At 41.0% G+C, this 70,083-nt stretch overlaps 1 protein-coding gene across 1 annotated transcript; it reads left to right on the forward strand.

Annotated features, from left to right (window-relative positions):
• The first annotated feature begins 36,016 nt into the window (after positions 1-36,016).
• On the forward strand, positions 36,017-53,053 carry LOC147464713 (protein CHAPERONE-LIKE PROTEIN OF POR1, chloroplastic-like). The gene is made up of 5 exons (XM_086516262.1): positions 36,017-36,172; positions 36,305-36,414; positions 51,761-52,143; positions 52,247-52,323; positions 52,727-53,053. Exons 1-5 carry the CDS (start codon positions 36,090-36,092, stop codon positions 52,875-52,877), a joined length of 804 nt encoding a protein of 267 aa, XP_086372388.1. The 5' UTR covers positions 36,017-36,089; the 3' UTR covers positions 52,878-53,053.
• The last annotated feature ends 17,030 nt before the right edge of the window (positions 53,054-70,083 follow it).

Genomic DNA, 70,083 nt, shown 5'->3' on the forward strand with positions numbered 1-70,083 from the left:
AAATCTGTAATCCAGATGGAAACACAAAAGAAGAGACGCCTGATAGGAGAAAGGTAAAGAAGACATAGAAAAAATAGGGACTGCAAAGGTGACAGGGCAAAATGACCACCGTCATGAAGGGACCTCCAACAGGAGAAATCTACAAAAATTGTAGAACTGGAGCAACCGAGGTCCAAATCAAGAAATTTGCGAGCCTAATCCGCATCTTGCAAAAAGTTATGGCCACAGGTAAAAGATGGGAAAATTTTGTGTCGGAGTCTCGATTACATATAGAGAGGCTAGGCTAGAAATCTCTCATTTGAGCCATTTTCCATTGTGAGAGAGAGAGCTCCCTACAGCAGTTGAGACTTCCAGAAGCTCATCCATCGCGCACGGTCACCAGATCGACATCAGATATGAGAGGTACGCTCGTCAACACTGACTCTAAGTGTTGTTTACTTCAGTTAGTCGCAAAACCTCGCCAGCATCACAATCACAACCTGTGCACACATACGGTAGACCGGTTGTTAGGGAGACCTAGAGGCCACCAAATGGAACCAAAATTGAAAGGCACAATGCATATAGCTTAGGATCAAGCCTATGACCTCGGAAAGCGCGAAGGAAGCTGCTCAGAAAACCCTAATTTCACAGGACCTGCAAAAGGGCAACTGAACCAAGGTGATCGGAAATGAGCCAAAACTCATAGACAGCAAGCCAATAACCTCGACAAACCGACTGAAGGGTTAGATCATGAAAAAGTTCGTCAAAACGGAGCCTAAAGTCCCTATCTGATGAAAACTGCACAAAGCGTCACGATACTCTAACGGGCCGACTAAATGACAAAATGACACCAAATTTAACAAGGTACATCCAAAAGAGGTCAACTACGAGATGGAATGTGTCCACTCAAGAAAAAATCTCTTCCACTAGGACAAATGCCAGCAACAGGCCAGAAAGATGTCCAAATGGTTGTTTTTCGTGTTGTAAACACCAAAACAACAATCGATTGCTTTGATGAAAGGTCAAAAGGAAATAAAAGAAAGCCGGAGTCATACAATGACCAAAAGGAATGGCGACCATCACCTAAGTGGTCTACTTCGACTCCAGGACTAGCTAAGTGCTGCAAACAGGGAGTACACTCTTCTAAATTGATTAAAACTTGATGTGTGTCTAGGAGAGCCTATTAACACCATTGTGGTCAACTAACATAAAAAGAAACTGGTAAAAATGACTAAGTACTAGTCTATCGCGATAGACTTGAATTTACAATTAGACAAGTAAAATTTTGATTTTGGCTTCATGAGGAGTTCTAACAAGGAATATTAACCACCATTATCAAATCAAAGTGCAAAAGGGATCTCTCTTGGCCAAATAACCTAGTCTATCACGATAGACTTGCTACTACAATATTTGGGGGAAAGAATTTTCAAAATTTTTACAAAACAGACTTGGGAAAGCACATGAAGGCAATACACCAAATTTGGTGACCAGGGATGGACTCATATGGCAAGCCGAGAAAGACATGATGACAACTCAGAGTCAGAACAGGACATCTCAAGGGCAGACAGTTAAAATTCACATGTGAGAGGTCAAGAAACCTTACATCAACTTGGAGAAGGTAGACAGATGATCAGAGAGCCAAAAAATGACAAATTGACACTGAGTACCAGTCTATCGCGATAGACTAAGCAGAGGGATACTAGGCCATCTAACCAAAAATTTGAATTAACAGTTGGATTCAACATGATGCAAGAAGACTACCCACTAAGTTTGAGCCCAAAACAACACAAAATTAAGGAGATAGACCAACATCTCCTTGGAAGGAATGTGGAAAAAATGGGAGTTGATCCAAAAAGGGGTCACTTGACATTTGCGGTGAAAATGGGATCAGATCATGTGCAAGGTATGAGAAACCACTTGGTGGAGGCACAACTGCAAAATAGGACCCTTGTCAAAAGACGGCTAGTCTATCGCGATAGACTGAGCAAAAGTTGCAAATGAACTGATTTTCAGTTTGGGATTATAGAGTGACCTTACATGCCCTATGAACATACACCACACAAAATTTCAAGGCATTTGGACTTGTTCGCCTTCACCAACAACATTAATTTGAAGCCGTCAGAGTCGCACAATGGAAGAGCTTGTCGATCTGCTAACATTTTACCTTAACTCATCTTGGGACTAAGAAGGCTCATCTAGATGCATGATTAAGTGGTAATCAATTTAGAAGAGAAGTACTATGTTTGTACATTAACTGTTAATTGTGAATACAGGATCCATGGATGCTTCTCCGGGGAAAAGAAAAGGCAAGAACCAACGGAAGGTGCAATACCCTATGCACTTCTACCCAATTCACTAAAGCCAGCGGCCACTTGGATACTTGCAGACGTGCAATAGGCAGCAGCCTTTCAGATCTATCAAGGTTCATATGTCGATGACAAAAGAAATTTAGTGGATACAGTGATGATCCCCAAGGAGACAGAAAATTACTTGAAAAGATCACTGCAAAGCTCATGGCTCAAAAAAGTTGGCTTATGGAACTTTGTATCACTACCACCAGTAGGGATAGATTTCAAGAGGGTACAACACCTAATTGAGACTATCCAAGAAGATGGAACTTGCAGAGTGGCAGGCATGGATAATGAAGTGATGGAGATCCAGATCACCAAAGAAATCATCAAGGAGGCATTGAAATTGTCTGATCAAGGAGCCAACATGAGAGAAAGAAGGAAAAACCTCACAGTCTACTTGCAAAAGTCAAAACTACCATCTTTTGAACTCATAGCAAACCCGGAAGTAAGAGAACTGACACAGATCTATAGTCATTGTTTGTTGAGTTATAGCAAAAGACCGCTAAGATACACTACACCACACGGGAGCATCTCAACCACACTGACATGGGCTATGGGAATGACCCATGAGTTCTATATAGATCACGCATCATATCTGTTTGAAGAAGTGACAAAGCTAAGGCAGGACAAGCCAAATTACATTGCAGGAGGAGAAGTCCTCACCAGAATCATATACCAGGCCATAGGCGCGGCAGATTAGCTGCCACCTGCTCCCCATCAAAACGACTGGCTGGTGTTAAGAGAGAATATCGAAGACAGATCACAAAGGAAAGTACCGGCCTCTATTAACACCATTGGAGGACGCAGGCTGGAAAGAGTAACAAGAAGTGCACAAGAAAAGATGGAAGAAGAAAGAAGAACTGAAGAGGAAGATGTTCGACTAAATAAGCGGAAAGCGGAAATGGAAAACAACACCAGGTTGCAGAAGATAGCAAAAATGGAAAGGATGCTAGAAGGATTTGTTCTAGAGAGATCTCTATGAGGCGATGTAGGCGCCACTTGGAAACCTTCTAGTAGCACTTACACACTGAGAACGAAGAATAAAAACAACCCAGCTTTTGAGTTGGACTGGTTCGAGAGGTACATCCAAGAAATAAATGCTAGGGACGAACCAGAATTGCTACTAGAAGAGGAGGATCTCCAAACTTTGAGAGATCAGTTGAGGCCAACTTCACGAGATCAGGAAACACCACCGCCATCTCCAAGGCCAGAGACAAGTGAGAGGCAATTTACCCCACCTGCTGACTCTCCTTCGCATTCCGAAAGCTCACATCGTGATGAGAGAGTTCATACACCACCCAGTGAAGAAGAAGAAGAAGAAAGAAAAGATGGTCACCCAAACACTGGAACCATATCACAAATCGATAAAGGCAAGCAAAAGGAGGTGGATCAGACAAAAGATAAAGCTTCCTCCTCTCAAGAAATTGAGTTGGAAGCTACTATAGATGAAGATTTGCAGTCAATGGAGACAATACTAAACCGAACAAGACTGCACAGTCAATGGTTAGCTGATCAGAACAGGTCCAACAAAACGAAGTTAGAAAAAACCGTATGGTCACTTTTCATCTCAGTACCCAAACGTTGCCAAACCAGAGGGGACTAAACAAAAATCCCCAAAATAGTAAGGGTGGTGACCAAAAGTAAAGGACTTATAATTGAAGAAATCCCAGATGAACCTGCAAAGAAGCAACCTACTGAAGCCAAGAAGTGGGAACAATAGAGAGCCACATGGAAAACCGAAGGCAAGGAAAAAGTAGTTGATGAATGGCAAGAACAGGGAGCGATCGAAATTAGAATCACAGAAAACCTGGCAAAGAAAATGCTAGAACAGCGAGAGTGTTCTGAGTCTTGAACAATATAGAAACTACAACCTCATCCTTCAGGGACTCAAGAGGAGCACTCAAGAGAAAAAGTAGTATCTAGATTGAATGAATCCTTGATAGCTGCAGTGTAGAGCTTGGTTGAGGAAGTATGACAAGTCTGATCAGACTTGATCAAAGCTAGAGGCATTGAATTGATGAAGGATCAGTCAGAGAGTCCACTGGTCAGTCAACGGCCAAACAAGGAAAGCCATCCCAGTGGAGCTGTGAAGATAGTCAAATAGATGAGAAATCTTTCAGTTCAGATTGTAGTTCTGGTAATGCATAGGATGAAATTTATGTAAAGATCTGTGAACGAATCCAAAAGCTGACAGTGGAGCTAGATGATATCAGATGCGCATTACTAGAAGCTGCAAAATTTATCAAACAAAAGATAAAGGCACAAGTTAAAAGTAGGGCAATAGACTTGGCAGCCATAAGAGACGATGAGGTCCCAATTATACAAGTAGAATACAAGCTAAGGAAGCAATGGGAACCATTTTTTGGAGTAATACTAGATGGGAAGCTGGAGTTAATATCCTCGGTGAGCATTTGAGGTAGAGATTGGGGATTCAAGATTTAGAACCAACACCATTGAAAGTAAGAATGGCTCATCACAGGGTAGTTCAAGCCACAAGTTTGATTGAGAACATGTAGTTGATAGTAGGAAAAAATAAATTCAAGCCCAGCTTCTTGGTATTGGATGTGCAGGGAGCCTGTGGGATGCTTCTAGGTAGACCATGGCTAAGATTCTAAGAATGGCTAGAGCAATCCATGATTATGCTAATCAAACACTAACAATTCAGGGATCCAGTAGGAGAATAAAAGTGACACCAGAAGCTGGAAGAAAGATCTCAAACTAGAGCAACTATGCAAAAAGTGTAGACATGTAGTAGTGTTAGTGTGTATACGCGCTTCACCAGGGGCACTTTTCTCCCACTGGGTTTTTCCCCCTGGACATCCGGTGTGAAAGGACACCTTATCTCTTAGGGTTTCATATAAGCTTTGTAGCTCTGAGTTTGGATACATTATTATTCTAATACAGAGAGACAGACTACAAAGATCTCGTACACAAGCTCTGTGTCTTCTCCTTCTCCATCTTCTTCCTACTCTGAGTTGCTGTCTTCCTTCTGTTTCCTGTTTCATCATCTTCAACAATTGGTATCAGAGCGAGGTGATTTCCAGAGCCTCTACTTGCGTTTTCGCGTCCGCGCGCGCAATCATAGTTTTCAGGCAGTTTTCGGAAAATTTGTTCGTGGGAGCATCCTCGACGTTCCGGGAGTATTCTGAGCAGGTGACCTGCAGTTTTACCCCCCTTTCGAAGCCGTTCGAGCCCTCAGAATTTTGTTCTGAGCAGCGTAGCAGAAGTTACTTTTCGGAGGCGTTTAGATCAAGAGGGTGTGCTTTTTGACAGATTTTCTTCAGGTAAACAGTTCTTTTGGGAAGCAGCTTGTCTTAGCTTTGTGCTGAGATTTTGTGTAGAGTTTTGCTTGGATTGGAGAGGAGATTTGTGAATCTCTTGGAGGTTCTTTTGCTCTCTTGTGTGCATCTACAGTATGGCTCAATCTACGGAGAAAGAGATTTTTGGTGCGTTTACATCCGAAGACAAATTGGATGGTACCAACTATTCTCTTTGGTCTTTTATGGCCAAAAATGTTTTGGTTGGTAAAGGATTGTGGGATTATGTATCTGGAGATGAAGTTCGTCCAGGTAGCATTGCACCTGCCACACCTGGTCGTGGTGCAGCTGTTGGTGCAGGACCCTCACAAGTCACTCCAGAGCAAAAGAGATGGGATACTAAAGATGCACAGGCTATGGTTGTGATTGCCTTAACCATAAAGAGGACAATCACACCACATATCAGATCTTGCAGAACTTTTGAGGAGGCTTGGAACACTCTGCAAGCTATGTTTGGAGGAAGAAACGCTGCCAGAATAGAGTTTTTGAAGAAACAACTTGACAAAATACAGATGGACGAAGGTGACGATATTGTCGAGCATCTTACAAAAATCAAGGATCTTAAAGAGCAATTGCTTAGCATTGATGAAGTGATTCCAGAGAAGGACTTGGTTTCCAAAACACTCAATTCACTACCACCATCTTATTTGACTTTTTAGACTTCTTTGACTCTGTCTTTGCGAGCTAATCCTGACCCTCTTCATTTTGAAGAGTTAGTGGCTTTGCTATTGCAGGAGGATCAATCACGTAAGAACAAGTCTTTACAGGTGGATGGTATGGATCATGCTCTTGTTGTACAGAACAAAAACAGGGGTAAAGAGAGTGCTCATCACTCCAAGTCTGGTGCAGGACAGTCTTCAGAGAAGTCTAAAGGTGATTCCGACAAGTCCAAGAAGAAAGGTAAATGTCACTACTGCAAGAAACCTGGTCACTACATTAGTGAGTGTAAAAAGCGAATTGCTAAAGAAAAGAAGAAAGAGTCAAGTTTGGTTGTTTCAGCTTCTGGTGATTCTTCTACAGCTAAAGAAGAGTCTGCAAACTTTGTGCAGGATTCTTATGCTTTTGTAGTATGTTCAGATTTTTCTGCTTACAATGTTGACAAGACACAAATGATTTGGTACTTTGATAGTGGTGCATCCAGGCATATTACTTCAAGGAAGGATTTGTTTTGTTCATTGGATGCAGCTCCAGCAGGAAAGAAGGTGACATGTGCAAATAATGCTTCTTATCCAATCAAAGGCGTTGGTAAGATTTTGATTACCATTTCAGATGGTTCAGATTTATGCTTGCCAGATGTCTTATATGTTCCAGGGATCAAGGAGAATTTGTTGTCTGTATCCTCTCTTGCAAAAAATGGTCTTCGGGTCATTTTTGAGGATGACAGATGTATTGTACGAGATTGAGAGAATGGTTATTCTCTTATCACTACAGGTACGCTGGAAAATGGACTATTTGTGCTAGATCATTATGAAAAGCAGATTCAGGTATGTATTGCAGAAACAAAGACTCAGGCCATGCAGGATGCTGAGTTGTGGCATGCTAGATTTGGGCATGTTAGTTATGGCATTTTGATGACTTTACAACGTCATAATATGGTGCATGATTTGTCTTTATTAGAGATGCCACCAAGACATGTATGTGAAGGTTGCGTTCTTGGAAAGATGCACAGATTTGCATTTTCGCAAGATGGTTCAGTTAGAGTGACACGAAAGTTGCAGCTTGTACACAGTGATGTATGTGGTCCTATGAGGACGCCATCTATAGGAAACAACCTTTATTTTGTGACCTTCATTGATGACTTTTCCAGGTTTTGTTGGGTGTATCCACTCGAAGCAAAGTCAGATGTGTTTGCAGTTTTTCAACATTATGTCGCCATGGTTGAAAATGAAACAGGTTGCAAAGTACAGACTCTTCGTACCGATCGAGGAGGTGAATACATGTCAGGTGCATTTAAGGATTTTTTGGGAAAGAAAGGCATTAAACACCAATGCACTATGCCATACACACCACAACAGAATGGTGTTGCAGAAAGGAAGAACAGGTCTTTAATGGAGACAGCTAGATGTATGCTCAAGGCTAAGAGTTTGCCTCATAAGCTATGGATGGAGGCAGTTGCTTGTGCAGCACATGTTTTGAACAGGTGTCCTACTCGTGCCTTGAAGACCATTACTGCATATGAAGCTTGGTATGACAAAAAACCTTCAGTCAGTTATCTTCGTGTTTTTGGTTGTCTTGCTTATGCTCACATCCCTCAGCAGTTACGTGGGAAGCTTGATGATAAGGCAATCAAATGTATATTTGTGGGGTACAGTAGTGGAAGTAAAGGTTATAGACTTTACAATCCTGCTACAAATAAGATTTTTGAAAGTCGCGATGTAATTTTTGCAGAAACTACTGCTCAACCTATGGTTGCTTTTGATGTACCTCATATGCAGACACATGATGTATTTGAAGGTTTGCTTCCTTCTTTTGTGGAGAATCAAGAATCACAGCAGGTTGATAATCTTGATCAATCTTTTGATCAGCATGTGACACCTCATGATGTAGAGGAAATTGTGCGTGAAGAGCAAGAAGTTCTCAGGGAAGAAAGAACCTTGCCTAAATGGGTTCAGAAAACTTTGCAGGATAGCAAGTTGGATGCACCGTTGCCACGAAAAACACGTGCTGGTACTACTTTTGGTAGAGAGCAAGTAGATTTGGCTTGCTTTAGCACTCTTTGTGATGCAGATGAGCCTGATTCATTTGATCAAGCTTTAGAGTGTGTTCAGTGGAAAGATGCTATGCAGCAAGAAATTGATTCTATTCATAAGAATCATACATGGGATCTAGTGGACTTGCCTACAGGTAAAAAGCCTATTGGTACAAAGTGGGTTTTTAAGGTAAAAAAGAAACAAGATGGTACTGTTGACAAGTACAAAGCAAGGCTTGTGGCAAAAGGCTATGCGCAACAGAAAGGCATAGATTATGATGAAACCTTTGCTCCTACTTCTCGTGCGTACACAGTTAGATCACTAGTTGCAATTGCTGCTCATCATGGTTGGAAAGTGCATCAGTTGGATATCAAAACTGCTTTTTTGAATGGTGATTTGCAGGAAGAAGTTTATGTAAGTCAACCAAGTGGTTTTGTTGTAAAAGGTCAAGAGCAAAAGGTATGTAGATTGCGTAAAGCTTTGTATGGTCTCAAACAGGCTCCAAGAGCATGGTATGAGAAGATACATACTTATTTGATTGGCCAGGGATTTCAGAATAGTCCAACAGAAAGTACTTTGTATGTCAAAAAGAGAGATGGAGTTCTCATTATGCTAACACTTTATGTGGATGATATGCTTCTTACAGGCAATAGTGCAGATGAAATTGAAGCGTTTAAAGATGCTTTGAGAAAAACCTTTGAGATGTCTGATCTTGGTTTGCTACATTATTACTTGGGTATTCAGTTTGTGCAATCAGAAGATGGCATATACATGTTGCAGGCAAAATATTTGCATAAAATTTTGGACAAGTTTGGTATGCAAAATTGTAAGCCAATCTCTACACCCGTAGAAATTGGATCAAAGTTGAGCATGCATGATGCTGGAGAAACTTTTGATGTACATACTTATGCAGCAGCGGTTGGTTGCTTGATATATTTGGCAGGCAACACTTGTCCAGACATTCAATTTGGGGTTTCACAAGCAAGCAGATTTATGCACAGCCCAGGTATGCATCATTGGCAGGCTGTGAAGCGCATACTTCGTTACCTTTCAGGTACCCCTAATCTTGCCATGTTCTTTCCAAGGGGGGATATGTATGGAAAGCACAGTTCTATGCAGCTTCTTGGTTACAGCGATTCAGATTGGGCTGGTGATTTTGACACACGACATTCCACAAGTGGCAATTGTTTTTTCTTGGGAAATGCATGTATATCTTGGCTAAGCAAGAAGCAACCCACAGTGGCTACATCAACTTGTGAAGCTGAGTACAGGGCAGCTTTCACGGCAACAGTTGATTGTGTATGGATACGCAGGTTATTGGCAGATCTTTGTGAGTGTCAACAGGCACCCACTACCATTTTCACTGACAGTCAGAGTGCTATGGCAGTTGCAAGGAATCCAGTATTTCATGCAAGAACAAAGCACATAGAGGTTCACTACCACTATGTCAGGAAAAGGCTACATGCGGGGGAGATCACACTAACTTACTGTCCTACACAGGATAACATTGCAGATCTATTTACGAAGGCGTTATCATGAGAAAAGTTTGAAGCTTTCCGAAAAGCTTTGGGCTTACTCTCATACACATGATGATCTGCTACCTTGTACGGATTCACACTATCACTACAGGGGGGATTTGTAGACATGTAGTAGTGTTAGTGTGTATACGCGCTTCACCAGGGGCACTTTTCTCCCACTGGGTTTTTCCCCCTGGACATCCGGTGTGAAAGGACACCTTATCTCTTAGGGTTTCATATAAGCTTTGTAGCTCTGAGTTTGGATACATTATTATTCTAATACAGAGAGACAGACTATAGAGATCTCGTACGCAAGCTCTGTGTCTTCTCCTTCTCCATCTTCTTCCTACTCTGAGTTGCTTTCTTCCTTCTGTTTCCTGTTTCATCATCTTCAACAAAAAGTACATCACTAAGAAGATCAAGTGAATTGGCTTCAATGAACATTTTCCCATTGACAGAGATAGATTTAATTACTCTATTGATTGACAAGAACAAGCAGAAAGGAAGAAAAGACAATACCCATACCAGTTCACTGAACTGCATCCCGGGAAACACCTAGTTCATCTATTATATGGACGACCACCAGAACAACAAGCATAGGATAAGTTTGTTTTCAAAATAGCACCAGAAACCAGTCATATTGACTCTAAGCAAGGAAACTAAGCAGTTGATCAGAACACATAATGGACTACTAGAATTGATTGATCCCTTCAATAATTATGATGTTGGTATTAGGACTGAGAAGGAAGCTGAGTCATTGTATAAGCACAAGGGAGGAGGTCCAAATTGGCTACTTCCAAATGAACAAGAAGTGGAAGAATCTCAACTCAGAGGAGAACCCTCGAATGATCAAGATCAATAAGCACCCGAAGACAGAGATCAAGGAAAAAGCAAAGGCACTGTTCCAGAAATACAAGGATGTATTTTCTTGGGAATATATTGATTTGAAAGGAGAAGATCCAAAGGTATGCCAACATCAAATACCACTAAAGCCAGATTCTAGACCAGTGAGACTGCAGAGATACAAGATGAACCCCAACTATGCTAAGAAGGTCAAGGAGGAGATAGACAATCTCCTCAATGCAGGGTTCATAATAGAGGTGGCGAGCAGTGTACCAATAGGGTTATGTCCAAGCACTCGAAGCTAGCTAGCTTTTCGCGTAGAGAAAAGAAAAGAAAAGAGGGACAAGGTGTTTTTTCAAAACAACTTTATCTTTTGTTGAGACTAGTTGTTTCCAATAGTGGTAGTTCCCAAGAAGAATGGCAAGTTGAGGGTGTGTGTGGATTATAGGAATTTGATTGCTCGGATTATCAAGGACCCCTTCCCATGCCCTTTACAGACATGCTATTGGATGAGATTCTAGGCCATGAAATGTATAGCTTTATAAACGATCACAGTGGCTACAATCAAGTTAAGATTGCACGTGAAGACTGAACTAAAACCACGTTAATCACTGAATGAGAAGCATTTTAAGGGAGGAAAATTAGTTCGGGTGGCCTCTACACCAAGACAATTCCCAGAGGCATCATCAATGCCGGGTTGGAAATCTTGGGGGGGGGGGGGGGGGACCACCTAGCAAATATGCTGCTAGGACGCAAGAGAACTTAGATCATGAATGAAATGCAGCATGCTAGTGGTGTTCAATCAGTGTGTCTCACAAAGATAAAAGTAATCATAATATGTATGTGACATGATGCACCAACAAAGAAACCATCAACCAATCAAAAGGAGTGTTTTTGGGCAGATACATTGCTTGGACAACAAACAAGATGTCAATTACTCTATTGATTGACAAGAACAAGCAGAAAGGAAGAAAAGACAGTACCCATACCAGTTCACTGAACTGCATCCTGGGAAACACCTAGTTCATCTATTATATGGACGACCACCAGAACAACAAGCATAGGATAAGTTTGTTTTCAAAATAGCACCAGAAACCAGTCATATTGACTCTAAGCAAGGAAACTAAGCAGTTGATCAGAACACATAATGGACTACTAGAATTGATTGATCCCTTCAATAATTATGATGTTGGTATTAGGACTGAGAAGGAAGCTGAGTCATTGTATAAGCACAAGGGAGGAGGTCCAAATTGGCTACTTCCAAATGAACAAGAAGTGGAAGAATCTCAACTCAGAGGAGAACCCTCGAATGATCAAGATCAATAAGCACCTGAAGACAGAGATCAAGGAAAAAGCAAAGGCACTGTTCCAGAAATACAAGGATGTATTTTCTTGGGAATATATTGATTTGAAAGGAGAAGATCCAAAGGTATGCCAACATCAAATACCACTAAAGCCAGATTCTAGACCAGTGAGACTGCAGAGATACAAGATGAACCCCAACTATGCTAAGAAGGTCAAGGAGGAGATAGACAATCTTCTCAATGCAGGGTTCATAATAGAGGTGGCGAGCAGTGACTAGTTGTTTCCAATAGTGGTAGTTCCCAAGAAGAATGGCAAGTTGAGGGTGTGTGTGGATTATAGGAATTTGATTGCTCAGATTATCAAGGACCCCTTCCCATGCCCTTTACAGACATGCTATTGGATGAGATTCTAGGCCATGAAATGTATAGCTTTATAAACGATCACAGTGGCTACAATCAAGTTAAGATTGCACGTGAAGACTGAACTAAAACCACGTTAATCACTGAATGAGAAGATTTTAAGGGAGGCAAATTAGTTCGGGTGGCCTCTACACCAAGACAATTCCCAGAGGCATCATCAATGCCGGGTTGGAAATCTTGGGGGGGGGGGGGGGGGGGGGACCACCTAGCAAATATGCTGCTAGGATGCAAGAGAACTTAGATCATGAATGAAATGCAGCATGCTAGTGGTGTTCAATCAGTGTGTCTCACAAATATAAAAGTAATCATAATATGTATGTGACATGATGCACCAACAAAGAAACCATCAACCAATCAAAAGGAGTGTTTTTGGGCAGATACATTGCTTGGACAACAAACAAGATGTCAACCAAGAGCAGAGCTTGATTCGTAGGTGCATGGAAACAAATAGATGGGTGTCAATCATCTACTCGACCTCTCTAGATAATCACTACCAAGGGAAATCAACTCAAAGCACACTAGGTGTACACAACCGCTGCTTTACTTACGATGCTTGAACTCTCCAAAACATTTCCTAACGTCATCGAATCGTCATGAATCTCAAGGATAACGTCTACACACTTAGAAGACACTACCCTTTAGTCCCTAACCCAATCTACTACCTGCAACCACTTTGTGTGAAAATTGCGTATGAAGAGAGGCCCAAAATTATAGGTCATCGATTCTCAAAGTGCTTATGCCTAAGATGTAGCTTGGCTTTCCGTGAATGCAATAACATATAGCAATCATAAAACAGATGCACGGTTGGAGAGAAAACTCACCTCAAAGATCGTGGAGAGCGCTTTGCGAGGAGACCAAATTGTGCAAGCTTGGCGTTCTAACACAATGGTGTAGTCGCCTTTGCAATGTAGCTTTAGTAGCACATCTAAGGAAGAAAAGAAGCTGTCACTCACTCTGAACACACAACACACAATCACGATACACTTCGTAGAGCTCAAAAAGATGATTGATTCAAAAGTTGTCTTAGGTTTACAAAAATTGGCTTTTAAACCTCAGCCTTGGAGGTTCTAACTCATCAAAATTAAATTCTACTTTCTACCATGGGTTTTATTGATATGCATATTCAATAGGTTACAATCTGGAAACTCAATGGAGTCCCAAAAAATAATTACAAATGTATTCGTCAAATTATATGATACAAAAATACGCTTTCTTGTGTTCAGTTGTTAACACTCCCCCCCCCTCCACGTCAATGTCGTCCTCGGCATGAGCTTTCCATGTGTTGGTGATTTGTTTTTTTGAGTTGGTGGCAGTCTTCTTCAGCTTTTGTCAATGGAAGCCTAGTGGCTTTATGTATGACTCATATCTCACGTTGCCCATGTTGATTGTAGGGCCAAAGATCCTGCTGTCATAAGTGAAGAAGTCGATGTAGAAGGCTTCCTTGAATGCTTGCATATGGAAGATTGGCAGGAACATCAATCTTTGATAGAATAAGTGGAGCACCTCCGAGGATGGCTTCTTTGACAAATCATAAATCATCTTGGTGACAGTGTCGCTCGTTGATAATAATGTTGAGTCTGTGGCTTTGGACGACGCGAACTCCTTGATGCAGGCTAGCATTGTTTTACATATCTTTCTAAGCATCACACAGCTCAAGTCAAGAGAGCCAGTGAAAAGCTTAATGGCACCGGTGAGGGTTTTCATCACATAAGTTCTCTTTATTGTCTCTCGCTCCTTGGATGTGGAAGATTAGGATAATTCAGCCAATTTGAATGCCTTTGCAACAACATTGCATGATCTTTCCAGGACCTCATTTGCGGCACTGGGTAGAAGGAGACATCATCCCTTACTGACTTTGACGCGTCAACCAGACATACAAGGTATGTTGGATATTTGGAAAGCCACCCTTTTTTACATTTAGGATGTGAGTCCACTATACATTTGGAGGCCTTGTGATCTTTGATATCACCATCAAAAAGTGGTGTTGGCTCCTCCATTTGGATGCGCTTTTTCATGGTCATTACTTCATACTGAGTAGAGGATAAGGAAGGGATGGTTGCATCCTTTCTGTTGTGGTCACATTTGTGTCAATATTTTGGACACCCATGGAGTGTAGCATCCTCTGTTCCCACTCTATGGCAGCTTCTGAGCTCTCTTTGATTGCTTTCTCTATTAGAGTACAAAGATGAGCCTCCTCTTCTGCTTTTAACACTTGTCCTTCTTCTTGGATTTGTGGAGGTATCTCCACTAGTCATGGTTCTTTGGAACTATTAGGGAGTTCTAGAGGCTCGTATTGGGTGTTGTCTCTAAGGTCACTTGGACTTGGATTTGTAGTTTGGCCCCGTGCCCTTTCCACTTCTTGCCTCAAATCTATCATTTGATGTTGGGCTAGCTCATCTCTTTTCATGACCTCTTCTGCTTCCACCTGCGAGCGGACAACTTTGAAAAAACCCCTATATACGACTCATATTAGGGAATATGACCCCCCTTTCTACGCTTATACGATAATCAATGAAGATGTAATAGGACTAAATTTTGAAGTTCTTAAAGTCGAAAAGAATGTCGTAAGCCATATCTTTCGTTTAGCATGATTTGAAAGATTGTTGAATAGTCTATTAGATAGAGCTTATATGAATGAGTTTAAGATATTAAGAGAAAAAATATACTCTCTTCTTTTCAAATACTACACCAAAGATATATTTCATAAAGTTTAATGAACAACAGATAGTTTGTCTATGAACAGTATAATAAAAACGTAATTAAAACTGAGATTTTTATTAGTATCAATGTGTTATATTTATGTGTTTTAGCTTAAAATGCATGGGTAGGCTTAAAATAAGTTGAAAAAGTAGTGGAGACCCAAAAATACTGTTTTTAGGAGTCGCGACCTAAAAGTTGAGTTTTCAGCCCAAAAAATGCGTTTTTCGCAATTCTGGCTACGTAGCCTTGTAGACCAAACCTGTTCCCGTCGTTTTGAGTATCTGGAAGTCTATGTTCTGAGTTTGTTTGACCAAGTTATGACAGAAACAAATTGCCAGCAGCAACAGGGTAACCTACAAGCAGCCAACAGGTTAGCTTACAAACAAATATACACAGGTAATATCTCTTTTGTTTGATCCAATCAAGAAGTGATTATACTCTTTTATGATGGTACAAAATGATGTTTTGAATTTGATTACCATGTTGATTTGGTTGCACGAGTATGTTCTTTTAGCTATTTTGTAGACGATGTAGGGTGTCATGATATTGGGATTGTGATCGTGTTGCGATTTCGATTATGATCGTTGTTGCCATTGATAGCCGTTTTTCGGCTTTCCATAATTGCCATAGTAAGCTACCTCACCCTATCAAATCACTCAAACATTTTGGTTATCCCTACCATTTCACTGTACATAGGCGTGTGTGAGTTAGGGACTTTCTCCATATTTTCTTACCTCAAGATTGCTACAAATGGTTGGTGTTATTACTTGCAAAAGAGTAAGTAGAATAGGGATTTTTCATCCTTAAAGCACGCCTGCTTTATGCAGTTAACGGGGATACCGTCGAGAGCTATGGTCTTAATAATGGAGTCCTACAAGACTTGCCTACGGCTTAACCATTATTGAGCCATTAGAAGCTTGACAAGAACCAGTGCTATCTTGGCTCTGTGAAACCCTCTCTTCTATTCCTTGCAATTTATAATAATCGAGCCACGGGTATAGATGCTTGAGTGCTTATCTTTGAAGGTAAAGAGGAGTAGCAACTAGGGCTTGAAGTGCCAAAGTACTTGTTGTGACTTGTTCTAAAGGGAGTGAAAGATTGGCAGCTGCAACTTCAAGAATGTTAATAGACCCGATAGCTATAGTGATCTGTGCTATTATGTCTCGATCACGGTCCCACCATTGGATTCATTCTTGACCTTGTTACTGACTTTCTCAAAAAGATGCTTGGTATCTTCCACGGGAGCAAAAATGACACACATTATGTGACTATCCATTGTAACATGCACCTAGTTGTCAAAGCATTGTATATACACATTGTATTTGCGTTGCATGGTGTGACCAATATTAGTTGATTATTCAAGGTATCTAATAATAATACAAAAAAGTTATGGGAACATTCATATCCATTGATATGTAATATGAGATCCACAAAACCTATAGCAATACTAATAGTTCCATTGAATCCGGTAAATGTTTTTTCCAAGGGGTGTAGGATCAATTTTGGAATTTGTTGCTACGTATTCCAACTAATTGTATTCACATGAGATCAATGCATGAATAGGTAACATTCTGACTCCTAGCTTTACAGAAATATATGGATCCACATTTTTGTCATTGTCCTCAATGCTGGTAATCTAATAACTTTTGTGCTTCCTCTTTGCTACACATTCTCTGGCTTCTTGTTGTGCCTCTTGAATCTTGAGCTCTTGCTTCTTTTTCCTATTTTTAACTACATGTGTCCTTTTGAGCATGCGTGTGTCAACGGCAAGTGATGTTTTTAAAGCTTGCATCCACTAATCTAGTTTGCCATTTCCTGTCCATCCAATGTAGCAAGCTTAATGGCCCCACTTGGTGATATGGAATGAATCACAAATGGTCCCATTCCATGCTTCTTTAATTTTTTGTTTTTTGCTTAAGAGTGTAGACAAGCACATAATTCCCTAGTGTGATGTCTTTGGACTTTACGCGCTTGTCATGAAACTCTTTCATGCATGTTTTTTAGGCACATATTGTGACCACTGCCTTTAATTTAATTTCATGCAACTTTTCTAAGTCAATTAGACGGTCAGACCATTCATGTCTAGTCCATTCAAGTTTATTGGCTACTCCCAAGGTTGGAACCAAAAATTCTATGGATAATATTGCATTAAGTCCAAACACCATGTTATAAGATGTAGTCCCTAAAATAGTTTTGTATGCAACTTTGTAATCCCAAATAGCGGAGTAAAACTTTTGATCCCAATCCAATCTATTGTTTTTCACAATTTTAGTGAGAACTATGCACAAGACTTTGTTGCTGCTCTTGTATTGACCATTATCTTGTGGGTGATACGAAGCCAATTTTCTATGTATGACAATGAATTCATCAAGCAAGTACTCAATGACTTCATTAACAAAATATGTCCCTCGATGACTAACAATTTCTATAGGCAGATTGTACATGTGAAAACATTTTCATATAAGAATGAATTGTGGTGCATGCATCATATTTTTGTGTGGTTTTAGCTTCTACGCACTTGGTCAAATAGTATGTGACTACTATGATATATTTTTTATGAGTTCTGTAAGCCGACGGTGCTATGGGACCCAAAATTTGAACCCTACTTGGAAAATACACGTGCTCCTACCATCAGTCTCATCAGCATTTCATCCCTTTTATGGGAATTTTTGTTCTTTGTTGACACTCATCACACCGCTTCACAAATGCTCCAGCATCCACGAAGAGTGTAGATCAATAAATTTTGACAAACATTATAGCCTTAGCCCTTTTATATGTTGAAAGATGACCTCTCACTTGCTGTGAATGTGCTTTCCCCATGTAAGATTGGTATGTACTCATTTTTTGATGCACAAAGTGTGAGTTGATTATGCATGCACATGATTTGCAATTCCTAACACACATGTGTGCATCAAATTTCATACTAGGACAAAAACTCCCATTCTCATCAAATTTTGATACGTTTTGATTTTCCCATGATGGATAAAGTCCATCATGACACGTGCTTCCTTCAAGTACAAAGGAATATCAAAGGCTTTGATGCACAACTGCAAGATGCCATCCAAACTCCTAACATATAGTCATCCACTAAGTAGTTGGAAAGGATTTCTTTGCTCAATTATGCATCTGTCATCTATTTTGTCATGGTCTATTGACAATTGTCCTATAGACAAAACTAGGAATATATTATCACTCCACCTATGTATCATTTCTAGGTTAAAGAGATCAAACTCAAGCAAAATGATGAGCCATCTCACTATTCGGCATGTGTTGCATGGCTTGTTGAGTAGATACAATAGTGCTTGGGTTATCCGCAAAGAAAATGAATTGGTTGGCTAGGAAATAATGCCAAAATTTCTTCATAACATAAACCATTCCCAATCCTTCCCTTTTCATAGTTGTGTAATTTTTTTCAACATGTTCAGTTGAAGGCTAGCATAGCATATTAAAAATCCATTAAAAAATCCATAACTCCCTCACCAAGTTGTGCCAGGATACATCCAATGGCAAAAACAGAGGCATCTACATGAACATGAAAATTTGCTCTAATATGGTGCCGTGAGAATTGGTGATGATACCAATGGTTGCTTCAACTTTTAAACTAATTTCTCACAATATCCAGCTCAATCAAAGGTTACAATCAAACCATAGAGAGGCTTGGCAATGATTGCATACATGTAAACAAATTTTCAGTATTATCCACAATGTCCCATGAATGATTGGAACTCCTTCGCTATTTTTAGATGCGGCATATCCACAATCACCTTGATTTTGTCCATATGCATGGATATTCCATTTGTGGACACAATATGACCTAGGATCTTGTCCTGCCTAACCATGACAACTCATTTTCTTGGATTCGGGTAGATTCGATAGGTGTCAAATTTCCCAAATGCTTTTTTAGGTGTTCTATATGGTCTTTGCATAACATTGAGTGCACAAATAAGTTATCCATTCACATTTCTAAAAATATATGCAAGCACTATCTGAAAGCTTGATCCATGAGTCTTTGGAATGTGGTAAGTGCATTTGTCAGCCCAAATGGCATCAACCCATAAGCAAACATGCCCCATTGAGTCACAAAGGTTGTTTTGTGCTAATCTTTTGGTTTAATCACCAATTGATTAAACCTGAAAATCCATCCAAAAAGTTGTATGTGTGCTTCCCCACTACTCTTTTCAAGACATGATCATTGATAGGAAGAGGATAACTATCATGGATAGTAGCTTCATTTAGATTGACACACACTCTTAACTTGCCATTGTTTTTAGGTACCACTACAATTGGGGATACCCAATCCATGTGCTCTATTCGTAAATGAACTCACCTTCCTTTAGCTTATAAATCTCGTCTTTGATTTTCTTTGCAAATGTCTCATTGTAAGTTTAATATTTTTGTCTCCTTGTCTTAGCATCACAATTTAAGGGAATTCTATGCTGACAAATGGAAGGATCAACCCCTTTCAAGTCTTTATAAGACCTCGCAAACACATCCTTATACTCCTTGAGCGTCTAGATCAACAATTCTTCCTTGTCAAGTGTTAGATCCATAGAAATATAAGAAACTTTAGGCTCTTTGCATGGCTTTGCTAGATCTATCCTTTTAGCATTCTCAAGTCCAACATAAGATTTTCTTGGTTCAACCTTCTCCCTCATTGGTTGTTCAATGATGGTTTTGCAATCATGAATAGTGTACTTCTTGTAATGAGAGGATACACTTATTCCATACTTTCTCAATTCTTTCCCATTTTCATCATCAGTTTCCATTTTTGTTGTCCAAACCTCTCTAAGTGTGCGTTTCAATTCCCTATACTTCTTTTTTTGCTCAACTTTTGTCCATTTTGGTTCACTAGCTTGTCTTTGATGCGTCTTTTGGAGGTTTTATTGTTTGTCCCTTTTTTTGTTTCAATTTGTTTGGCTGAGAAGGTGTTGTTTCCTTTCTATTTAACTTGTCATTTATGCAATCAAGGGCTCCCACTAGTTTCAAGTATGATTGTTTCCCTTTGATATATGGCATTGGATTGTTTCTCATCCTCTTTTTTGAGCGCTTATTTCTGTAACATTGTTGTCTTCTAGGTTTTTGGTTTGAAAAATCAAAGAATTGTTTTGATTGTGTTCAAGATCACTCTCATGACCTTCTAATTTTTCATTGTCTATGCGAAGATCCACGTACCTCGAGTATCAAGAGTGTCATAGTAACATTCATCACTTGATTCCTTATTTTGCTCCAAGATGTGGCTTGAATCAATTTCCATGGTAAGATCTCTAATAGAAATCTTGTCTCAGATACACAAACACTATACTTCAATCCCCACTTCTTGTTTCACCTCACCAATCTTGGTTGTTTCTCAGTGATTTGAGCCTAGATCCACTCTAATCATGTGGAAAGGAACTAAGTCCAAGCCATTTTCATCACAAAACTTGGTAGCTGTGATCTCATTTGATGCACACATCTAAAGTGGCCTTAATTTGAGTTCACTCCAAGGGCTCCATTCTTTCTTTGAGAAAATGCTCCGTTATATAGTCTGGATCCTCAAATGGGCTTGTTCTCTTGCATTTGTCCTTGATAAAATTTTCATAGTTTGAAGCTCCAAACATCCATAGGTGAGATTTAGAGTTTAGCAATGCAGGTACTTTAAATTCTGTAGCAGTTGTAGAATTGAAATCCTCTACGGGTGTTCTCTGTCATCTTTGCATTTGTGGTCACTTAGGTTGATGAGTGTGGACCTGGTCTCCATGTGGCACAAGTACATATAATCATAGCTCTAGTCATGAACCATCTCTAATTGGTGCATGAATGGCCTTCCTAGAATAACATCATAGTTATTCTTAGTACCTAAATCTACTATAGCAAACTTATGCTCATACTTGATTCCACAAGAATTCATCACCACCTGTTCCAAAATACCAATAGATTTTGCAATATAGCCATTAGCTAGCTGCAACTTCATCCTATTTTTCCCAAGGTCATCTTTTCCCATTCCCCTAAATATGCAAGGAGTTCAAAGAACACAAGTTTGCATAGGATTTTCTTGGGGTTCCACTATAAAGCAGGACTATGGGTGGTACAAGTGAGGAGAAGTTCTTGCAAAGAGAAGCTTTCTCTTCTCAGGGCTTTTGGGGTTGACATCTAAGGGTTCATTATCTTACAAGAAATTTAATAAGCTGCTAAGTGGGAGAAACAATATGTTTCAAGTATTCAAAGTGAATTGCAGGGATGTGTTGATGTGCTTGAGCTAGATGATATGATTTCAAGAATCTTTGAAGAGGTATCTTATGTTGATACTATGCCAAAGCTTGAGTAGATCAAGCAAAGCAGGTTAGAAAGTGGAACTGACATTGTTAAAGTGCACTCAATGGACATGTATGAAGAACTAGACATATACACGGCACTTATTCATATTAAGGAAGATTTAGATGAAGCAGTTGAAGCACGGGTAGAGACCAAGTACAAGACGGTTGCAAGAAAGTGAGACCACTGGCTCCACCTCTACTAGAAGGAAGTGATGGGATGTTCAATGAAGCTTTTTGACATCCTATACTTAGAAATTAGAAGAACATTGGACACAAATTTACTAAGGAGACATTGGAGCAGTTGAAGATTGGAGAGGATGGTTTCCTCAATGAAAAGGAGATTAAATGCTTTCAAGGTATGCCTGAAAACCACGGTAAATATTTTTCTTTTGATCCAAGCAAGATTGGGTGTGTGGATCCGAGTGTTGTTTCACCTATGTTCATACTCATTGTTCCTCACATGCCATGGAGCTTACATCCCATTCTAGTTCCAAAATCTCACTTGCCAAAGATTATTGATTTGCTTAATGAGAAGATGCCATGGAGCTTACATCCCATTCCAGTTCCAAAATCTCACTTGCCAAAGATTATTGATTTGCTTAATGAGAAGATGCAAATGGGCATTTTGAAACCATCATTTGCACCCTACTACACTTGATGGTTCATTGTGCCAAAGAAGAATGGTACTTTAAGGTTCATACATGATATGTAGCTGGTTAACAAGGTAACAATCTGCAATGTGGGTACTGGTGGCCCAATTGTGAATGAATTTGTTGAGGCCTTTGCAGATAGATCTATTTACTATATGGGTGATCTCTACTCTTGATACAATCAATCTTAGTTAGCTTTGGAGAGAAAGGATCTTACTACGATGCGCACAACTCTCAGTTTGGTAAGGATATGCACTCTACCACACGGTGCTACTAATTCAATAGCTCATATGATGAATGGCATGAATAAGGTATTAAGGGACTTTATTCCTCATGTGCCTTTCATTGATGATCTACCAATTAAAGAATGTGAAGAAGGGTCCAAAGATGAGGTGTTAGCAGCAGCTAACACATGCTACACCAATTATGCACCAAGCTATGGATGTGCTATTGTGCACAATATTTCCTATTCATTGTATAAGGATTTGGGCTCATTTAGGAGTTCCATGTTGTATAAGCTTTAGACAAAATGGCTCAACTTAATCCCATAGTTGAAGGGATTGAGGTCCAAACCTATAAAAGAGCCCTATGCTTAAAGAGAAGCCATTCTTGAGTAGTCACTCTTGAGTGTTCACTTTATGGATGGCATAGCCTTGAGCTTAATGCCCATGCTTAGAAGGCTAGTGCTAATCCTTTGTAATTAGAGTAGCTCTTCTTGATTAATCTAATCTCTATTTTGCTCATTAATCTAGCCTTCTCTATATTTCATTATGTCATGAAGTAGTTTTGCACTCTCATTATTCTAGATTTGAGAGAGGTAATGACTTCTTTCTTTGATCTTAACACTCTTCTTCCATGAGTACTTCAATTAGTTGATGACTCCTCTAATTCTCTTGATTAGTGTAGTGTGTGCACTATTGGTCATGTGATTAGATTTTGTGTCTAATTGTGTGCTTAATATGTGGAGGTTTAAGGGCCTTGAGCTTAATGTCACTTGTGTGTGATATGATTAGAGTACCTTGATTGGCATGTGATGATTGGGGAGGCCAACTTCAATGCAATTAGTGTGTGTTGAAAATTCAATCATTGGATAAGCCTAAATGCCAAAAATTTGGGCAAAGAAAGAGTGTGTGTGCCCAATTGAAGACCACTTGATTGAATGATTGATGGTCAATTGGGGCACCCAAATGCTTGTTGATTGTAAAATATGTATCAAATGTGCATGTAAACATTAGGGATAGGACTAATTGCATGGCCAAAAGAGTTAATTTTGAATTTTGATTGGGTCAAATTAGTGTTAATCTTTGAGAAATTAAGCATGCATGCATTCATTCATTCATTCATGCTTGATTGAATATGCAATTTGAGCTATGTAATGTGAAGTCGATGGAATAATTGCATATAGTTTTGGTCTAAATTTGGGTGTGTGTGCCTACTCAATGGCATTTGATGTCCAAATTTGAGATGAATGATTGGTCTTGGTTACCAATCATAATGATTAATGGAGCTAAAGATTGGTGTGTATCATCAAAGGATTTGAGATGAATGACCCGATTGGTTCTCACTTGGGGATGATTTTAAGTGCACTACCATTACAATGTATGCCAAGTTCATTGGTATGGTCAAAAGTGCATTGATTTGTGTGTTTATAAGTACAAATGTGAGTAGCCATATAAACCAAAATGACAAATCCAATTGGGTTTGGATGATTTGAGCTATTGGAGATGAGAAATTCATATTGCAATGATTTTGATTGGTCTTAGAATGGCCAATAAGGGAATATATGCATTGTTTAAGTGTGCTACCCAAATGGCAATCAAATTGCATCAATTTTGAAATTGAAGCCCAATCTTTGTGCATGCATGATTTCCAATTCGTCTCATTTCATGTTGTGAATGCACGATTCATGGGCTCAAGCATGGATTATGATAGTTAGAATGAGGTCAAGTGTTTTATTGATAGAATATGGCACTCTTCATGAGAGAAAATGAGGCCGTAATTTTGTGCTTGTATTGCTAAAGTGGCATAAAATTGAACATATTTTTTTGTGTGCAAGCTCGAACATCAAGGTTGTATGCTTGATCCATCAATGACAAGAGGATTTTGTGATTATTATGTTTTTTGGGGAGTGTGCATGGCAAATGATTGCCATTTTTGGGTTAAGATATTATTATTGCAAAAATTTACAAACCTCGACACTCATATTTTTCCTCTTGCCATTCTCTTTATTGTATCATGTAAGAGACTCCCTCTCCCTCGCTAGTTAGCCGTGGGGGTTCACATTCAAAGGCCTTTGTCTCTGTGGGAACAAGATCTTATTGGTTTTCTCTTTTTAACATTTACACACCCTCCATTCTTGACATCATCTCGAAATTGGCTTGGCGCTATCTGCAAACTTGCATACCCTTTTTGGGCTCCCCTTGACCCACCCAAGCTGCACTATTTTTGAATCCAATGCCTTGTAGTTGCTCGCTTGTCTTTATCACATGAGCTCACCCACATGCTCCTACATGCTCATGCCCATAATCAACACGCCACAATTTCCTAGATCTCATCATTGTTCCCTCCTGACTTCTCGATGCCTCACCAACATCACACGCACGAGTTATGGTCTGATCATGGCCCCATCCTCCATACAATGCATACAACACACAACCTGATCTTGCCTTGACTCCGCTGAGTCAATAACCAGCCCACCAATATTAGGCAATAAGGTTGATTACTTAGCCTTCCCTGTATCCAAGAATCTCATAGAGGGACCCACTGAAGGCATGTGGATCCCTTTGTTTTGTATCTCCAACTCAATAACCCTATGGATGACATCACAAACTCTTTGTTGTCGATCCTCTACACTAGTAGCACCCATTGTGGATTGGACATCTAACCAACCCACGTGATAGGTGTGACTTGTGTATAGGTCGGTTAGAGTTTCCATTTGTATTTCATACTCCCAGTTCTCATTTAGAAACGCTCCATCTAGGATTGAGGTGCTAGGGGTGTCCTTTGAACTAGATGCAACGTGGCTCTCAATGGGTTGACCCTTAGTGGTTGCTAATCCATGAGCACTCAATTGCTCGACTAGCATGGATGTTGACATAGGGGCCTTTGCCTTAAGCTCTCTCCATTGCTCTACCTTGCGTAGGCTCTCAATTTCCTTTTCCCTAGTCACAATGATATATCACTCAACCTCTTGCACTTCGGCAAGGCTTCTACCATCAGGTAATATAACCTTGGAGAGGAATAGCTCTGAAGAGTCACGGGTCCAGTGAATGAAGTATTCACGTGCACACTCTCCAGGAGCATGGGTTCTACGTTAGTCATGAATGGAAAATTTACTTCCCCACTCCCTTCATTTACCTTGTTAGCTCCATGTTTGGAGCTAGTGGCTCTACTAAAAGTTTCCTTCAAGCGGCTAAGCACGCTCGGCCGGACCGTGGGCCCATAGCATGCATGTCTTAGCTTTAACTATCGTGATTAGGTATCGGGTAACCTTCCATGATGTTGTAGTCAGAGAAGAGTCACTAGACACAATATGTGGGTCCTGAGTGGTACTACCTTGGGTTCCCGTTGAGGGCCTAGAGCCTAAGGTGGAGGAATAATGAGTGCTCGCTTAAACAAAGATACTCTCTATGTGCTTGTCCTCTAGCACACAACCAGAGTGTAGGTGCATGTGATCTCAACACTCTGGAAGTATTGGCGAGTGCCCGTGAAGGCCGCTCACCTAGTTTTTTAGGTGTTTACAACCCAATTTTTTTGTATTTTTTGTTTCTTTTTTTAAACCAAGCCACAAAATATGGCGTGTGATAGCTCAAAACGAGCATCTTTGCTAGGGGAGGTGCCGTGCTTTACAGCTCCTGATTTGGTTATGTAAATCTCTCAGAATCCTAAAAATAGTATTTTCTAGGTGTGAAGAAGGCTAGAATTAGTAAGTCCCAAGGGTGAGTGTGAAGGGGATGGTGGAGGACTTATCCCGCATGCCCTCCCTTCAGTTGAGGTCCTAGTCTTTATGCATAAAGTAGTGTGTATAGTATATCATAAGATTGAGGACTAAGGCCGGACTCGGGCTCGGGCTCGAGGGAATGACCCCGATCTCGATCCTTCCTTTTAAGAAAAGGTTTCTTTAATTTTCTTTCTGTTTTCGTTTTTTGTCTCAATATTTTCGAGCGTTTTTTGTAATTTAAATTATTTTTAAAAAAATCAATAAAAGATTTTTTTGAAGATAATGTTGCCGCGTAGACGACGAGCTTACGCGCACACACAAAAGCTCCTAATAGCTCTGTCTAACCTCCTTGCAGCTAACCCAGCTAATTACCACTAATTACCTCTGCTCACACATTCTCTAACACAGAACTGCACACTCACAGATAGTCAACTCTACTGCTCACTTTCTACACTATTATTCACTATCTACACTAACTAATATAACAAAACTGCTCACTCACAAAGTACTCAATCTACTCACAGAGCACATTACAGATTTACACCAGCTAATAGATCTATTAACACCTACACATTACATATCTTAGCAAACCTAATAGAAAATTTGCACATTTCAACAATAACAAATTCTAACAAACCTGTGCATTACAACCACTTAGCAAATCTACACAAACCCAGACAAAAACTAAAAATAGATGGAGAAAAGGCTTCCAGAGGTAGACCTGAGTGCTCCTCAAGCTTTAGTGCAAAGCAGTCCTCGGCAGAGGCACCAAAAATGTGTGCTTTGCCGCACGTGTCAAAGGCTGAAAACTTGTGTGCAAGCCTCGAAAGGCTGCAAGCACACAACTAGACAGTCCTAGCAAGCTCAAAGAAACAATGGTGTGTCACTCACTGCTCAATGCTTCCGTCGTGAAGAATCCTGTGCTGCGAAGAACAAGGGCCGCCGCGATGCCGCTGCAATGCTCTCTCTCTCTCTCTCTCTCTCTCTCTCTCTCTCTCTCTCTCGCACACACACACACACACACACACACATACACACGTGAGCACACGAAGGAGAAGGAGACAGAGATGGAGCAAGAGCACTTCTTAGCTTGCACCTCCAAGAATGAGGATTTTTAGGTCAAATGGACCTTTTATAAGAGTTTGATCCATTCACACATGGGCGCCCACAATGGCCGGTCGTTGCAAAACTTCTGTAAAAATATGATAAGTGGTGCGCTTCTCATTGGCGATCACCTACACACCTATTGGACCGACAAGCCCACTCCATGACTCAATCAAATAAATAATAAGGCGTCCATCGAAGGTGATAGGGTGTCCGTGAGGGTTAACACTTTGACTAATGCACTTGTGTTCCAATTGCCTGAATTTGACCAACCATTCTTTGTTGTAGTCATTGATGCTAGTGGAAAAGGTATCGGTGCAGTTCTTATGCAAGATAACCACCCACTTGCATTTGAAAGTCATAAATTTAAAGCCTCTGAATCTAAATTTAGTACATATGATACAAAATTGACTATTGTAGTAAATGTGCTGAAAATTTGAAAGCATTTTCTAATCAGTGCTAACTTGATTTTGAGGGCGAGGCACAAGGCTCTAAAATCTAGAGGAGCACCACTTCTCTAATGTGACTCTAGTGTCGTCGTGCTCCAAAAATATAGGAAGATTACAAAGTCAAACTTTTGAAACGAATAATGACAAAATTAAAGGTGAAGGTTGATCGAGATGCACTTTAATTTGAACCTTCCAGCTAGACTTTAATTTGAATTTGCACTTTAACTTGAATTTTGAGCCAGGTTGACGCTTCAGGTTGACGACTGTCAGGAGCACTGGCAAACATATGACAAGTTCAGCTCCTTTGAGTCGTGAAGCTTTGTGGGACGATTGCATCAACCACATTGCGAAGGCTTTTTGTGTAGAAGAGCAAGGGTTGATTCGGTGTGAGACAAGCCGCGACTCTCAATACGATGAAGAAAGGGTTTATATATGTGGTGTGGTGCATGAGTTGTGTCGGTGGAGAGGAGAGGAACAAGGTGGAGCTAGTAGTAGTAATACTAGCAATTCAAGCACCACAATATTGCAGGGGGATGATCTTGCGATGTCTATGGTGGACTTTTAGTGATCTTCCCTACATAGTGTCTTATCATGTAGTGGGCATGCCGATGAAATTTTGTGAAATGAGAAAGGGCGAGGCCGATAAAGTGGTGTGCACAAATTTGATGAGCATTGGGTTGTCCAACCCAAGGAAGAGGATGAGTGCCATGACATCGTTTTGGCACAAGGCTCAACTGATGTCTGTGCTGGCGGACACATGTGCCGGGATGCGCAATGTGTACAGTGACTACACAGGTGCCAGGGTGCAAAGCAGCAGCTGCAAGGCAATGAAGGTGATGATGTCACATGTGTGCAAGTGTATTAGAGTAGGAGGCGATGGGTAGCAATGAATAGTATGTACGAGGTGTTGGTAGAGCAGCACATTCCCTTTGCGGAATGGCTCTTGAGATGGGATGAGATGAGGTTGTCATTGGACTTCAAAGCCAAGAGGGGATCCCATCAAGCCTGCCTCCGTGGAGCGGCTTTTGAGGCGCTCAAATGGGTTTGCACGGCACTGGTGTCACTGCACAATATCTCCCTCATGCACTGCGACATAGTCTTCCAATAGTGACAATAAAACCTTAGTGGCACCGAAAATAGGTATTGGGTCTCTTACACACATGCGAATGGTGATGGCAATGGTGGAGCTGCAAGTGCAGGTACGATGAGTGCACCATTGAAATCAAGGTCCCTTCTCTACCAAACTTTGCTCTCGTATCCCACTCAGATTATGGTTTGAAAGAGGTGTTAGCGTGAGTCACGATGCACACCATCTCACCAGTGGGTTGTGCTAAGAGGCGCTAAATGTGACTCATGATGTACACCATCATTAGGAGAACATTCTTTCTATAACTATAAGGTGACTTCCCCCACCAACACAATGCCCTTTTGATGTGTCAGCTACTAAGGGTTGGGAAGGAAGCTTATAGAGAAGAGCACCTCCACATAGAAAAATTGAGAAGATCTCTACCATTTTCTAAGATGTTTTGAGCTAGCACTAACCCATGAGGGTGGTTGCCAAGCTTATAATACCTTAACTCAAACCAAGCAAGCGTAGGATTGGTACCTATTAGCAAGCATGGAGGCTCGAACTTAAGTTCGAGCCTCCATGCTTGTTCATGCTCATTATGTGCGTAAATGAGGGGAAGCATGGAGGCTTGTGGGATTTGTACCTATAAGCAAGCATGGACGCTCGAACTTAAGTTTGAATCTCCATGCTTGTTCATGGTCATTATGTATGTAAATGAGGGGGAGGCATGGAGCCTCCATGCTTGAGGGGGAAGCATGGATGCTTGCAAAATTTGTACCTATTAGCAAGCATGGAGGCTCTTAAGTTCGAGCCTCGTGCTCATTATGTATGCAAATGAGGGGGACGATTGATTCATGCCGATCACATGCTTGAATGAGGGGGAGGCTTTCTTTTAGGGATTTAGATGAACTCTTTGTGTGAAGTCTCTTAGCAAAAGGGATATTCGTACAAAGTGGGTTTGCAAGTTGAAATGTAAACCTAACGGTAGTGTTGAATATTGTAAGCATAGACTTGTGGCAAAAGATTATACTAAAGAGAATGGCATTGATTTTGATGAGACTTTTTCTTGTCTCTTTTTGTAACTACCATTTATAACGGTTGGGCATTGAAAACTCATAATGCTTGGAATGATGGAAATTGAGAATGAATCTAACTAATGAAGAAACTGTATAAGGAGCTAAGGACTACTTATTCATGACATGATTATTAACAAGACAATCAAGACGAATAATAGGAGATTGATGCATAAAAGTGAGATAGATTTTTATTGATTGAAATGGGATTATACATGATGTTGTATACACGATGAACAACATAATTATCAATAAAATCATACTTGAATGAGATGGTGAATGATGTCATGTGAAGCATAGAGGTAGAGGTAGCTCCCACACTAGGATTATTACATGGCTTGTTTCTAATAGCCCCTCTCCATGTGAATGTAATGGAAATGGCCTATGAACTTTGAGAATAACGGAATTAGAAGAATTAAAGAGAGAATTTTTGTGAGATTACTTTGAGAACATAGAGGGTGAACTTAATTAGAGGTAGCAACATAACCATTATACTTAATTAACTTGGCATGAACAATACTTTTGTAAGAGAGAGAGAGAGAATTAGAGGACTTGAGAACAGTTGAGGATCGGATTTATGTGGAGCTGGTCCCCCCTCCAATAGGCTTTTGTATTATAGATTCTTCCATAAAGATAGACTTGGTAAAATAAAATCTTTGTGTTCCTTGTGACCTTGGTGATGCTATGAAGATGAAAAGCTTCATGCGTCACGAGCATAACATAAACTTTGTAAAAGCATTAACCATCCCCGGCATCAGTCCCAAGGCCTCAAACACCTTCAAAGGTGGAGAATGAGGGTAGGGAAGAGGAAGAAGAAACATTCATAGAAGAAAGAAATAGTTCCTCACTTATCATTACTCTTCTTGCTTAGCATAGCATAATAGCATAGTAATGAAGATGGAGAAGATGGCAAGCTTAAGCATTGAAACATGGCTCTTGGTTGGATTTGCATTCCATAGCCAAGAGTGTTGGTGTAGGCTCTCAACTTCTCAACAAGCTTGGAGAACAAGATGGAGTTCTTCCACTTTCACCAAGTGAGAATGTGTGAAAAATGAGTGTGTGAGAGGGTGTATATCCCCAAGCACACCCCTTGCTTTACTTGGTCGACGCCTCCTTGTAGCTCAAGCTTGAAGCTCATTGGACCCCCTCTAAGCCTATCCAATCACACGCACACTGCATTTCAAGCAACAAGGGTAGCCTTTCGGCAAGTGTCCTCCTTACCCCTTTGAGAGAGAGAGAGAGAGAGAGAGAGAGAGAGAGAGAGAGAGCTTGAAAATATCTAAATATTTGTTGAATTGAACTAGAAGCTCATTGGACCCCTCTTTAACCCAGCCAATAGGATTCAAGCACACCATGTGGCTAAGCATAGGGAGAGTCTAACATGTGTCCATGTGCCCCTTGAGAAAGGGGGTGCCCTTTGGGTGAGTGGGAGGTTAAGTCAAAGATTCCCCTAACTTTGGGGCTTCCCCCTCCTTTGTAGGGTCTCTTTTTGACTCAAGCACCTTACCCCCCATGCATGGGAAGCTTCTCAAGCACCTTCCTCATCAAGCATGACAAGCACCTCGAGCACCTTCCTCATCAAGCACGACAAGCACCTTAGTCAGCAAGCACGACAAGCACCTCAAGCTTCGGTTGGGTTCCTCAGCCCTAGCTTGCCTAAGGTCAAAGGACTTTTAACACTAACCTTTGGAGGTCTTTAATGAAGCTAACCCTAAGGTATTTAAGTTCCATTAGATGCACGTTGCTCTTTGATAGACTTCTCCTTTTGGACCCCTATTGAGATGTAACCATCTCTCCTCTTGGTCCCCTGCTGAGATAAGTCTAGGAGCACTTATTACACGTTGCTCTTTGGTAGACAATCTCGTTTTGGACCCCTATTGAGATGTAACCATCTCTCCTCTTGGTCCCCTGCTGAGATAGGTCTAGAAGCACATGTCTCTATTCTAACTCTTGTTCCCGTTTATTATCCCACATTAAATGATCAATTTAATATGAGAAAATCATTTGGGTTAGCTAGATATTAGATTCTGTGACAGTGAATGTCCTATGTGAACAAGATTTTGATTTGTGTATGGGTGTGAGAATCAACTTATGGTATTGGCCCTTTAGGGTTTTGACATTTGTATGACAGTGAATGTCCTATGTGAACAAGATTTTGATTTGTGTATGGGTGTGAGATTCAACTTATGGTATTGGCCCTTTAGGGTTTTGACATTTTTTGGATCATGTGGTGTAGTTACTTGACATTGAGTTTGGACTTTTGGATCAATTGTTATGGTCATTTGACATTAAATTTTGGCTTGAATTTATGATTTTAGAGGAGAAAGTTTAGGATGTGAATTTTGACTCTAGTGCCTCCTAATAAACCTACTAAACTCATCCCAATAACTCTAAGGTTTGCTTCAAGATATGAAAATGCATCTTATATAGGATTGGCTTCAAGAGATGGTCGTGATTCTTTTGCTTGTTCCTCTCCTTACTCAATATGCTAGCATGGTTCTTTGGCTTGATTTTGGCACATGTAGCTCCTGGGTAGCTCTTTGGAATGACAAGAGATTCTTCTTCTAGATTGATGGCTCAGACATGGTCTTTAACTCCTTATTCAATTCTCTTCTTGTATGGGCTTTGGTTGCACTTCCTTGTTCATGGACAACTCTTGTGCTTTGTATACCTTTTTTTTTGGCAACAATTCAATAGGATGTAGATCCTTGTAGATAACTTCTTTAGGTATGCTCAAAAGGGTTTGATTGATCCTTATGGTTTGCAAGTTATGGGCTAATTTGCAGCTCCTTGGCCTATAAAAAATCTATAGATCTATGAATAACGTTACAACACAACCTCAAAATTCCTAGAAATTATGAATCGTTACCTAGATGCATAGCAATTATTTTTGGATTCAATTGGAGTCCTTGATTTAGCAAAACGGATATCCAGAGCTCTGTTGGTCATGAAAAGACCCCAACAAAAAATTTACTAGCTATCCTTAGGGCTAACCTAAGGCAACACTTCTTGTAGAACCTGATACAAGGTATGGTAAAAGAAAGAGCTTGTAGAAGCTAATAATTGGGCTAACAAAGAGGCTAATTGGCTAAATTAATGCACACTTTATGGGATAATGGGGGTCTAATATGCATTCCCAACTAGAGGACTTTATTAGATGATGCTAATACACATCAATAAGAACTAACTTCTATTAAGATAGTGGTGACTGAAGGTATCGCCATGAACATATTTGTTGTTAGTAAATTCAAAGGTCTTTGGTACCAATTGAGTATGAAGCTAACTAATGAAGGATCTAATGATCCACTTATTAATGGAAAATTTATTAACAAGGGACTGATACATAAAAGAAAGAGAAACTTTTATTGATTGAAATGGGCCTTGCATAGGCTCATGTACATGATGAGTGACAGAGTTAATGATGTCATACTAGGAGAACATAAGGAATGTTGTTCATGAAGCAAAGAGCCAGAGTAATTCCCATACTAGGATTTTTACATGAAATGTATAACAATTTGACATAAAAACTACACTTTTGAATCGTGACAAGCATGAGGCAGGTAAAACAAGCTCCTCCTGCTTTTTGTATGAGAAAACACATGCTTAATTGATTGCACACAATTTTTAGAATAGTCCAATTGACAACACTTTGCATGTTAGGCATGCAAATATTGTTTTTTTGCCATTTTTCTTTATGCTAATGGCATGTTAATGAAATAACCAATTTGATGAAGGTATTGTTTTGTCCTAGACAATGTATATCGAGACAATGCTATGTAGATTTGACCATAAGAACTACAAGCCTATCAATACTTATATGGAGATAGGTTTAAAGCTTAGTCTTTATGATGCTTTAGACAACACGCAGATGATTGCCTTATTTATATGTGATTACAAGGCTAGATGTTTAGTATGTAGTCTCACAAGTGAGCAAATTTATGCGTAGCCTAGGGTCTAAGCATTTGTAGATGTTAAACAAATCCTCCACTTGCTCTAGCCCAAGGGGGTATGATAGCTATGTGATTTACGTGATTTTATAAGGGTTGATTGCTATGGCACGTGCGTGCCCACAATTGGTGCCTTGATTTCTCCCAGGTAACTCATGCATCTTGTTTTAACAAAGAAGCACCCTATTATGGCTACTTCTAGTTACAAAGTTGAATACAATGTAGCTTTCACATCTACTTTTGAATGCATTTGGCCTAGAGGCCTTATGATTGATTTGGGCACTAGAGTGCAATCTGGCCACAAGCCCTCATTGAAAGTGAGACACATTATTGTTGTTCTTTGTTCAAACGACGTCTACTAGCTGGACTGAATGAGAAGCACACTGCTAATTTAAGAATGATTTGAATGTTTCCCTTGAGATGTCACACTTAGGATTCTTGCATTGTTACATGGGCCTTATACTTTAAGTGGTGTGATAGGTATATGCTTTGTGTCAAACAAACTCTATCGAGACAATGTTGCATTTGCATAATTCGACTTTGAGGACTATAAACCCATGGATACTCCTATGGAAATAAATGTGAAGCTTACCCTTCATGATGTCGAAGACTACTTTAATGTCTTTTTCTCTCAACAGACCATTGGCTACCTTGTTTATGTTTGCATTACTAGGCCAAGAATTGAATACGCAGTCTCATAGGTGAATAGCCCAAGATTTAACTATTACTAGGCTTTTGCTAGTCGAGTATTTTATCCAAGAGGAAATCATTGATGTCCGCTTCAGAGGCTTTTGGGGGCTCATATTGGGCTAGTTGATATCAAACCATCAAACTCTGTACACCATTAAAAATAACTAGAGATAAATCTTAATAGATAAAAGGCTCTTATCAAAATTCTATTATGATTACTTCTTGAGCCAAACTTACAAAAACTAAGAAGGATCCAAACTTGGTTTTTGCTATCCTCAAAGATGATCTTGTTTTGGGAGCACTAAACCTGATATGTTGGATTCTCATTGCAATTTTTTTGGAAAGAGGATGGGCCTTGCAACCACAAAGGAGGAAGTCAAAACCAAATGTTGGCATGAGAATCAACATTGCTATATACTATTCTCCTTAATATCTGCCAACTTATTGGATTTCCCTCTAAACATCGTGCACGAGTGGACAAAGCCATCATCTTGCACCTTATTAATAGTTTATAATCGAATGGGTTCATCAAAATTGTGGACTTGTCTTGTCTTTATACAAGTTTTGCTATGTTAGGTCCATTTGGTTTTGTTATTATATCCTACAACATTGAATTCTTGAACATTGCCAATATGTTTGATTTTGTTGAGGCTTTAGAGTAAAGGGAATGAAAGCCAAACTTTGTGATCATAAATCTTGTAGATGGCAGATATGCAAGGCTTGAGGAGCTAATTCTATGGAATGCTCTTTTAGCACAATCTAAAAGCATATTTTAAAGCCCTTTATTGCCATTTAAAAGATATCCCTTAATGTCTTTTTGAGATAACCTATGGAGCCAATCTCCCTATTCTCTCTACTTACATGTAGTATACTCTTTGACCCAATGGTCATGCCATTAGGCTTCAATGTGGAAGTTCGAGGCTCAAGTCACATTTTTCTTCATCGATTTTGTTTAGTGAGAGTGGAGTCAAAAGCATGCGATCAAGCTATAGAATACAAATTGCATTACAATGCACCCCCACCCAAAATTTTCCTTCTCTTGAGTTTTCAACACTTGTCAACGAATAGATCTTTGAGGTATATTGAATTGTTTCTACGACGTTAAAAGCTTGTCTTCGCTTCTTCTCTCCCTGTCTAAGATGGCGTGCAATATAGTAGCTTCACGATGATGAATCATTGGACCACACAATGAACGCGGCTTTCCTACAACGCCAATGTATCACGATGTGGGAAGAATCTGGAGGTTTGCACTTTACCATTATACCACCCACAATGCTCCAGTTACAAAAGTGCGTTCTTCTCTAAGAGAAAACACCCTTATTGATTGAGCTTATCCCCTTATATGCAATTTGCACCTTTATGAGAACAATCTAGCCTAGTTCACACTCCTTTCAGTGTGAGATAAAGCACTGAGGCACTAGGGACCCTTCCTTGATGCTAACAATGCCCTCGCAAGCACAAGAGTTTTGACATCATACCTGACTTGAGTGCTCATCTTCTGTTCACATTTGAGCTTGTTTTTCTCAAATTTGTAGCTCGAAGCACTCCCTACATACCTCTCTCTCTCTCTCTCTCTCTCTCTCCTAACCTTATGTTGTGAGCTCTCAATTGCCAACCTCATCTCCAATGTCAGGCATGTGACATGTTTTATCTGGTCCCATGATTTTTTGACCATATAGGGCACTCATATCATCTCCCTCTCTCTCTCTCTCTCTCTCTCTCCATTTACAATTTTGGATGTGAAGAGGGGAAGATGGCGGGTCTAAGAATTTCCCTCTCTCCGGCAGCCCCGCTTGTGGGTCGCCCAGACGGTCATGGGTCTGCCCAGTCTGCAAGGTACAATTTCAGCTGCTCAAGAGGGCTTTAACTTGAAATGTACAACCACAAACAGGTTTTCTCACGCAGATTTATGGGCATGAAGTACACGTTTAGGTTTTAAAAGGCATTTTTTTCGAAATGGACAACCAGGTTTCTGGGTTGCAGAGAGCTCCATTTTTTCTGGCCAGGCCAAAAAGGCAGCAGACACGTCCATAACCACAACAAAATAGTATGTGCATTGGGTGGTTCTTCTGATGAAGGTAAGCTTGTTCTCTACTGCCAAGGTTTTTCAATCCTGTACAATATCCCGTGAAAATCCTGTAATGATTGTTGAGAGGAAATAGTTTTTTCTGCTCAAGTAGTTGTGTTTCTTCTCTTACTCGGTCACGGAAAAAAGTTGTGAGACGAGTTTTGCGCCTTGTGCTAATCCCATTCATATTTCCTCTGCACCTGTGTATGTATATGTGTTCACAAAGTGAAGCCTTCACTCATTCTAGTTTGGCTTATTTTGTTATTTTTTCTGCATCATGTTTATAGTGATGGCCAAAACTGCCTTGGTCTCTCCCTCTCTCTATTGTTCCATCATAGGAGTGCTCGCTCAGGCCTTAGTGTTATTTGCTAATGCCTGCATGTGTTTAAGTTAGTCGTCTCGTGTATGTACAAGGTGCGAGCCCCGGCATCTTTCAGGGGCAGATGATAGGGGGTGAGGGTTGTTTTGTGGTTGTTCGTTGCTGTTTGTGAGGTAGTTCTAGTCCACACATTGCCATATATCATGCCAGTCTTGCCCAAATCGCGTGTTGATGCTGTATGGATATGCCTGGCCGTGCCACTTTGTTTTCCCCTTAATGGCGTGATTATGTGGCGCCTTCTTTTTGGGGTCATTGTGGCTATTATTCCATATTCCACCTTCTATGCTGTGGGGCAAGCAGTTTGATCGCCAAAAGCTAACTAGGGAAATCTTGGCCTGGTAGAAGCAGAGATGTATCTGGTGAGTGCCTAGGGTGTTAGAAGGAGCCTATCACTACGCGGATGTAGAGGAGCTGGAAAGCCATTCAAATGGTATAGGTGGTATATAAGAGGAATTTAGGATATACCACATTGGTGGGTCCATATTTCCGAAGTAATCTTGCCCCATGTGAGGTGGAAGAAAAGTCGTGTACGAGGCCAATTCCTTGAAACAAGTATATGACGCTCTTCAATGAATAGCCAGGTAATTTAACGCATTGACTGTGAAGGGTGTGGAGAAGCTCTATTGATCTGCTAATGAGCGTACTAGCTGTTGAAGGCTCATGGTATGCAAGCAATCAGTGTTTTGCACCACCCATAGTGCCATTCAACAAATAGTAGAGAAGATAGAATCCTTCACAAAGCATGTATAGTAGCCAATTGCATATCTAGAGTGCCGCTTCTACATCCCAAGTGCACCAACATGAAGAGTGGATCCTTAGCTTCTGCTCAAAATAAGATGAGAACCAAGAAATTTTAAAATCTAGGAGACGGCCTCAAGTCTTAAAACCATAGTGAAGGTCCACACATACATATAGTATACCATATTGAGCATGAGGGCTATATGTATTTTTTCTTGCCAACAAGTCTAATGCTCTCTCTCTCTCTCTCTCTCTCTCTCTCTCTCTCTCTCTCAATAGTGGATCAATCTAGTTGAAGACCAATATAACTCTATAGTCTCTATCTTGAGAAGGGACAATGGAGGCGTATGTATTGATTTAATTCATTTCTCTCTCTTAAGAGCAGTTCAACAACAAACTTCTCTTACCTACATCCCTTGTGGAGAGGATGAATAAGATAGTGAGTGAGATGGCATTCCCTCGCTTGCATCATGCCCCTCTCCCTCCCTCTTTTTGAGGTGAAGCAGTTGATTTATGTAACCACTTTCGGCGAATGGTCGGACAAAAAATAGTGAATTACCACAATTTGCAACTCTTAAAACACTTTTACTCTTCTAAGTATCTGATAATTGAACAAAACAAGAGACTGAAGAGAGAGATGACAAAGATTGTGAAAGAGAATCGGTCGCCTTGAATCGCCACTATCGACGCCCCCGGTTGGGGATTTGTCTATTGATTGACCGTGTACAATTGACGGCGGGAATTTGCAATTAGTCTTCTTCAAAGTCGCAATCTGTATGTACGAAGTGTGTGCTTAAACTATTCATTGAGTGTGTCAGTGCACACAATATGCTCTTAAAATGGCTGGCGCTCAAAAAGCAGCCCAATAATTATAGTTTGCAAGAAACCCCCCCCCCCGTTCCCCCCCTTCTCCAAATTTGCGATTTGCAATAAAAACAGCTTATGCTTTTTCTCTATTGTATGAGAGTGTAGGGAGAGAGAATCCTCTCTCCTGCCGATGAGGAGAAACCTCATCCTAATGGAAAAAGCTTTTGGTATGTTATGTGTATGGTTATTGGATGCAACATGGAAGTGGATGGTGAGGGAATTCATGTTTTTTCAGCTCTCATTGTAACAAACTTGGACACTCTAAGTCAAGATTCTACCGCGACACAGCAAAGGTTCACTTCAAAACAGTTCACAATTCACAATTGATTCGACACGGCCCGACGGAGTTCCGTGCCTAGAGATATTGGCCCCAAAGACTGGCGCCCCTTTCAGTATTTCTTTTTGTATTAATTTGAGTTCAAAGTACAAGAGAGTGGGAGGGTTCTCACTCTCAGACTGTGCGTCCAGATGCTTTGAGTTGTGAGGAGCTTATATTTAAAGGTTACAAGGGATGCCCATAAGCAGAGCCCCAAAAGCAATCAATTTTTAAAAGCCTCTTAAATAAAGCAACTGGCCCAAAAGCTTCCCCAAAACAGCCAGCATAAAATTCAGCTTGCGCAAAAGCTGGAATTCTGTACAGCCTGCTTTTTCCGTACGCACTGTCACGTCAGCAGCTCCGCGTGAATTCCGCCGCATTTTTCGGAATCTGCCACGTCACCCTGTCTCCGCGGGTTCTGCCGGCCGAGGTGTGTGTCCTCTGCTGCCCCACTTATAAGTGTGTCTAGGGCCATGATACGTCACCAGTTTGTGACATACCCCCCTCTTGAAAGCATTGTAATCGCCCTCGATTACGCCTGCAAAACAGACAAAGGCCATAAGCTGTTTTAGCAGACACTGATTGTTAGTACCCACGCACTAGGAACAACACATTTAGCACATGTACCAATCGACAGTCATCAGAGGATATCACTGGACATCACAGGACACCACATGGCAAATCACATTCAACAGTCATTCCAATCTCAGACTATGATTAATCGGCAACGTATTTAGCAATCGCATCTAGATCCAATGGGGACCTCACAGATGCCCGATTAACTAATCCTTATTGCAATCATGTCTATAGAGATTTGTCACACCAAAATGCTGCAGTCATTTTGTCTATCACTTCCTGCACTTAAACAAGTCAAGTACAAATCAGTATCATACTATCAGGAATTCCAAATTTTAAAGTCATTACAGCAGAATAGTGTCAGCTCACAGTATCCCTGAAACCCAATAGGGGTACCAAACCTATTCTTGATGGTATTCTTGTTTAGTGCACAGTAGTCTATGCACATACGTTGAAACCGGCCCGTAGGGCGGTAGGCGTTGGCTTTCACCCGAAATTCTTTACTTTATACACACACAATACACATGCGCCATGAGCCATCCTTCTTCTGCACTAGGAGCACTGGGGAGCAAAAAGGTGAAGAACTAGGCTGAATCAGCCCCTTCTCTAATAACTCCTCAACCTGGCCCATAATCTCTTTCTGTTGCGCCACACTAACCTTGTAGGGAGGTCTATTTGGTGGGCTACACCCTGGCACCAAATCTATCCGATGGTCCTCAGGTCTCTCTGGCGGCAATTGCGACGGTAATGAATCAGAAAAACAGTCACTAAACTTTTGCAAAAATGCTGACCTTTCTTTATCTAACACAGATAAATTTGACTGATCACTATCTGAGACATCACGTGCAAAAATCAAGTACGCAGAAAGATGATTCTTTATTACAGAAGTGATAGCAGAAGCAGATACAATAGGGACTGACTCTCCTTTAAGCTTTACATCCAAGATGTGAGTTTTGCCCCTATGCTGTACAGTGATCTTTTTGTTGTAGGCATCCAAGACTCCATGCACTCGGAACATCCACGGGATCCCCAACAAGGCGTCACAACCTTCCAGCGGCATGATGTAAAACTCTTCAGTGTCCATATACGATTGAATATGCAGACGCAGTTTTCCAATGATGGGAGTAACACACTCTGAGTGGCCAGGACATGCCAACCCTGCCTCTGCTGTGTACCCCATCTCTTCAGCTTTGATGCCCAGCTTCATAGCTAACTCTGGTGAGATAAAGTTGGCTTTGGCACCTGGATCAAAGAAGATGAGTGCCGTCTGATCCCTAACTTTACCCCATGCCCCGCATAACTCACTGGTATCTGTGCTGGGCCTGTCACCCACCATGTCTGGCACTAAACCTGCCGTGGGTTTTGGCTTCTTGCCTTTCTGGTCTTCTTTATCCTCTCAGTCAGCTGGCCTTTTCCTTTGTGGACAATTTATAGAAATATGACCAGGCTGCTTGCATATAAAGCATTTGTTCTCAGCCATTAGGACCTTCTTTTCCTCGAGCGACTTGCGCACAAAAGGCTTCCTTTTATGTTTCTTTGCCTGCGCTCCAGAAGTCCCAACTGAATCCTTGTCTTTGGTGGCCTGTTCTGACCCTTGTGACGCATCAGGAGCCGTTTTCACAAAGGGCTTCTTTGCTGAATTTTTCTTTTGCTGCCCTCCTTTATCACTGCTCGGAAATCCACTGTCCTCTCCTTTCAACAGGGCAAGACCAGTGTTCGCAACTTCCATAAGCTGAGTAAGGGTAGCCACTCTGTTCTTTGTACAGTAATCACGAAGCCCTTTAGGCAGCCCACAACAGTACTTCTCTATCTGCTCTGTCAGTGGCACAAATCTATAGGAGGTCACTGAGAGTAACACTTTACAAAACCTCCTATTGTACTCCAGCAAGCTCTTGCACGAAGCTGAAGTAAGCTGGTGCCAATCTGTCAGGACATCGGCTTCAAATTCATTTGATAGCCAAGCAGATGCAAACATTTGCTTGAAGTAAATCCAAGTGGCGGGTGCCTATCCTTGCATTAACAATGTCGTCCACCATGTAAGCGCATTGTCCTTTAAGAAAGTGGCAGCTTTCCTAACCTTCGAGGCCTCTGTAAAATTCCCTCCCGCATAAGCTGTATCAAACTGCTGGAGGAAAGTGAGTGCCTTTGTCTTATCCTCGAAACCACTGAAGGTACTGAACTTTACCGCTGCACCACCTTCTTTATAAGCCTTCGGCTTCTCTAGTGCCCCCAAGTTGTCATACGGAATGGTCTGCAACATGGGCACTGTACTAGGCATGATTGGCACGCCTTGGCCATTCACATTTTGCGTAAGAGGTGCGATATCTGGCTGCTGTCCAGAAAAACCAGCCATGCCAAAATGACCCTGTGGCACCCCAAACTGGCCCTGGTTGCCGTGGAAACCTTGCTGCATGCCGATAGTACCATACATGGGGTTTGGCATGATGCCTTGCATACCCCCGAACACTGTTCCTGGCATGTACGGCTGACTTCCAAGCGCATAACCAGCCATACTTTGGAACACTGATCCACCCCCGAAATACCCAGGATGTACCGTGGGTGGTGGAAAAACTGAGTGCATAGCCTGGTATCCAGCTCCCTGCATTCAAGACAGCATGCTGGCTCTGAAAGGTGGCGGGTTGAACTGGCATAACCTGTGGAATAGGCGTTCTAGCCACCTGTTCAAGCACGGGAGGAATCTGCTTTGGAGCCCCCGACTCCGCAACATGCGAGTGTTCCCTTTCCTCTTGCGTCTCATGAAGTACCTGGGCTTGAGCTTCAACAAGCTCCGTACGCGGTGTAAGTTGCCTATTTTGCTGTTGCACTGGTGGCGCTTGCAAGAATTCCATAATTCCCTTCCCCTTGTCGGCCATAGTGTAATCCCCGCGTTCTTGCACTGTGTGTCTTTACCTTGAACAATCCAGGCTCACTCTTTGAGGAAAAAGTGATTGATGTCCCGGCAGCGGAACCATGAAACCGGCCCGTAGGGCGGTAGGCGTTGGCTTTCACCCAAAATTCTTTACTTTATACACACACACAGAGCACTTTGCAAAGAGAACCTGCGATGGGAGTTAACACTTAAATACACACACGGCTCAGAAGCTAGAATGCTCCGAGCAGACGCCGACAACCTGTAGGCCCCAAAATTGGCGCCCCTTTCGGTATTTCTTTATTCTTTAGGAGGGTAAATTACAAGGTAAGGTCCTGGGAATCCTTCACGTGTATCCACCTAGATACCATTTGATTTGGCCAAATTTCGGCAGCATAACAGCCCCAAAACTTGCGCGAAACCAATTCCCCTGCTGGAACTCGCTTGCACTGTCGTATACCCTCTGATTCCTGTCCAAAAACAGTAAATTCAGCGTGCTGTATTTACTGGTTTTTGCCCTGTTTTCAGCCCCAAACAGTCCCCTAACTGTCCTCTGCCAGTGGGGCACGATTCCCAATGGTCCTGGCGTCCGTATGGCTGAAAAACAGTGAATTTACAGCGCATACACAGCGCTGATTTTGCACCTGTACGGTGAGGTTATGACCCTCACCAGTGCCTGCTTTGGAGCAGCAGTTAGCTACCCCTGTTCCTGCTCAAGGAGGCTCTTGCCTCAGCACAAAAGCATGAACCCACACAACTGTACATCAGTCAAATGAGTAACCCTCTTGTGGGGCATCACATAACTGCACGTAGGGGAGAGAAGAGCAGTGTGTAGTGTGCAGGGCATCACTCCTAGCACCACACTGTACATGAGAGGGAAAGGAAGCACTCCATAGCTCTTAACCTGTGACAAAAGCTGAAATGAGGCCTCTCCCATCATAAAAATCAGCGCCCATTTTTCTGCAAGAGGAAAGTGCATGAAAATTCGACACTTGGCGCATTTACAAGAATTTGCCGGTTTCGGGTTCGCCGCTTAAAAATATCTGGACCGGTTGCCCAGTTGACTTCACGGCAGAGTTATAAAATGTTCCCCTAGTCATACGAGAGGTAATGACGCGAACACATTTCATGGCCCAAAATAGCAGTTCCCTAAATTTTAGGAGATGCTTCTGTTGGGCTCCCACTGGTCCTCTGACCATCTATCCTCATTGGGACCGCATCCAAAAATGCAATGTGGCCCAACTGTCGGATACTTTTTGTTGGTAGTCCCACCTTGACTTTACGCCTTAATTGAGTTCACTTCCTAGTATCCACCAACTTGCTAAGTGCGACGGGGGGACCTATATGATCTTGCTCTGAGCCTAGACATCCTCTTACCATACGAATTCCAGTGCCGACCACTTCCCGTCTGCGGGTGAATCTACCGTTCACATTGGCCATACAATGTCCGACCGTTTGCTACTTCAAAAAGAGGGTCTTAAACAAATAAAATAAACCCCATTGGAAAGAAACCAACAACCAAGGTTAGCAGTTGCCACATCTCTGTGACATGGTTAATAACTGCCACGTCCTCGTGACATACGCCATGAGTCATCCTTTTTCTGCACCAACAACACTGGAGAACAGAATGGAGATGAACTGGGCTGAACAGCCCCTTTTCTAACAGCTCCTGTACTTGGCTCATTATCTTTCTGCTGAGCCGCACTAACCCTGTACGGAGGCTTATTTGGTGGGCTACTGCCTGGCACCAAATCTATCGCATGGTCCTCGGGTCTCTCTGGCGGTAATTGAGACGGTAATGAATCGGAAAAGCAGTCACTATACTGTTGTAAAAACATTGACCTTTCTTTATCTAACACAGATAAATTTGATTCATCACAATCTGACACTTCACGTGCAAAAACCAAGTACGCAGAAAGATGCTTTTTCATTACAGAAGTAATAGCAGAAGCTGATACAGTGGGAATAGACTCCCCTTTAAGCTTTACATCCGGAATGTGAGTCTTTTCCCTGCTCTGTACAGTGATCTTTTTGTTGTAGGCATCCATGATTCCCTGTACACGAAACAACCAAGGAATACCTAACAACACATCACATCCGTCCAGTGGCATGATATAAAATTCTTCAGCATCTACATAGGACTGGATATGTAGGCGCACCTTTCCGATGATGGGTGTCACAGCCTCTGTATGGCCAGGACATGCCAAACCTGGCTCTGCTGTATACCCCATCTCTTCAGGTCTGATTCCCAACTTTGAAGCCAATTCTGGGGAAATAAAGTTGGCTTTGGCCCCTGGGTCAAAGAAGATAAGCACTGTTTGATCCCTGACCTTTCCCCATGCTCTGCAAAGCTCACTTGCATCTGAATTTGGCTTGTCACCCACCATATCTGGCACTAGACAAGCCATGGGCTTCTTTCCTTTCTTGTCCTCCTTGTCTTCAGAATCAGCTGGCCTTTTCTTTGTAGGACAATTGTAAGCAATGTGGCCAGGCTGCTCACAAGCATTTGTTCTCTGTCCTCAGGACCTTCTTTTGCTCTTTTGACTTGCGAGGAAAACGTCTTTTCCATTTCTTTGCTGGTCCCTTTTCTGATTCAGCCGTAGCTTTATCTTTCCCTGCATTGGCTGACTCCTGAGTCCCTTTCGGAGCCTCATTGGGAACGTGCTTCTTGGCTGAATTTTTCTTGCCTGATCCTGCCTTGACGCCAGTGTTAAATTCACAATCTTCTCCCTTGAGCAAACCATTGCCAGTGTTTGCTACCTCGATGAGCTGCGTCAAAGTAGTGACTTTGGTCTTCGTGCAGTATTTTCTCAATCCTTTGGGTAGGCCACAACAGTATTTTTCAATCTGTTTTGTCAATGGCAGAAACCTATAGGAAGTTACTGGAAGTAGAGCTTTCCAAAACTTTCGATTGTAATCATCCAGATTTCTGCAAGTGGCAGCATTAAGCTGGTGCCATTCTGTCATGACATCTGCTTCAAAGTCATCAGATAACCATGCTACTGCAAAAATCTGTTTGAAGTAAATCCATGTGGATGGAGCTTGCCCTTGAAGCAATAAAGTTGTCCACCATTGTCCTGCATTCCCTGTCAAGAAAGTGGCTGCCTTGCGGACCTTTGAAGCCTCTGTAAAGTTTCCCCCTGCATAGGCCTTGTCAAACTGCTGGAGGAATGAGAGAGCCTTCTTCCTGTCATCAAACCCTGTAAAGGTCGTGAATGACACACCTTTGCCACCTTCTTTGTACGGAGTTGGCCTCTCCAGCGGCGTTAAATTGTCATATGGAAGTGACTGAAACATGGGAACATTATTAGGGTTCATTGGTGTTCCCTGACCGCAATTAAGTTTACCTGGAAACGCCATATTTGGCTGCTGATTTGTAATTCCAGCCATACCAAAATTTGCTTGTGGCATCCCAAATTGGCTCTGAGTGCTCTGAAACCCTGGTAGCATGCCCGTGACACCATACATGGGGTTGGGCATCATCGTTTGAGCACTCCCGAACATTGTTCCTGGCGTGTAGAACTGATTTCCAGGTGCATGACCAGCCATGCTATGGAATACCGATCCACCTCCAAAATAGCCAGGGTGTACTGAAGGTGGTGGGAAGACCTGTTGCATAGCCTGTAGGTTGCTTCCCTGTCCATTAGAACCAACTATAGGCTGTTGAAAGGTGGCGGGCTCAACTGGCACAGCTTGAAAGACTGGCATCTCAGCCACCTGTTCTTGCACCTTAGGCACAGGTTGTGGAGACTGCATGTTCTCCGTCAAGTGTGCAGGTGTTTCCATTGACTGTGCAGTATGAATCACCTGTGCTCGAGCCTTAACAGGCTTTTGAATATGATCGAGTGACCCAACTTGCTGATTGATGATGTGGCAGTTGTACGGATTTCCGTGATTTACGATGGCAGCTTTTTGGCTTTGCTTTTGGACCAGATGCTTTTGAGTTTGAAGGCTTTTTACTGTAAACTGCTTTTGGGGCCTAGGGCCTTTAAATATGTGCTAAGGGCTCATTCTCTGGCATGCTTCTTGGAGAAGGTGCGGACTCTGGAGTACTGGCTTGTACTTTGTTGATGCAATATAAAGAAATACCGAAAGGGGTGCCAAGGTTTGGGGCCAATACTCTTTGGGGTGGAATTCCGCCACTCTGTGTTGCGTGTCGTCTCTCTCTCTCTCTCTCTCTCTCTCTCTCTCTCTCTCTCTCTCTCTCCAGTTCAGTTGTTATTGAAGTGCTAAAAGTCTGCTTAGTCTGTTCTTTTCTATTGGCACGTGGTGCCCGTCTTGTGACAGTGGTATCAAAGCATCAGGTGTGTGCTCTTCTGAAAGCATACCGGTCCTACAAAAGAGCAGACAGAGCTATTGGAATTTTATTCCAGGTATCTTCGCCCTCCAACCCGGACTTATTAGCCACTCCCACCCTTACTTCATCGCGCATCGGGCGCTGTCACAAAACGGGAGCGTACATGAGCACTTAGAAAATCTGAAAATTATAATTCTTTGAAAAACATGAGAGAAGGGAGAAGATCGACACAGTATTGGGGACCGGAACATCTTCTGGTCCCCCCCCCCCCCCGTTCAGAGTATTCTTTTATTCAGGGAGAATTCTTATACAGGCACGAGAACCCGAGGAAACCCTTCCGTTCTGTAGTCTTAGACCCGAAGGTCGTGCTTTCCCGTAAAGGGCTTGGGCACAAGGCCGTTCCTTCCCGTGAGGGACTTAAGCGCGAAGCCGTACTTTCCCGTAAGGGACTTAGGCGTGAAGCCGTACTTCCCGTGAAGGGCCTTCCCTTGAGACGAGAGATTCCTGCAAAACAAACCACACAAAGCAGCAATTCTCAATGCGTATCAACACCTTATACCTGTCGCTCCTTGCTCGGAGAATCAACCTCCGTACTCAGTCGTCACGCGAGCACTTGCAAATTCCGTCGCCAGTCTCTGCTTCAGAATCCCAGCGCTTGCACTTCCTGCTGCTTCCGGCTCCTCCAAACTGAAACGCTGGCTACCCTTTTATAGGGTCTGACACCCGGCAGGAATAGGGGTCCAAAAGTAGAGCTTGGCGCTCCTAGAGAGAGGAGAGAGAAAATCGCATTTTCTAGAGAGAGGAGAGAGAGAGAGAGAGATCGCAATTCAGCCCCCCCTGCGTTGGTTTTAGCGCTGGCTTTTTCTATAAGAGCCTTGCCTGCTTTATTATATTAATAAAAGTGACCGGTCACTTTATAAAATAAAGTGTGAACCTGTTCAAACTTTAAAAACTCACTCAGTTAGTGAAAACAATGCTACACGGACACATTCCAGGCGTCCCTGGGTGCAGGACACGACACAGATGCAATGCAAACACAGACTCCTCGCGGGAAAACATCTGTCCTCCCGCGACTGTTCTTGCTTTTCGCAAAAAGCTTCATTGAACCCATCTTTATTCTTTTGCTTGTGTTCTTACGCGTATTTTCTTACTCAGTTCGGATTTCCTCCTTAGCATACGGGATGCCCCCTTACTGATGCACCCGTCACCCATCATGTGACGCATCAGAGGCACTCGTAACCCGGCCCTTTCCACCGAACTTACGGAAACTCCTTTGCGATGTTTACCGTCACCCATCAAATGACACATCAGAGTTGTCCGTTCCTGATGGCAGTTCCTGTAGCTACAATCTTTTTAACAGTTGTTAGTGCACATAATAAAATATCCTAAAAAAGAGATTTAATCATTAAAAATAAGAAAATAGTCCAATTAGCAACAGGCGCGCTCCCGTCTTCACCGCTGATGTCTTACAGGGCATAAGCCATTAATATCCCTTGCAAGAGAAGGATCCAAGATTTGTTTCAAGTCACTGTTTTTCTCAAAAGCAGTGCCATGCATATGTTGATGTCTACAGCTACCAAGCAGCACACTCCAAGGACTTGGCAAGCTTTCAAGAAAATTTTTGCTCGAAGTTCTATGGTTTCTGACATCTTCCTTCAGAGTGCAACTTTTGGCAGAGTGGGGTATCCTGAAATGCTTGCCATGGTACCCAAGCAGATTATATCTTGAAATTTCTTGACATCTCTCAGTAGATGTCTTTTCGAGCAGATGACCTTGGAGGCTTAGTGTGATTGCTATCTTGGGACTACCATTGTCGCCAAAGAAACACTGTTTGTCCAAGAGCTGATGGACCATGCTGTGCTCGGCTACGACCCTATGGAATGAACCTAACCCTAATTTTTTTGGTGCAGGTTTTAGGATGGAAAGTCAGTCGACTTTTCGAGCTCGACTGATGTCGAGATTGCTTTTTAAGTTTGAATTTTGTGTGAGAATCTGTTTGAGAACTTGTTTGGTGATCCTGTTTGGAATTTGTTTGAAATGGATGCTATCTGTTTTAAACCTGTCTTGGTGCCGATTTGAATTGTTTAACTCTGGTTTTAATACTGGTTTCAATGATTGGTGATTTTACTCCCGGGTGGAGAAGTGAGAAATACTGTTTTGGTATTGTTTGACCTCGGAATGGCGCAGGTCGATGCCTGGGGAGCGTTATGTTGTATGCTAGAAAACCTCCGAACGACGCAGGCCGATGCCTGGGGAGCGTTTGGTTGAATGCTTGTAAAATAATTGTTGTTGTGACTCCCGGCCGGAACCTGGATGGTTATACGGGAGGAGTATTAAGAAGATGAGCAGTGGTTACTCTCAGCACCTCCAAATGACGCAGGCTGCGGTTTGGGGGGGGCGTTTGGTTGTAAAAGGTCTCTATATCTCCCGGCCCGTACCTTTTTAGGTTATGCGGGAGGAGTGATGAGGGAGTCGTTGAATATCTCCCGGCTCGGACCTTGTTAGGTTATGCGGGAGAAGTGTTCAACGGCTTTATGTTTCTATGTCTTGTAACATGCATATGTAAGCATTTGTGTTGCATTGTGATGTGCCAGCTACTGAATATTCCTAATTGGATGAGATTGCTTAGGTATGTAATTTTTTAGTGCATCAAGACATCCGTGGAAGATCAGTACGGTCTGGGTGTGATAGCTAATTTTACTACGCCGGAATATCAAGAGTTCCGATCTGGACGAAAGGAGAAGCTAACTCCTTGATCAAAAGAGCAGAAAGGAGAAGCTAACTCCTTAATAAAAAGAGCAAACTAATTGTCCCTCGGAAATTTTTGAGCTAACTTGAGTTGTTTTGCAGATATGCTGTAATCGCGGACGATTACTCTCCTTCAAGAAGGGGCAAGGTGGTACCAAATGTACTGTACATGGCGTATATGTATGTACTGTACGTTGTTCCGTATAGGAAAAAATTTTACGTACGTAAAAATACGTACTCTTGTAAAAAAACCGCAAAGTACTAAATTTTCTAGGACATTTTCAATAAAAAACAAGAGAGAAGCCAACAACTTATAGAGACATTCAAAGACACGTTTTACAAGACAACCATATACTGTGTAACTATTGCAAGAGATTTGGATTTTTATTTTAAATCAACATTGTACGGGCTTTCCACACCCCGCCCAAAAAAAAAAAAACGGCGTATGGATCGTTCCGTATGGTACGGATCCGTACAGAACGTTCGTACGGTACAGAACGGATCAGTACGTACGTTTTGATCCAACCTTGAGAAGGGGAGATGTCACAAATTGCTGACGTGTCAAAGCCTAAAGAATGGAGCCAACTTGCAAATGCTGGCCGAGGGGCCTAAACCCTAAGAAGAACAAGTAACAGAAGAAGTCCTATCAACTTATGGGGACCCCGTCAGATGGGGCCCCAAGTGACATAAAGGATTAAAATAAAGCAGGACCCGCACACACGCAAAATTGATGACGTGGTAGATTTCCGAAAATTGTGCTGGCATGATGACGTGGCAGGTTGTACGGATTTTCGCGTTTTGCGCTAGCTGATGACGTGGCAGCTATATGGATTTCCGTGATTTACGCTGGCAGTTTTTTGGCTTTGCTTTTGGACCAGATGCTTTTGAGTTTGAAGGCTTTTTACTGTAAACTGCTTTTGGGGCCTAGGGCCTTTAAATATGTGCTAAGGGCTCATTCTCTGACATGCTTCCTGGAGAAGGTGTAGAGTCTGGAGTACCGGCTTGTACTTTGTTGATGCAATATAAAGAAATACCGAAAGGGGCGCCAAGGCCAATACTCTTTGGGGTGGAATTCCGCCACTCTGTGTCGCGTGTCGTCTCTCTCTCTCTCTCTCTCTCTCTCTCTCTCTCAGTTCAGTTGTTATTGAAGTGCTAAAAGTTTGCTCAGTCTGCTCTTTTCTATTGGCACGTGGTGCCCGTCTTGTGACAATGACCTACTTGATCATGCATGTCCTGCTAGAGGCTCACAAAGTGCCAAGCTAGATCCTAAGATAACTAAGACTGATGCTGACCTCTAGCAGTAGCTTGTCCTCGAGTGCAATGTGCACGTGACAATATCTGTATTTGGAGATGAATTATTGCAGGATTCTCTCTTCATCAAAAGGGTTTATGTCCAAAAGATTGAATTTGTATGCATGATTGCATCGGGTAGTAACTGGTAACAATGTGGTTTATTTTTTGAGTATGTGGGTGTAATCGAGGGGACAATAACTCTTAAAGTACTCTTCGTTAAGAGAGGGATAGGTGACAAGCAATGACGTGGCACTAACACGTGGTGAAGCAGCAGGAAAATGGAAAAACAAAGGGACTTTCTCTGGGCGTAGGCGTTAGTGAAATGCAACCCAAAAACCTCTGCAAGTCATGGATTGTATGAACTAAGACATGGCTGCAGCATGCTTATGTAGCACTGTTGTACATGGCTGATATTTATCAGGGAGAAGCTTTTGTGCAACCATTTAGTCGACAACTGTTGACCTAAAATTAATTTTAGCAAATGATTTTTGAGTCGCTTTTGAGGCTACATTCCCATAAATTAAGGGCTCTAGTGCTAGATGTAATTGAGATCAGCTTGCACGGTCACACAAACAATTGTAAAAACTCTTGAGATGATATGTAAAGATATACAACATGGGGCGCTCGACTTAGAGGGCCAATACTCTGTGGAGGGTAAGTACGCTTCTCTCGTGTTGTCTAGTGTCTTCAAGTGTCATTTATATTGTTCTGCTCAGTCTTGCAATTGCAGTTTGTGAGTTCGGGTTGATCATCCGCTTGACAGGTGATTACACTGATGGTCTCTGCCTCTCTTTCACTAAATAAGTAGCCATCCTTACACAAGCTAGCAGTTCAGTAAGTTTCCAAATGGTTTGCCAGCGAGTGCCTTAATGGTTTCGCTATCTACAAACAATCCTGATACCTGCTTTCTACTACTGGAATGAGCATGGACCGAATGGGGCGAACCAATGAAAACAAACAATTATTATTTCAAAACTATAGCAAATGGGTTTGATCTTAGGAGAAGTTTAATTGTTAATGCCCTTTGCAAATGCTTCTGTTCGAGCTACAACTTCATTTTTTCATTTTTTGACCTTGTACCAATGTTGGCTGTTTTTGGTTCCCACTCCAACTAGAAAAGTGCAGGTATTTCTGTATGTCAGAATTGGTCCCATGCAAAAGGAATGACGTCTTTTATGGTGCCTTGTGATTTCTGTACTTTTACATGTACGTGACAGCTGAAGAAACCTGGCATGAACAATTTTTCTTGATATTCCAATGATTTTTTTTGCAGGATATACAGCTGTATTCCCGAGAATCTATGTGCGAGATCCACACAAAGTTTTAGGGGTTACTCGGGATGCATCCGAGGAAGAGATTCAATCAGCTCGCAACTTTCTTGCTGAACAATATGCACATCATGAACGAAGTAGGGAAGCTGTTGAGGCAGCTCATGACAAAATCATCATGGAAAGCTTCCGAGCAAGGAAAAAATCAAAAATCAATCTTAAGAGCAACCTTAAAAAGAAAGTTGAAGAATCACCTCCGTGGGTGAAAAGAATTCTGAATATTTTTGAAGTTCCACCTTCTCAAATTATACTACAGAGGGCGGCCTTTTTTGGACTTATGGGAGTGTGGAGTGTGATGAATCCAGCCGAGGGGGGCCCCGCATTTCAGGTTATGCAACCACCATATGAAAGAGCATTTTACAAACATTGTTGAGCTTTATTCTAATCAAAGATGATTGTGAGACTGCTCTTAAGAATCGAATTATCTGCAGGTGGCTGTTTCTCTAGCAGGATGTGTGTATCTTCTTAATTATAGGCTCAAAAGCATTGGGCGGTCCTTCATGCTTGGGTAAGCATTCGAAGTGTTTATTCACAGTTGATATGAAAGAATTCGTTCTTTTGTTGTTTGTTTGTGTTGCCGTGTCTGTTGTTTAGAGTAGAATACTTGTTTCACAGTTTCAGTCAAGCAAGCTTCTCTAACTTATTTTACATAAGCCTCTTCTAAAAGGATTTTCAAGTGAATAATGGTTTTCTTTTTTCAAATCTTATTTTTGTTTAGAAACATATCAGGTCATGTAGTTTTTCTTCTTCATCTGTTTTCTTGTGTTGCCTTGCTTGTGTGTTTTAGCCTCTCTTATAATTTGTACGCTCAGAACTTTTCTGTGTGTGTGTGTGTGTGTATATGTATATATATAATAAGTTTCTCTGATTCATCAAGCATTTGATCTAATTGAGCATGTCTGTGGTTTCAGATTCGGCGGGCTTGTTGTGGGATGGTTGGTTGGCTCCTTCATTGTACCTGTCGTGCCAATGGCTTTACTGCCTCCGAATTGGAGCCTAGAAATCATAACGGCACTGATATCATATGTATTCATGTGGGTTGCATGTACTTTCTTGAAGTAAGGACACCTTATAGATATTGTATACCCGGGCCTCAAAAGGCTGGACTTGCAAGTGGTGGCTCTAGCACTCATCTATGCCTGTGCTCAAAAGGATGTCCGTTAAATGTTTCAGTAACACACTTTCTAGAGTAGATAGAGCTTTTCTTCCTTTTTAATGCACCATTACTATTTCTGTCACACTAGCCAATTTACCCGATCGACATTTTTGTAATGTACCCATTAGTGGTGAATATCAATATGTATCGGGATTTGTTCAAAAGAAAGCATGCTCTATGAAGTAGTGATTGTCACTTGAATGACCGTTTTGGGAGGGATTTCTATCGAATTCCAAGCAGAGTGTCAGCTAATGACTGCTTTTGTAGTACTGAGCGGTGAGGACTGGTTTAAATCTTGTGGACTTGAAAATTTGTTTACAATCTTCAAGGCTCTAATGGGAAGTGCAGTTAGTAGTGGCTTCCTTTTTGGTGGTGGTATTTCTCTTTTGCTTGTCCTATTATTCTCAAAGCACACACCTAACACTTCCCCCTAAAGATACACCTTCATTTGACATGAATCAATCCATGATTAAATTTGCAATTAGGATTTTCTTCTTGTCAATTGCTGTACGGATCCCAGTTACCTCTCTCGGGCGCTCACTCTATGTAGAACTCCTATATCTCGTGCGTTCAAAGGGTATCATAAAAATTCCTTACCTGTGATTTTTTTGTGAATATAGCACACCCTTTTTGTGTTCAATCCGTATTTCTTTTTGAAGCTATACCCCTTTGTAAATGAAGATGTGGCAATTTTTTGAAATTAAAAAATATCCTTCTATTGAACCCATGTGATAAGTAAATATCAGGTGACCTCCCGCTATGTTCCGTCTTGAGTAACAGGTGGAGTTCAACACTTGTTGGATAGATCTTGGAGGTTTTTTGGGATTGTTTTCTACCACATTAAAGTTTCTTCTGCCTGTAGCTACTACATTGCAAAGTGAAGAGTAGCCTGTTGATTTATACCACCTGATTTAACAAGAGCAGTTGCCTTCTCAGCACTTGCAAATGAGAGGTTTAGTGCTAACTGGCTCATTGATCTTTTTCCTTGGATGAACACTTTTGTTTCGAAGGTTTCCTGTTCTGACCCAACGTTGAATGTTCAAGAGGCACCCTCTGAATTGCACCCTTGTAAACTGCATGTTAGATGTTAACAATGCTGGCATTATGGCAACACAAAAAGCTCGAACTTATCTCTTCTCTATCTCTCAACAACCTTTGGGCGTATCACTTTGACCTTCCACTCCATTATCGGCTCAATGTGGTTTGGTTGAGGCATTGCTTTCCCCTTTTGCCTTGCCTTGCCTCTACTGTGTCTATGTTAGACGGCAGTGCCATTGTTTGTGGTTGGTCGGCTTTGCTTAGATGCTTCTTGATGTGAGATTAAGTACTTTGCCATAACCTTCATTCATACGTTCTTCATTTTCGTATCCTTAATTCATACCTTCTAGAATTTTCCTATTGATGTGGTTGTCACTCAAAAAATGTGTCTTTGCACATCCAAACATCTTGCCAGTCCTAATAGTGAGCTTCAATGAATTGACATTTAAACGGGCTTTGTTCGTATCTAGCACGAAAAAGCTCCCTAGCCATGAATATGTTATTAATAAATAGTACTTTTCTTGAAGGAATAAGAGTTCCATAAACTATTAATAATTTATGGATCACATGTGGATTTGTATTGTCATGCTGATGATAACAAGGATCTTATCCATAATAAAACATGCATTTGCATCCTAGCATTCATAGTAGGTAGATTTTAAATGTTCTCAATAAGCTCCTTACATTGGCAAAAGGGTCAAAGATTGGTTTTTGGAATAAAAACTGATAAAGGCAGGAAAGAAACATGATTAATTTTTGCATTTCGTTGTCCCATTAGAAAGATACCCAAGTTGAGGTCTTTCTCAAACTCTCTTTATGTTAAGGTTCTCATATAGCCAACTTGTTTGAGCACAAGTGTAGAAGCAATGCAAAAATTCATCACTTGGCATGTTTTACAGTTAAGACATTACAACCGTGGGTATATGAAGCAAACATAACGTTACATATGTGCATATTTAGCCTCTCAAAATTCATCTAGTGTTGTGCAAGATCTAAACTCTTTGTTAAGAATCTCAAAAAACAAGGTCTTCATGCTTTTATTCAAGTGTCGAGGTATTTTCAATAAGTAACGAGAAATGCTAAGGTCAACTCTTAGCTTTTAATAACCTTGCCTTTGGACAAGTGCCATAAAATGTGGAGTGACGAGTAGTTTAAATGTGATGTTGTCTTAGCATGGAAATGCTAGTTGATTGAGGTGGGTCCAACAAAAAATTGAAATTCCACCTTCAGTAGTGTGCTTCCTCAAGCACTTGTGCCACCAAAATTGGAATGAATTACTCAATAAACATGTCGACTAGATGCTGCTTAGAAGCAAGTTGGATTCCATAGAGTCAGTAAACTAGCTGTGGGTAGTAAGTGTGCGCAAAGAAATAAACTAGTTTTGATCACATGATACGCAGTGGGCATGCATTCTACAATTTGAAAGATGTGTCCATAATAGAATACACTTTTTGCAAATCATGTGTTGCATTCAAATTTGTTTCAAGAATTTTTCTTTTCTTGAAATGGTCATTTGGTTGATGTAAATCAAGACTTTGACCAACAAGTGCAACCAAGAACTTGCTAACCATGCTAGAGGTTTTGTATGGAAAAGGGCTAGTGAGAAGTGATAAGCTTTAGGGACTACGTCTCTGATAGGCGAGGGACTCTAGCATATTCATCTCCACCTATCTGTACTCCTATTATAGGCCCCCTGGCCCATCTTCAGTAGACCCCTTGACAACTCATGCTGGACCGTGTCCTTCTGTCTCGTGACATTACTCCCTCCTTGAAGGAGAGTTTTTGTCCTTTAAAAAAAGGTGGAATGTTTGTTCCTAAGAACACTAATGTCTTCTTAAGTGGCACTTTCTTTATGTCTATCTTTCCACTTAACCAATACTTGTGGACGCACACGATGATGAGTACATAAAACTTGATAGGAAGAAAAATTGTAGGCTATAGCTCCAACTCGCTTGAATATATTTGAATGGGCCACAATATGTAGGAGATAACGTAGCTATCTAACCAGTTTTTATACTTTTTGAATGGTCTGGAATACGTAAAAACATATCTTCACCTTCTCTAGAAGTGACTTATTGATTTTTTTTTCTCAACATACATTCTGTATCTATCTTGTGCTTGTCAAACATTTTGACGAGAAATCTTGAGCATATCCACGTGATCTTGGATAATGTCCTTGACTTGCTGAATTGTTGATGTAGCCAATCCCACCCTTACTGATGGCTTGGGTGGAAAGGTGTACATAAGACTCAACAAGTACTTCACTTGTTTTCATTAAAATGCTTCATAATTAGTCAAATGAATGAATTTACATGCTGCTTAACATATGAATTTTCTAAACACTAGGATCCATAACACTTAGTGTGCATACATTAGCAAAAAATTATCCGAGCGTGTGTTTCCACTATTGGAGTGTTTTGTGCTTGCCTATGCTCATGGCACAGTTGATGCACATAGCATACATGAGACTTGAGGGAATAGATATGTAAATAGCTCTTTAAAAGAAATTAAACACTTTCCACTTTGAATCGTAACAATTCATAATATACTAAACAGAACAATTACTAAACATGCTAAAATATGTGAACCATGATAGAATGCAAACATAAATCACATCCAAGTAAAAACAACGAAACATTTTTATTGACATGAAATAGCCTTTGCTATGTACGTAATAGGTGTGCATAATTATAACCTAAAAATCTTAATCAACCGTTCATTAATGTTGTTTGTCGTACTTGTTACATCAACAAAGTTTTACTAGATGTTCGATAAGCTTTGGCCACTCAAATTGTTCCCAATACCTCATGCTTGAAATGATCTAATAAACGGATTTCACCAGCACCAAATAGGGACTTTTTTTATAATAAAAAAAATGAGAAAAAGATCCTTCTATTAGTTATTGAAACTGCCCATAGGGCTACAACCACCTCTTCAAGAGAGGGCCACAACAACCATGGTGGGAGACTCTCCCAATGAAAAAACCAGAATATGTACAATGGGGCTAAATCAAGAAATGGGGGTAGGGAAAAGCCACACAGGTGGTCGGTAGTGCCATCGTAGAACACCCTAGACCATGGTGTAGAAGGGCCCAGGACGCCAGAGTCGTAGGAAAGCCTCTCTGCGCTCCCGCATGCGGTCGGAGCTGCCCTGTAGTCCCTCGAGCCGTCCTCTGAGAGTGTGGATTAGCTCTAGCCAAAAATCGCGTATAGTCTCTTCTGGTGGCACAGGGCGAGCCTCAAATATGCGGAAACAACGGGCCCACCAAATGAACCAGAGTGTCATGCCACTGATGCGCTCCCAACACTCCTCTCTCTCGCTGCACCACTCCCGTGGAGTAAGCTCCCCTCCTGCCAAATAGGGACATTTTTATGATACATAATTAAGAAAAAGGCATTAATATCTGGTCCATAGACTCATATTCTTCACATGTGGAATATTTCTCATATAATGATGTTAATAAATGTGATATTTGTCAAGTAAAAGAAGTACTTGTGTGTGGAGTTAACTTGAAACACTCAATGACAGGATTGAGAGGGACCTTCCTAAAACCTTGCCGCACACTGGTTGAACCGAACTCGGTGAATTCCTAAACCATGTTGTACACTGTGTGATTGACAACATGTGCCAAAGAACGATCCTCACTTTGTAGGCGTATGATCGCCTTAAGAGAATCGACCACTAAAAAGTATATAATACCTTGAGTAGACCTTCAATTCCATCATAAGGGAAATTTGTTGGGGTTCACGCCAGCTGGCTAACCCATCTCTAACCCTAACCTTATTCTTTCATATACTATAGAATAAGGAGTTGTGAGATTACATCCTCACATTGTGCTCCACCCAAACCCGTGCTCCTACTTCCCTCATTTTCCTGCACGCACGCACACCCACACCCACACCTGTGCACACGCACTTCACAACTGGTATCAGAGCCCAGGCGGGAGGTGCATCAGCATCGTCACCTTTATCTTGCATGCACAGGGCTCAAGAGGAGCATAAGGTCTTGCAACGCTTTCAAAGCTAAGGAACTAGAGGAGGATCTATAGAATCGAGTGAAGAGGAACTTGACTCATCTAGTAGCAGTGGATTATGATGAGAACTGAAAAAAGGTAAAGGAAGTGCTAGTGACTTTGTACAATTAGCACTGGTGATTGCAAAAGCAACGCAAGGCAAAGTAAAATTGCAACAATGGTGACACCAATCTGTAGTGCAATAGATAGATAGAGAGAGAGAGAGAGAGAGAGAGAGAGAGAGAGAGAGAGAGAGAGAGAGAGAGAGAGAGAGCTTCCTTGCCTCTCTCATGACACTCTCGACGAGAAGAGAAAGGAGTTTCGATAGCGAGAGAGAGGGAAGAGGCCGCATTGTGATTTTGAAAACACACACAAATGGTTTCAAAGAAGCAAAGTATGTGAAACACACACACATATACTTAGCCTCATCCTCATGGAAAGCGAGGGAGAGAGAGAGAGAAAATGTCTTCTTAGCTCTACAAGCTATGTTCGTTTATGTATATCTACTACTTTTTTATGTCATGGTATGTGCAAATTTGGCTCTGTGTGAGGGAGTTTTTATGTGTACTCACCCTTGCTTCGGATAGTGCTTTTCTCTTCTAGGGCTCTCTAGATCCTTAGGGCAGTTGAATGAGGTTTTTATGCTTTGTAAGTTTTTAAAGTTGTGACTATCTATAAAAGCCTATACTGATGTAATGGTTTTTCTTTTATAGTTTCACCTAGGTCATAAAATGAGCATTGCAAAAACAAAAAAGGGGGAGTTCCTTTACGGCCTTCAGAAAGCAAAGTAGAGTCACCCTTCAAATGGCCTTGAAAAGGAAAAGTAGAGTCACCCTTTAAATGACAAATGGAGCCATATAATATAGATATTAGTTGGAGGTGCCGCCTCTGGAGGCACTCTCTCTCTCTCTCTCTCTCTCTCTCTCTCTCTCTCTCTCTCTCTCTCTCTCTCAATTGGACAGCCAATGCACACCGGTTTAAGGCACCCGGACACAAGAAATGAGGACGTGGGGGGAGGGGCTACATGAATCTCTTTCCCCTTTATATATAGTATATATAGACCTTTCTTTTTGCTATACTCACAATTGTGAGTGGAGATGTATATAAACTCAACAAAATAATGTACAAAAGACCTCAAGCACATCTTGTGCCTTGAGGGATCAACATTACTATAGATCGGCCTTTTTGTTACGGACATAAGAGACTTACTTGAGAGAGATACAATGGAGGGTGTCACCCTCGAGTTGGCTAGAACCACAATCATCTTTCGTAGTGTCAACTAGAATGGAGTGGGATGGCTTGAATCGCTCGGATCCACTCACCAAAGCTCCTCCCTTTTCCATTAGAGACTATCACTTCCCTGCTTTCTTGGATTATCTCGTTGAAGTCAGTAGTTGAGAGTTCATTTTTGAAAATACATTTGTTCCTAGTTCTCTAGACTTGTTTAAAGTAGCCAAAGCACAAAACTTGTGTGCATGTAAGGAGCTTGGTTCTTTATAAACTTCCCTCCCGTGATGAACTAATTTTTGTAGAAAATAATCCTCCAAGTCTTTTGTATCCATTTGTAGACTTTGCCTGCCAAGCCACTTATAGTCAGATATTATGATCTTCATTTGCTGTTTGCATCCTAAGAGTGCTATCTGATCCAATTGCTTCTTTGCATCATGAGAATCTATCTTATCCAATTTCTCTAGCAAAGAATCTTATTGCCTATCAAAATAGCCCCCTAAAGTGCCTTCCATAGGAATATCTTCATTGCCTGGGGCCATTAATGGTCCCAAATGTTACTGATTAGCATTCTTCGCCTCGTTTCTAGCCATTTCTTATGCCATTGTTTATAAAGAGGGGCAAACCAATCTGTTTTAAGCATTAGGTTAAAGTAAACTTCCTTGGTTTGAAGTTTAAAGAAAATTTTGTTCACAAGCCACCACTAGGCTTTCCCCTCAGATTCAGACTCACAAATAGGCATCAGAACTTGATTCAAATCTTCGATGGCTCTTTCAATTAGAAGTCTTTCAGGAGAAACAGACTCGTCAATTGGTTTGCTTTTTTCCATCTTGTGTTGCTGCCATCCCAAAATTGAGCTAGATATCTCAATCCTTTGTTATTGATCTTCCTAGCAATCTCTCTCAAATGGAGTTACTAAATCCCTTCCCACTTTTGATAGCCATGGGAACCAGTGTGTTATGGAGTTATGGAAATATTTGGCGGACTCCCCCGATTCCAGGGTCTCTGTACCTTCGACACATGTACAAACTAGCTCGCTCGTGATGGCCCTTAACCTTAGTTTTTCCCACTAAGGGGCTAGCAGTTTGTCGTGAATCCCTAGTTCCTTCCAAGGGCCCCTTGAGAGGAGACCTTCGCTTTGTTAATCATGTCATCATAATGGCCCATGCCTGGTCTTGTTTGGCTAGTGCAACCAAAAAATTAGCACACCGAGCCTTTGCGTGCACCTTAGGGTTGAGAATTCCAATGACGCCTTGCTCCTTAGGTTTTGCAACAATTTTCCATCTGACCCACTACCAGGGGAGCAAAACTCTTGTGCTATCTTTCCAAAGGAATTTGTTCACCAGTTTCAAGAATTCCTTTCAGCCATTTTTAAGAGAGGACCTGCAAAGGATATGTACGAGATCATAAAAATATTAATCACTTGTACTCTACCCTGGGAGGGGAGGAGCACATACTCCCACTAATGCATCTTGCTCTGCACTTTGTCCAAGACCCACAAGAACCTCTGCTTGTTAGTGATGTTGACCCCAAGTGGGGCCGCTAGATGGCGGAATGCCTTTCCTTTAGAGACGGCCTCTCCTAACCATTCACATGGGTTGAACAAGTGACTCTCTAATAGCAAGCTCAATCTTGATTCTTCAATATTGCACTTTGACCTTGAGGTGGTGGAAAACATTTGAACGATCCCCAAAGCCATAGTAAGGTAGACTTAAAGCATGCCATGAATTACTTTATGTTTCAAAAAGGATATAAGGATAATATAAACATATTAATGTGGGTTTCTCTTCATTGGATTGCCTTTGGAGAGTTTTTGGATGTCATCTCCTACATCCTTCTTCTACACAGGAGATGTCACTATTGATAGCTATATTAGGAGGATGATTTTAATTATTTGGTAACAAAGCATCCAAGATATAATTATCACTACCTTGATGTGGATGCATAGAGAGTATTTACACATGTTTTCACCTTTGAAGGAAAGGGAGGAAGGAGAGTGCTACCAAAATTAGGCCTTATTTCTTGTTGGCCACAACAACATATGGGTCACTTACTAGTATCAATTATATACAATAAGTACCTTAAAATCATACATACGGGCACCAACACAACTCTGCTAGTTGACACTACATATGTGAGTTTCTTTGTATGTACACCTTGCTAAAGCATGATAAAAATACCACAAAAGGAAAGCATATTCACTATCATTACACTCCATTGTATGTACATATATACAAATTACAAAAAGTGGGGTGTTCAAAAAATATGCACACCATCATAATTTTTGAACGGTATCCTTCTTTTGCAATAAGCTCAAAAAATGCACAACAAAGGAACTTAGCTTCCACACAGAATCAATATCTAACTCAAAAAAAAAACGCTAGCTCTAAGAATATAGACGTTTCACCAAGCCACAAACTAAGGAAATATACTCAAACTCATATTCAAAGCAAAGTAGTTCTCCCCAAATAACTAACAATGGTGAAAGATCTGGCCAAAATCTAGTTGGGTGTTGGCGGTAAAAATATATGGGACCCTCAATGGCCCCCAACAATAAAGATCTTTCTATGGAAAGTACTTTGGGGGCCCCTTTCAACTGTGGTCAAGATTTTAACCAGAGAGATAGACTTGAATAGATTCTTAGGGTGCAAAGCGGCCAGTGAGGATCCCCTCCACTTGTTCCAAAATTATCCATCTACAAGAGGCCTAGTGGGAAAATTATGCAAATGGGTACAAAAGACTTGGATGATCCCATTCTTCAAGATGAACTACTCTTGGGAGGCAAGGTGTGGAAGAACCAAACCATCTTGATTTGCACACAAAGTGTCCGCTTTTGCTACTCAAACAAACGTGGAAGTCTAGGAACCAGTGTGTCTTTGGAAAAGACCACTCGATGGCTAGCTTCAAAATACTCAAGAAAGTAGTGAAGCGACCATCGATGTTAGAAAACATAAGAACTCTGAAGACTGGAATCAAGAAATATTTGCCCTCTTAACTCTAGCTCCCTCCAGCCACAAAAATGTGACTCTCTCAGTGCTATCGTATTTTAGGGATTATGTAAACCCACATCCTATATCTGGTCCCTCAAGACATCCGCCGTGCTTGAAGTTGATTGTACATTTCTTTCTGGGTTTATTTAAGTAATCCACTCACAATTGTGAATATGAAAAAAAAGAAAAAGAAAAAGGAATAAAATGATGCAAAATAAAGATATTGTTCATAAGGTAGACTCCTTTGCACTACAGTATGTTTGAAATGGACGATATAGTGAATGGAAGAAGTATGCATAATCAAATTGTCAACAGTTTTAGGTTTATTGCCTTTTTCTTCATTTGCATGCCATGTAGTAGGATAGGATCTATGTGGCAAGGCATAGGTTCAATTCTTCAAGTTTGGGAGATACTATCCCAACTCTTGCAACATACTTTAGTATGGAACCCTATTACTCTAGGCACTATATACTTTATCAGTATTTTTGCAAAGCTTTCATAATATGAACAAGTTAACTTGATCTTTTAAAAGCAAGGTTTTTTTATTTACAAACATGTCTGAATGAACACATTACCTATTCAAGTCAATGCTCGTTTTGTCATGAAGTGTTCATTGCATTAGTGCCTTACACCAAAATGAGCAACTTTAATATAAGATCCGTCCCGGTTGGTTGCAAAGTGAACCCTTCTTGATGGTGATGGAGATTACATGCTCCACCCATATTGCGATTATGCTTTGCTGTATTCCTAATGGTTTGGTTTATGGATGCCTCTCATAAGGGTGGCTCCCTATTCTAGCCTTTGTAATGTTTTGGGTTTTGGCTCTGAGGTAGTCCATCTCGAGGGGGATGTCTTATTGAGGTGGCAATCCACCTCATTTCCCTGTCAGCCTCTTTGTGTTTTTGCTTAGTTGTGCCTTGTTTGGTTGAGCAAGTTGTCCTATTGTAACTCCTTTTGAACTCCATGGCTCATTTGGAGCATGGAGGTGGTGTATGCTTTTCTAGTTTTTGATATATTTCAACTCACTTAGTTGAGTGAGTACTACCAAAAGAAAAAAGATTCGTGCTCCATACAATCTAATCTTTCGTAAATGATCTTGAAACATATTTTAGTATGATATCATATTCAAAAAATCATGAGACTTTGTACCCCTAGTTTCTATGCAACATGAGATAGCGTGTCCTTAGATGAAGCTAATCAAGCATGATAAGTTCATCCAAGCTATCTCATAGAATGATTTTGGTCTCTAGTAGACATTAATAAGCCTCTCTCTCTCTCTCTCTCTCTCTCTCTCTCTCTCTTACACACACACACACACACACACACACACACACACACACACACACACGAGATATGGAACACATGGGAGTTGCTTAGAAGAGAGGCAAAAATGTGTCACATGGAACACATGGGAATTGCTTAGAAGGGTGAGATAAAAAGTGTATGTGTGTGTGTGTGTAACTTTTTTGGATGATATAGGCAATTTTATTGGGTATAAAAGTCTAGTTCTGGCTTTTTAAAAGAAGCCTTTTTCTTAGCAAATCAGACATAAAAGAAGCCGTATAGAAGAAGAGAGTTAAGCGTACATGTGATACTTTATTATTTTCTATCCTGAATGGATCTACCGTTTGGAGTGAAATCTCTTTGTTTTATGTTTTTGTTTTTTGCAAAACTCACAATTTGTGAGTGGATTGTATTAAGCACAACATAAAATTTACAAACCAGCCTTAAACTCAAGCCGAGCCTTGAGGTGCTGAAGATTACAGATGGATTTTTTTAAATTTTTCTATAGGTCCTAGATGTGTCGTAAGTATTGCATGGAAGTGTAAAATACTTCAAAGCCATGTAATCACTCAATAGGATGGGACTCTAACAACAAGAAAAAGAAATAAAATGCTTATCGTAAATTTTGAAGAAAATATAAATCCACAAGAAACATGCTTAAAGAATTAAATTTCTTATGTTGCGGAGCTATAAAGGAAAGTGTCCTTATTTAAAAAGTGAATAGCTTTTAAAGTCAAGATCCTACCCTCTCCAAAAGAACATGATTTCTTCAAGTCTTCAATACTTTTAAGCTCCACTTGAGAGACGCATGTCCCATTGGTAAGAGATCACCTATGGCTTGTTTTAAGAAATAACGTAACATTGGAAATATCAAAAACTTATTTCACCAAAAAACAAAAATAAAGTTAATTAACTTTTTTAAAAAATAATATATTCAAAAAATTAATTGTTTATTTCACAAAACTCTCACAAAAACAAACTAACACACACCATGTAAAAAATAATTTAACCTTGAAAATATTAAAATATTTTTGCCTCATGACCTTATTTATTTCCCAAAACTCTCACAAAAGCAAGCTAATACACACCCCAAGATGTTGTTATCGAGATGTGGTTCTAGTGTGGCACAACATGGTGTGAAAAATTTAACTTAACCTTAAAAATATTAGAAATCCATTGATGGGAAATCCTCTCTTGTTACCCACTCCATTTCTCAAAATGTCTCTATTAGAAGCTCTACAACACAATCTCCACTTGGTAAGGAATATTCAAATAAAAAGACTTTTATGTAGTGATCACACCTTAAGGTCTGCTCATGAATGGACATGCGGTGATTAAAAAGAACGATTTTCCATTATAAGATAACTAAGATATTAAAATAAGTTCCTTATTGAAGACCTAGTCAAAAAAGTTGAGATAGTCTTGAAAACATGAAGATTTTTAATCATGTTTACATAAGGAGTCCTTAGTAAAGCGTTGGTTTTTTAGTGCAATTGTGGACCATTGGATAAAGCTTGCGGATTAGTGCCACATGGCAAAAAACTTTTTTTTTGATATTTCTTCTAGGTCTTTGTGAGAGATATTGACATTTGTGTATCTCTCTCTTTAAAGAGAGACATTGAATATTTGTTCAGTCATTATTTTTTATGTTTTTGAAATATATTATAACTTAAATAGATCATTTTGCTACACTTGTTTTCAAAAAGTGTAATACTTTATTGTGAACAAAAAACCAAAAGAAATCTAAATACTAGTGTTACTTTCTCCTTTTCCCTCTCACAAAGAACCCTCTTATTATTAAATTCCTCTATTGACCCTCTCACAAAGAACCCTCTTATTATTAAATTCCTCTCAATAGCATTACTTAAGCCATAGTGAACTTCCACCTTGTTTAAATGCCTTTAATCTTCTTCTTCTTTTTCAAGTTATTCTCAAGTTATTCCTTACCTCCCAACCACAAAACCCTTGGAAAAAAAAGAGGTGAGAGTCATGAAGGTATGATGAAGTTGTGGGGGGGGGGGGGGGAGAAGGGTTAAGAAGAAGATTAAATGACTTTAATCTTCTTCTTCTTCTTCAAGTTATTCCTTATCTGTCAACCACAAAACCCAAAAAAACAAGGTGAGGAATCATGAAAGCGTAATGAATTTTAAGGGGGGGGGGAGCGGGGACGGACGCACGCAAGAGTTATCAAGAGTAGGTCTTAATGAGTGCTTATGATTACATATATTTTTGTGTGTTTTAATATGAAATTATATTATCCAAATACACTCATAATCACAAATGCCTTATATATTACGATTGTCCCCCTTAAACAGCAAAGTGAAAGGATTACATTGGTATTCTAAAACAAAATAAAATGAAAAGGAAGCTAAATAAAAACAATAAAATAAAGAGACTCATTGATAAACTAAAGCAAAATAGTATTTTAACTACTATGTGACCATACGTTGCTATGGTTAAGAAGAAGCAAGTCATCACTTTGTGGCGCTCTCCTCTCTCACTTCCCCCCCCCCCCCCCCCAGGTGGCAACATGTGTAAACATTCTCTATGTATCGATAAAGTAGTGCCAATTATGTTTTTGGATGTTTTATTATTAAATAAGATCATCCTTCAAAGCTATAATAAGGAAACTCTAGTTAAATATCAATGACATCTCGTGTAAAACAATGGAGGAGATGACATCTGAACCTCTCAAAAGACAATCAAATGAAGATCCAACTATGTCACTCATCCTCATAACTCTCTTGAAACAAAAAGTAATTGTTGGTTGCTTTAAATTGCTACATTGTTGCTACCATATACATGTGGTAGTGATGTGTGTGAACACACTAGGACCGCCAGGGCATTTTTTCCCTCTTTAGGAGGTTTTTCCCCCCGTGCATTGTATATACGCCCATCACTCTAGGGCTATCTATCTTTCCATTGCACACTAAGTAACACACTCTCTGTTGTGTGCCTTGATCTTCCTTCGTCTTCTCCAAGCTGTGTGTGTTTCTCTGAAACCCTAATTCCAACAATTGGTATCAGAGCAGGTCATGTCCTCCCGGGCTTAGTCTCCGGCTGCTCCAGCACATGCGTGCTCACTTTCTCCGATTTCAGTGAGCTTTGGCGAGCGTTCGCAGTTTGACAAAAATTTTGGGAAAGCTCGAAAAGCTTGGTCTGCTCAGAATTTTGATTTGGACTCAATTCGGCATCCGTTTCCACTACAGGCAGTACTGCACAGGCTATTTCGTCATTTTGTGCAGAATTTCTGTCAGTGCCATTTTCTGCATAACAGGTGCCTCATAGTCTTCTACGGTTTGTGCTATATAGCACAGGATGTTCCCGCTTCGTTTCTCCTATTTTCGGGCAGTTTTCACATCAGGTGCATCATTTCCCATGGCTGACAACAACAACACAGATGTGTTCAAGATGTTTGCTGCTGAGGACATGTTGGATGGGGACAACTACCCTACGTGGGCTTATATGATGCAACATGTTCTTGTGTCAAAGGGTGTCTGGAACATTGTGCAGGGCATTGATGTACGTCCTGGTTCTGAGGATGTAGGCGATGTTGAGGATGTTGCAGGTCTTGCTGCAAGGATTGCAGCTGTTAGAGCTATTTTGCCTACGGTAGAACAAGCTCGTTGGGATGTTAAGGATGCGCAGGCTCATGCATTGATTGCGTTGTCTGTGAAGCGCACCATTGTTCCTCACATCTGTTCAGCAAAATCTGCAAAACAGGCTTGGGATATTCCAGCAAGTCTTTATGCAAGCCACAATGAGGCTAAAATTGCTTTGCTGCGTAAAGAGCTGGAGTTGAAGATTATGCATGAGGAAGATGATATGGACACTTTCCTTGCTAGTGTCAAGGATATCAATGAGCAGCTTATTTCTGCAGGTGAAGTCATTTCAGACAGTTCCCTTGTGCAGATTGTTCTTGATGCCTTACCAGATTCCTACCAGACTTTTGCTAGTACTTGGAGACTGATGACCCAAGGAAATCATGAAGTTGTCAAGTTTGATGCATTATGCACATTGCTGTTGCAAGAGTCACTTTCTAGAAAAAAAACGACTAGGAAGCGTGCAGTTGAATAGGCTTTTATTGCTTCTCAAAGAAAGGGTGGTAACAGTAATGCAGCCACTTCTTATGGTTCTACTGTGAATGGAAAAAATTATGTTCCTAATGCTTCTGCTGGCAGCTATTCGTCTGGAAATTCTAGTGACAAGGGCAAAAAGAAGATGCGTTGCCATTATTGTAAAGCCAATGATAACTTGATCAAGTCCTGTCCTAAGTTGAAGGCCAAAGAGGCTAAGAAGAAAGAGGGTGGTTCCACTGCAGATGCTGGTTCCACTACAAATGCAGCCATTGTTGAGTCTTCTATGAAAGGAGACCGTGTTGCTGATGTTGATGCAGAATGGGCTTTTAGCGCAAAGTGCACTTACAATCCTACTGTCCATGATGCATGCTTGTCAGTTGCTGCAAATTCACATGTGTGGTATTTTGACAGTGGTGCTACAAAGCACAATACCTCACATCGTGAATTGTTTACCTCTCTGGAGTCTGTCCCTCATGGGAATTCAGTCACTTGTGCCAACAACGCCTCTTATCCAGTTCAGGGAGTTGGAAAGATTGTGCTCACTGCTGCTAATGGTAGTTCCTTCACACTTGTTGATGCACTTTATGTACCTGGGATCAAGAAGAATCTCTTGTCTGTATCCGCACTTGCTAGACTTGGACTTGTAGTCAAATTTGTGGATGACAGATGTACAGTTCATGATCTCAGTTTTGGTGATGAAATTGTTGCATCTGGCCTTTTGTGCCGTGGGCTGTATAAGCTCACTTTGTATGACAAGTGTGGACAAAATTTTGCAAATGCTGTTGCAGATTCAAGGGCTATTTCAAATGCAAAACTTTGGCATGCACGTTTTGGTCATCTGAATTTTGCCAGTTTGCTGCGTTTGCAAAAATCTGATATGGTTGCTTCTTTGCCGCCTCTTGAAGCACCTGTCAAACATGTTTGTCAAGGCTGTATTTTGGATAAGATGTATCTTTCTAAATTTCCAAAAGATGGTTCAGTTTGGGCCACATGCAGGTTGCAGCTTGTGCATAGTGATGTTTGTGGGCCCATGCAAACTCCGTCCTTGGGCAATTACCTGTACTTCGTGACTTTCATTGATGATTACTCCAGGCATGCATGGGTATTTCCGCTTAAAGCGAAGTCCGAAGTTTTTATGTGCTTCAAACAATTTTGGCTATGGCTGAAAATGTCTCAAAATGTACTATGGGCACCCTCCGTTCCGATCGAGGGGGGGAGTATATGTCTCATGAATTTAATGCATTTCTGGCTAGTCGTGGGATAAAACACCAATGTACAATGCCTTATACACCTCAACAAAATGGTGTTGCTGAGAGGAAAAACAGGTCACTGAAGAAATGGCACGATGTATGGTCAAAAGTCAAGCTTTGCCGCATTCTTTTTGGCTTGAGGCCATTATGTGTGCCACTTATGTACTTAACAGGTGTCCTACGAAAGCTTTGCAGTCTATTACTCCATATGAAGCATGGCATGATAGAAAGCCTTCTATTGAGCACATGCGTGTTTTTGGCTGTTTGGCATATGCTTTGGTGCCACAAGTGCAGCGCAGAAAATTGGATGATAAGGCTGTCAAATGTATTTTTGTTGGTTATAGTGCTGAAAGCAAAGGTTACAGGTTGTATCATCCGCAAACAAAACGTATTTTGGTTTCTCGGATGTAGTGTTTGTGGAAGATTCTGTTCAGCCCTTGCTGTCATGTACTAGAGACAGTAATGTAAGCTCACAGGACATTTATGACACTTTGTTGCCTCTTTTCAGTGGTGGAAATACAATGTAAGTTCCAATGAGGCAAATGTACAGCCTATGGGGGTTTCTGAAAATGTTTTAGAGCAGCCTATTACTGATGCAGATGTACATGATGTACTTGATGAGGAAAGGGCTGAAAATGAGCAGGCTAGAGGTATGCCAAAATGGCTGGTGCACACTTTGCGTGACAGTAAATTGGATGCACCTTTGTTAGTCGTACTCGTTCAGGCTCTCGCCATGCATCTTATGCATCAGATTGTTATGCTTTGGCTGTGTCTAGCTTACATGATGTTGAGGAGCCTTTGTCTTTTGATGAAGCACAGAATTCAGAAAATTGGATGGCTGCCATGCAATCAGAATATGATGCACTTATAGAGAATGACACATGGACTTTATGTGATTTGCCTCCTGGAAAAAGGCCATTGGTACGAAGTGGGTTTACAAGTTGAAACGCAAGCCGATGGTGAGATCGATCGCCATAAGGCTCGACTTGTTGCAAAGGGTTATGCACAACAAAAAGGCATAGATTATGAAGAGACTTTTGCTCCCACTTGTCGTATGACTACTGTGCGTTTTCTATGTGCATTGGCAGCTCATTTTGGTTGGGATGTACATCAATCAGACATTGTTACTGCTTTCTTGAATGGTGACATATTTGAGGAAGTTTATGTAACGCAGCCTCGCGGTTTTGTCATAAAAGGACAAGAGGACAAAGTTTGCAAATGTAAGAAGGCTT

The sequence above is a fragment of the Adiantum capillus-veneris genome, chromosome 1 (genome assembly GCF_014529385.1).
Source record: "Adiantum capillus-veneris isolate H3 chromosome 1, ASM1452938v2, whole genome shotgun sequence".
Lineage (NCBI taxonomy): Eukaryota > Viridiplantae > Streptophyta > Polypodiopsida > Polypodiales > Pteridaceae > Adiantum > Adiantum capillus-veneris.

What these genes read in the sequence shown, in the direction of transcription:
- LOC147464713 (XM_086516262.1), top strand. Translation starts at nt 36,090, where the DNA reads ATGGCGGGTCTAAGAATTTCCCTCTCTCCGGCAGCCCCGCTTGTGGGT. An exon ending in GGGTGGTTCTTCTGATGAAG is followed by an intron (nt 36,415 to 51,760) that starts GTAAGCTTGTTC and finishes TTTTTTTTGCAG; the next exon opens with GATATACAGCTGTATTCCCG. An exon ending in AGGGGGGCCCCGCATTTCAG is followed by an intron (nt 52,144 to 52,246) that starts GTTATGCAACCA and finishes AATTATCTGCAG; the next exon opens with GTGGCTGTTTCTCTAGCAGG.